Below are 72,089 nucleotides of genomic sequence, written 5' to 3' on the forward strand. Positions count from 1 at the left end.
ATTGAAGAGAAAAGTCACTTCTAATCCAGCTCAGTGGATGCAAAGAAGTGCTTTAGATGTGTTTGTATTTGTGTGTCAATCCACTGCAAGGATCCATAATGAGCCACGCGACACGAGTGTCAACACTGAAGTGTTTGAGAGTTTGACACTGTGTGCACATGCCAAACAGCAGCATATTTTAGTGTATTGTTCCACATGGTGTGTGTGTGTGTCATTGTAGCAGCGATCCACTGACCTGACAGCTATTCCCAAGGAGTGCACACATCTCTGTCATTACTGCCCATGGTTTTTCTCAACAGTGCTCTGGAGATGTGAGACAAAACACTCTCAGATGACACTTAAGTGTGTTGCTTTATTGTCACGTTTACACCTCGATTTGTGTTCCATGTTCCATTTCTTTAGACAGCAAAACAGTTGAGACTGAATCAACAGCACTTCTGCAGTTAGTGCAAACCAACAACAATCACTTTCACACAACACAATTCTAAACATTTTTGAAAAAAAAAAAAGCTAAAATGTCTTACAATTTAATAGATTGAGGTTACTTTATTTTTTACTTTTTGTCCAATTAAATTGTGTATTTTATTGCGAGACAACTTCAGGTTACACGTGTTTGCCTCAAGTTGTTTCTATATTTTAAAACTCGGGTGTGATGATGTGACCCCAGGGAACATGTTTTATCAGTATCATTGTTACGTACGGCGGGTGAAGGAGACGACACCAAAGCAAGAATCAGTTCAATAGGTTTATTGAACCTCTAGATGAGTGTATGGGAGGTGTATGCTACTCTGTGTTTGGTGCAAAACGATGTGTAATATTAACAATGTACAAATCCTGTTTCCATATGAGTTGGGAAATTGTGTTAGATGTAAATATAAACGGAATACAATGATTTGCAAATCATTTTCAACCCATATTCAGTTGAATATGCTACAAAGACAACATATTTGATGTTCAAACTGATAAACTTTTTTTTTTTGCAAATAATCATAACTTTAGAATTTGATGCCAGCAACACGTGACAAAGAAGTTGGGAAAGGTGGCAATAAATACTGATAAAGTTGTGGAATGCTCATCAAACACTTATTTGGAACATCCCACAGGTGAACAGGCAAATTGGGAACAGGTGGGTGCCATGATTGGGTATAAAAGTAGATTCCATGAAATGCTCAGTCATTCACAAGAAAGGATGGGGCGAGGGTCACCACTTTGTCAACAAATGCGTGAGCAAATTGTTGAACAGTTTAAGAAAAACCTTTCTCAACCAGCTATTGCAAGGAATTTAGGGATTTCACCATCTACGGTCCGTAATATCATCAAAGGGTTCAGAGAATCTGGAGAAATCACTGCACGTAAGCAGCTAAGCCTGTGACCTTCGATCCCTTAGGCTGTACTGCATCAACAAGCGATATCAGTGTGTAAAGGATATCACCACATGGGCTCAGGAACACTTCAGAAACCCACTGTCAGTAACTACAGTTGGTCGCTACATCTGTAAGTCCAAGTTAAAACTCTCCTATGCAAGGCGAAAACAGTTTATCAACAACACCCAGAAACGCCGTTGGCTTCGTTGGGCCTGAGCTCATCTAAGATGCACTGATGCAAAGTGGAAAAGTGTTCTATGGTCTGACGAGTCTACATTTCAAATTGTTTTTGGAAACTGTGGACGTTGTGTCCTCCGGACCAAAGAAGAAAAGAACCATCCGGATTGTTATAGGCGCAAAATTGAAAAGCCAGCATCTGTGATGTATTGGGGGTGTATTATTGCCCAAGACATGGGTAACGTACACATCTGTGAAGTTGCCAATAATGCTGAAAGGTACATACAGGTTTTGGAGCAAATATGTTGCCATCCAAGCAACGTTACCATGGACGCCCCTGCTTATTTCAGCAAGACAATGCCAAGCCACGTGTTACATCAACGTGGCTTCATAGTAAAAGAGTGCGGGTACTAGACTGGCCTGCCTGTAGTCCAGACCTGTCTCCCATTGAAAATGTGTGGCGCATTATGAAGCCTAAAATACCACAACGGAGACCCCCGGACTGTTGAACAACTTAAGCAAGAATGGGAAAAAATTCCACCTGAGAAGCTTAAAAAATGTGTCTCCTCAGTTCCCAAACATGTTGTTGTTAAAAGGAAAGGCCATGTAACACAGTGGTGAACATGCCCTTTTTCAACTACTTTGGCACGTGTTGCAGCCATGAAATTCTAAGTCAATTATTACTTGCAAAAAAAAAAAAAAAAAGTTTATGAGTTTAAACATCAAATATCTTGTCTTTGTAGTGCATTCAATTGAATATGGGTTGAAAAGGATTTGCAAATCATTGTATTCCGTTTATATTTACTTCTAACACAATTTCCCAACTCATATGGAAACGGGGTTTGTAAATGTTACCAGAGTTTGTTGTATGTGCGTGTTGGATGAATCTTTCGTCAGACCAGAGGGGCAAAGCAAGAAGGCAGTCCGTGGGCAAGCAAGCGGTCGGGGGCTGGAGAGAAGCAAGCAGTGGTCAAGGATCGAGGGAGGCAGTCCAAAATCCAGAGAGGAGTCAAAGCACACAGCTCGATCACGGGAAACAGGAAAAGCACTGCGGGGAACACAAAGGACATAAGACACGGGAGCTGGGAAGTCACAGAGAGAGCACGCAGGAGGGAAGCCAAAGACGGGATGCTTACTACAAGAAGTGAACTACGTTCCGACACTGGATCTTCGGGTCTGCTGGTCTTTGTACTGTCTGTCCTCATTAGTCCCAGGTGCGCAGATTACAGATTTCCTGCAGCTTTGCCGGCGCGTGGCCGCGATGTGGCCACGATGTGGCCAGAGCGAGCAGGGGAGTGTCCCGGCGCGCTTCCAGTGGAGGTGCAAGCCGAGTTTGCAACAGAAGGCATGAGGAATTGCACATGCGCCGTGACAATAATTGTGCACTACTCAACATGCTCATTGTCGCCATTATACTTGACTTCCTCATTTTGATGAAAATAAATATTAATTTTTGTTGCGAAAGTTAAAGTGGTTAATATATTGTGCTCTGAGTTATTGTTGCTGATCAATTTGAATGTATTATCATTCATTGAGTTAATTTAATTTAATGTTACAATATCAAATGGTTCAAGTTGGTCAAAAAATATTTACAGTTTAAAAAATGATTACATATTTTTGTTTTAGTATTTCGGGCAAATTGATGCACTTCAAATATTTTCTGTTACAGACTAAAAACAATGTTAATCAATTATTTTTTGTTGTAAGTTGATCTGTATTTCTTTCTTTTTGGTTTTCTTTAATGTTAATAAGGATACAATGTTATGCAAAGGCTTACCTATAACAATTTTATAGACAAATTATACAATTTAAAGTTGCGGCAACGAGTGTGTTTCTTTCATCCTAGAGGTGGGTGTAACAGAAAATAACTGACTTTCAGCCATGTTGTAGTTTTTAGCAATTCCATATGTAGTCTACTGACAGATATAAGTTTGAACTCTATGCTACTTTGTATTATAAAAAGAAACAGCAGAGGATGCATGTGCATGTATGAGCCAGTCTGCCTCACAACAAAAGGGACGAGAAAAAGAAAGAGTCTGTTGACTACAATGTCGGACTCACGCAAACGCACTTTTGGGTAAATGTTTATCATTTATGGATAATCCACTGACATCGCTACTGGGAAAAAACGTCAGGAATTAAGCAAATTCAAAACGGCTCGTTTTCAGGAAGTATGAAGGAAGACAAGATTGTTTTATAAATAGTCGATTGATTTCACATGTTTGAGACTTAAGCAGATCAAAAATACACAAAAACAAGTTCTAATGGTAACAAAAGTTGGTTTTGCATAATAGGTACTCTTTAGAGTTTTAAATTGTTTTCTATAAACGCAAAGTTCCTATTTCTCTTTAATATTGTTGACAAATCATTCTAAATTTGGGCTATTGAGCAGTTATTTTTTGCTGAGATAGTCAACAGAGAGCATAATTATTACACAGGTGAGAATTAAATCGGCCACACTAGAAGACCACCCTAAAATGTGCAGTTGTACAACACAGTACAATGCCAACGATGTGTAAGGTGTGAATATGCACGCTGACTGCAGGAATGTCTGCCAGAGCTGTTGTCCATGAACTGAAATTATTATTCATCCATGAGGCTTTTTAGAGAAGAAGTACATCAGAGTGACTCTCATAAATGCAAACCACGTGTACACACTAGAGTTGTACGGTATACCATCCATCCATCCATTCATCCATCTTCTTCCGCTTATCCGAGGTCGGGTCGCGGGGGCAGCAGCCTAAGCAGGGAAGCCCAGACTTCCCTCTCTCCAGCCATTTGGTCCAGCTCCTCCCGGGGGATCCTGAGGCGTTCCCAGGCCAGCCGGGAGAGATAGTCTTCCCAATGTGTCCTGGGTCTTCCCCGTGGCCTCTTACCGGTCGGACGTGCCCGAAACACCTCCCTAGGGAGGCGTTCGGTTGGCATCCTGACCAGATGCCCGAACCATCTCATCTGGCTCCTCTCGATGTGGAGGAGCAGCGGCTTTACTTTAAGCTCCTCCCGGTTGACATAGCTTCTCACCCTATCTCTAAGGGAGAGCCCCGCCACCCGGCGGAGGAAACTCATTTCGGCCGCTTGTACCCGTGATCTTGTCCTTTCGGTCATGACCCAACGCTCATGACCATAGGTGAGGATGGGAACATAGATCGACCGGTAAATTGAGAGCTTTGCCTTTCGGCTCAGCTCCTTCTTCACCACAACGGATCGATACAGCGTCCGCATTATTGAAGACGCCGCACCGATTCGCCTGTCGATCTCACGATCCACTCTTCCCTCACTTGTGAACAAGATTCCGAGGTACTTGAACTCCTCCACTTGGGTCAGGGTCTCCTCCGCAACCCGGAGATGGCACTCCACCCTTTTCCGGGCGAGAACCATGGACTCGGACTTGGAGTTGCTGATTCTCATTCCAGTCGCTTCACACTCAGCTGCGAACCGATCCAGTGAGAGCTGAAGATCCTGGCCAGATGAAGCCATCAGGACCACATTATCTGCAAAAAGCAGAGACCTAATCCTGCAGCCACCAAACCGGATCACCTCAACGCCTTGACTGCGCCTAGAAATTCTGTCCATAAAAGCTATGAACAGAATCGGTGACAAAGGGCAGCCTTGGCGGAGTCCAACCCTCACTGGAAACGGGTCCGACTTACTGCCGGCAATGCGGACCAAGCTCTGACACTGATCATACAGGGAGCGGACCGCCACAATAAGACAGTCCGCTACCCCATACTCTCTGAGCACTCCCCACAGGACTTCCCGGGGTACACGGTCGAATGCCTTCTCCAAGTCCACAAAGCACATGTAGACTGGTTGGGCAAACTCCCATGCACTCTCAAGGACCCTGCCGGTATACCGGTACTAATAAAGTACCGCTGAACTAAAGGATTGAAAACGGTACTATACGGCCTTTGAAAATGATCAAGATATTTTTTTAACCTGCATGCTGCCATGCGGCAGAGACATACAGAGCGGAGGTGCATGTTGAGTGTGTTGCACGCACACACTCACAGAGCTGACAAGGAGAAACCATACGGAGAAGAAAAATGTCAAATAAAAGTAATTCTACTGGTTAATAAAGAGGGTGCGTGAAGCGCGATATGAAGGTATTTGGGCTTCAAAACTATTGATCAAGATGCCTTTTTAAACATGAAAGTCCCACACTGCAAGTGCTGCTTTAATGCCTCACCAAATGTGGCATGATTAAAGTATTACCACCTTTGCTGCAAACTTAGCTTATTAATTAAATAAGCAGTCTGATTGACAGGTAATGTAGTTAACTAGCTTCTCTGTTGTGCCCATACAGATACATAACATATAGATACATAGACGCGCACACAGCTGCTTGGCCTGATGCCAAATATTAGCAGAGTTACAACTGCCCACGTAGTGTAAACTAATGCAAGTGAAATGACTGAATATTGTAACAAATTCCTACAATTTGTGTTTCATCTTTAACAATATGTGTTTTACCTGCTTTGTGTCTTATCTGTGTAGTTACATCGATAGTTTTGTTTTTAGTAATTAATAATGATTGTATTTGTCATAAATCAAAGCATAATGTCAATAAAACGTTCTATTCTATTCTAACCTAATCCTAGATTATGGCAGGCTATATGTAATATATAAAATTGTTCTTTGAGTGCAACAAGAAAATCCCAATTTGTTGAATGTCTTAATTCTTATTTTAATCTTTTAAAATAGATTTTTTAGAGTGCAATAAGAACCATATGTTTAACGTATCGTAAGATTTGTTTGTTAAAATGAAGCCAAAAATGTTTTTTTTTGTGGTTCCCTTTTTTTTTTAAAGTATTGAAAGGTATTAAAAAGTATCAAAATACATTTTGGTACTGGTACATTCAGACACAAGGCCATTTTCAAACTAGAAATGTATATTATGTGCTGTCATCTATGAGAGTAAACATTTTCCCATTTCACCCTACAAGAATTCTCACTAGAGAAGACATGTTGCTGTAAATTGTGTATGATTTTTATGTTCTCACACACGCCCGCGCGCGTGCACACACACACACACACACACACACACACACACACGCGCGCGCACACACGCATTGACTACGGTTGTAGTCTAAGAACCATTAAAAATAGTTACTAAATAAATCAGAAGTTCCTCACAAGTTACTCAATACTTTAAGAGTTTTTTTCACTCATTACTTACTTACTCTTACCCAAGTCACTATTTTGATGACTACTTTTTCTTATGTCATATTATTCTAAAGTAACAGTACATTTGGGTAGAGTACATTTTGGGTACTCTACCCATCTCTGGTCTTAGATTAGCTGATGTCAACCTTGTGGACTTAGTGGACCACGGTGGCTCTGGGGTTATGGCAGTCACAGGCAGTGACATTTTCTTTCTTCTTCCTAACTTAAATTTATATGCTCAAATAATTTTTAACACAGGTTGCACATCAGGTGTCCAAACTAAGGCCTGTGGGCCAAGTGCGACTCGGCGTTTTCAATTTGGCCCGCAAGACGGCACAAGTTCAATCAATCAATCAAAGTGTATTTTTAAACCCCTTAATCACAAGTGTCTCAAAGGGCTGTACAAGCCACAACGACACCCTCGGCTCAGATCCCACATCAGGGCAAGAAAAAACTCAACCCAATGGGATACAATGAGAAACCTTTGGGGGACCACAGATGTAGGGAACCCCCCCCTCCCCGGGTGACCGGTGCAATGGACATCGAGTGGATCAAGTTAATAATGTGAGTTCAAAAAGTCATCTTCCTGCAGACAACATGAGTAACTCAGTTGGAAGTGTGGTTTCATTTGCATGTTTTCACAGCATTACTTATATGACCCAATCCAAACAACCTTCCCTAATCATGGCGCAAATAAAAAAAAAATTCAACCAGCACACAATGTCAAAAAACCTGATCACACATAACAACCTGCTCGCTGAACTTTGTGGGAATTATAAATAAAAATTGCCAAATCAGCCTAAGCAAGTGAAATTACAAAGATTTACATCCATTCCAAGACATGATGGGAAAATACAAAACACTCTCCACAGTTATCCATGTTTGACTTCTAGCTGCTTGATATTTCTGATTGATTACAGAGCTTTAAGGAGGTCATCACGGAAGTAAACAAGGTAGGAGTTGAACTTTCACATACTGTTGATATTCATTTATAAATATTATTAATTATATATCATTATATTATTAAAAATGTGTACATATATATATATATATATATATATATATATATATTCCCCTTTAAAGTTCAGTTTAAAGAAGTATTTAATCTTGGAATTGTCCATATAAGCAGACACATTCATTCATTTAATTTCATTCAAAGCAGTAAAACAATGTTTTTGCAATGGTCAAAAAAAATTAAAAATAAAATAGCAAGCTTCTTGTATTACAAATGCCATGTTTGTATAAATAATGTTTTTTTTTAAACAAATGCTGGCTTCCCCTGTAGAGACATGCTACCCAGCTAGTTGAGCGCCCCCATTGTCCTAATTGCGAATCAGAGCACTGCTCATTAAAGCCAAGCCAGTGCACATGCCACATGCCACATCACCGGCAGCGCAAGCTACATCACCAATAGGTGGATTGCTCTCACCTGCGTTAATTTTGGAGCAGTCTTGCTCTTAATTTACTAAATAAACACATAATCAAAGCAGCAATATTCAAATTGATGTCGTTTCCTAACTGAAATAATACATTTACTGGGATTTACAGACGCTTGTGGAAATCATACATGAATACCTTGAGAGAAGGAAACACGGGATTGCAGCTATTTTGGATACAACACTTCTCAGACAGCAAGAGAACTTTCGAATGTCCAGATCAGCTGTGATTCTACTTACCGAAAAATTGTGTCCATTTGTCGAAGGAGAGACAACGAGAATTCGGGCTCCCGTGGATGCGATAAAAAAGGTAGCGTGTGCTTTGTATTACCTAGCCGATGAGGGAAGACTACGGAAAACAGCGAATGCATTGAGACTGGCAAAGCAGACTGTATCAGTTATTATCCGCCATGTATGTTGCGGACTCAACGTCTAGGTCCAGAGTATTTAAAGTCACCAAAAACGAATGAACAATGAAGGTGAAGGCAAAAGAGTGAGGAGTGTCCTTACCAGATATCTAGATCCCTAGATTGATTGATGTACAATGTTCTTTATCACATTGTTTACGTGTCTAATAAAGATTTGATTAATTTATGATGTCTCAGGTGTGATTCACTACAATAGGGCCCCCACAGCACACTGGATTCCAGTTAATTGAAATACCACAACACTGGATATTGTTCCGATAAGTTACATTTCATTTAAGAACTTGCACACAAAGCAACACTGGAGGTGACTATGACGTGTGCGTTTTCCGTTAATTTGGATGTACTTTAAAGGCCTACTGAAACCCACTACAACCGACCACGCAGCCTGATAGTTTATACATCAATGATGAAATCTTAACATTGCAACACATGCCAATACGGCCGGGTTAGCTTACTAAAGTGCAATTTTAAATTTCACGCGAAATATCCTGCTGAAAACGTCTCGGTATGATGACGCTGGCACGTGATGTCACAGATTGTAGAGGACATTTTGGGACAGCATGGTGGCCAGCTATTAAGTTGTCTGTTTTCATCGCAAAATTCCACAGTATTCTGGACATCTGTGTTGGTGTATCTTTTGCAATTTGTTCAATGAACAATGGAGACAGCAAAGAAGAAAGCTGTAGGTGGGAAGCGGTGTATTGCGGGCGGCTGCAGCAACACAAACACAGCCGGTGTTTCATTGTTTACATTCTCGAAAGATGACAGTCAAGCTTTACCATTGGCCTGTGGAGAACTGGGACAACAGAGACTCTTACCAGGAGAACTTTGAGTTGGATGCGCAGACGCGGTACCGTGAGTACGCATGCAGCTGCGGCTTCCAAACATTTGATTGCTTGCTTACGTGTGTGCCGCTATGTGCATGTCACGTACGTAACTTTGGGGACTTTGGGGAAATATATGTGCTGTATGAAAGTTACATTTAATTTAAGAACTTGCACACAAAGCAACACTGAAGGTGACTATGACGTGCGCGTTTTCCGTGCATGCTTATTAGGTCGCGCTGCGCCGGCGGACGGAGGGGGAGGGGGTCTTAAACGATGGCATTGTGTGCGTGTGTGTGTGCGCACAAGGATAAGGTAAAGTGGGATTTACCTTGGATAACCTTAGTGAAAAAGGGGCCTTAGACTGGTCAAGTCTAGTCTGTCTACAAAAAAAAAAGGAGATAATGATTCAACCCTGTCTGAAATGCATAAATAGGAACCTGATAGGCAACCAAGAACAGGTGTGTCCCGGTTTCCAATCAGGGACAGGTGTGGAAGACAGCACTAAGTAGCAGATAGGGAAGAAATAAGAGCACTGGACAGGAACACAAATACCACACATACAGGAAAAAACAACACAAGACCACAACTGTCACAGAGGCCATGACTTGAGGTTAACAAAAGACGATGGTGGCGATTGAGGAAGAACATCATTAAATATACAAAAAAATCACTGGTGGTTGTGACAGGAAACAGCTAAAGGGAGACAATAGAGTGTGAGCCTCGAATGTGGAGATACACAAATCAGGATGAGGTGTCTGCGAATATGTAATGGAGTTACTGCCAGGAACCAGTTTCCATGCATGAGGAACCGGCGTCTCCCAGCTGCCATCAATCAGCCACAGTAGCAACTAGGGTTGTATGGTATACCGGTATTAGTATAGTAGTGCAATACTAATGAATCATATTCAGTACTATACTGCCTCTGAAAAGTACTGGTCCGCCTGTAACGACTTGGTATCGGATTGATACCCAAATGTGTGGTATCATCCAAAACTAATGTAAAGTATCAAACAACAGAAGAATAAGTGATTATTACATTTTAACAAAAGTGTGGATAGAACATGTTAAAAGAGAAAGTAAGTAGATATTAACAGTAAATGAACAAGTGGATTAATAATTCATTTTCTACCACTTGTCCTTAATAAATTTGACAAAAGAATAGAATGGAAAATGACACAATATGTTACTGCATATGTCAGCAGCTAAATTAGGAGTCTCTGTTTGCTTACTTACTACTAAAAGACAAGTTGTCTTGTATGTTCACCATGTGGTCCCCTTTATTTAGAAAAGTACTGAAAAGTATTGGAATGATTTTGGTACCGGTATCAAAATATTGGTACCCGGACAACACTAGTAGCAACAGTGGTCATTAGTGGCCGGTGCGCCCAACTGCAGGAGGGAGAGGGAGAGCGAGCTAAACAAACAACAGGTGATAATAACAACGTTGTATACCAGGGGTGCCCAAACTACGGCCCGCGGGCTGGATACGGCCCTCCAGTGTCCAAAATCCGGCCCGCGGGAAGTCCCAAGTAAAAAAAAAATGTTTTTTTTTTTTTTGTATTATTATTATTTTTTTAATTTGTCCTTACTAGTCCATTTTCCACCGTCTCCTAGCCACTCAGGCAAATCATATTGTCTAAAAATGCATTTTACCATCGATAACATGACATGCAACAAGTGCGCTCTTTAAGTCAATTAGTGCGCGAGGAATATATATGTATAAATACATATATATATATATATATATATATATATATATATATATATATATATATACATATAGAGACACATATACATATAAACACATATATACACATATACATATATATATATACATATATACACATATACATATAAAGTTAAAGTTAAAGTTAAAGTACCAATGATTGTCACACACACACTAGGTGTGGCGAGATTATTCTCTGCATTTGACCCATCACCCTTGATCACCCCCTGGGAGGTGAGGGGAGCAGTGGGCAGCAGCGGTGGCCGCGCCCGGGAATCATTTTTGGTGATTTAACCCCCAATTCCAACCCTTGATGCTGAGTGCCAAGCAGGGAGGTAATGGGTCCCATTTTTATAGTCTTTGGTATGACTCGGCCGGGATTTGAACTCACAACCTACCGATCTCAGGGCGGACACTCTAACCACTAGGCCACTGAGTAGGTGATATATATACATATACATATATATATATACATATATACACATACATATGAATACATATATACAAATATACATATATATATATACATATATACACATATATATATATATACATATAAACACACACATATGAATACATATATACAAATATACATATATATATACATATATACACAAATACATATATATATATATACATGGACATATACATGTACAGAGACGTATACATATATATATATATATATATACATGGACATATACATGTACAGAGACATATACATATATACACACACACATATATACACATTTACATATACATATATATACACACACACACACATTTACATATAATATATATATATATATATATATATATATACCTGTGTATATATATATATATATATATATATATATATAGTGCGGCCCCCAGCCAAATTGTTTTACTACCCCAATGCGGCCCCGGAGTCAAAAAGTTTGGGCACCCCTGTTGTATACAATCAACTCATCAGCACAATTCATGCTGGCAAAGCGGTTTGCTCCTTATCGGTTACAGCATTGGTTCTGTTGCTGCTGTGTTGTGCAAAAGACATGTTATTAAATGATCCTTTGCACTTTCTCAAGCACTCCGAATCATTACAAAAGTCAAAAATCAGGTTGTCATTTATAATGACATTTCATATTTCAGCGCCGTCTTCAATCATTGAAGCGGCAAATAAACACCCTGCAACAATTAGGACATTGACAGTCGTAAAAACAATTTTGAATTCAATTAAATGGTTAGTTTCAAATGACACAGCACCAGCTTTAGTATTTTGTGAGAACATTTAGGTTGTTTATAATACGCACTTTTGTAGGTGCTATTCAAAATAAGATTTAAGAAAATAAACTTGATTTTCCAATCAAATATTTATGGTGGATAAGACACACATGCACAGATGCATGCACGTGCACGCACACACACAGCCTGGTAAAGGATTGTTCTGCTCAGCACCTTCACATCTGATTAATTGACTTGTCAGCACTGTATTTTTATCCTGTTCCCCTGTGTATGAATGTATGCGAGAGAGTGTGTGTGCGTGTGTGTGTGTGTGTGTGTGTGTGTGTGTGTGTGGTGTGTGTGCGTGCAGTCCTTCCTAGTGTCCTTTCTGCACTGGTGTTACTCCCTAGGCGCTACGGCAACACAATCCATGTGCATTTTTGCAATGTGGGCAAACCTACGCTCATTCTCCTGTTGTGTGCTGCTGAACTGACTGGCGGACGCCTGTAGCTACTTCCTGGTCTTCTTCCTGTGTCCTAAAGGTGTGCGTGTTTTCCTAAAATTACCCTAAAAAAATAACCTTCACACACAAGGACTTTCCGACATCATTTGCTCTCTCATAAGGCCGTGTTATGCAACATGTGCTGTTCTGCAATTTGTATTACTATTAGCAGAATAATGCAAGAGCTACAACATTGATTTCCATGAAACACATACTAGCAAGAACCCTTTAATTTTGATGTACTTTAAAGGCCTACTGAAACCCACTACAACCGACCACACAGTCTGATAGTTTATATATCAATGATGAAATCTTAACATTGCAACACATGCCAATACAGCCGGGTTAGCTTACTAAAGTGCAATTTTAAATTGCGCACAAAATATCCTGCTGAAAACGTCTCGGTATGATGACGTCGGCACGTGACGTCACGGATTGTAGAGGACATTTTGGGACAGCATGGTGGCCAGCTATTAAGTTGTCTGTTTTCATCGCAAAATTCCACAGTATTCTGGACATCTGTGTTGGTGAATCTTTTGCAATTTGTTCAATGAACAATGGAGACAGCAAAAAAGAAAGCTGTAGGTGGGAAGCGGTGTATTGCCGGCGGCTGCAGCAACACAAACACAGCCGGTGTTTCATTGTTTACATTCCCGAAAGATGACAGTCAAGCTTTACCATTGGCCTGTGGAGAACTGGGACAACAGAGACTCTTACCAGGAAGACTTTGAGTTGGATGCGCAGACGCGGTACCGTGAGTACGCATGCAGCTGCGGCTTCCAAACATTTGATTGCTTGCCCGTACGTGCGTGCCACTATGTGCATGTCACATACGTAATTTTGGGGACTTTGGGGAAATATATGTGCTGTATAAACTTTGGGGAGGTGAATGGTACTTTGGGCTGTGGGATTGAGTGTGTTGTGCAGGTGTTTGAATTGTATTGGCGGGTTATATGGACGGGAGGGGGGAGGTGTTTGTTATGCGGGATTAATTTGTGGCATATTAAATACAAGCCTGGTTATGTTGTGGCTAATACTGTTTTAGTCATTCCCAGCTGAATATCAGGTCCCACCCGCCTCTCACAGCATCTTCCCTATCTGAATCGCTCCCACTGCTCTCTTGTCCTTCACTCTCACTTTCCTCATCCACAAATCTTTCATCCTCGCTCAAATTAATGGGGAAATTGTCGCTTTCTCGGTCCGAATCGCTCTCGCTGCTGGTGGCCATGATTGTAAACAATGTGCAGATGTGAGGAGCTCCACAACCTGTGACGTCACGCTACTCGTCTGCTACTTCCGGTACAGGCAAGGCTTTTTTGTCAGCGACCAAAAGTTGCGAACTTTATCGTCGATTTTGTCTACTAAATCCTTTCAGCAAAAATATGGCAATATCGCAAAATGATCAAGTATGACACATAGAATGGACCTGCTATCCCCGTTTAAATAAGAAAATCGCATTTCACTAGGCCTTTAAATTGAATGTGCAGTAAGAATCAGTTGAGTTGATATACAGTAGGTCTATGGAGCGCAATATTTATACCTTCAACAAAACAGCTGAACAGCTGTCTATAATCAGCCTAATTATTTTAATTTTACATTTTTTAACCCCCCCCCCCCCTCTGTGTCCATGTAACATATGTCTGGTCTTGAATGGGATTGTGCTGAAAATCAGAATTTCCCCTCAGGGATTAATAAAGTATTTATGATTCTGATTCTAAGAGTTGAAAAGTAATACTCTATTAACCCAATATAAGATGATTACAGCTTGCAAGAAAAAAAACAACTATATCATCTTATATTTTGGTTTGGGGACTTATACTTTTAAGTAAAATGGTTAACAAACTTCTTGGCGCAGAAAAAAAGAGGGGGTTTCGTTAAGTTCTGGTAAATACGTGAACCCCAGATGCAGAGGCGCAGAGCGGATTTACAACGCATTTAATTATTATAAGGCAACAAAAGGAGTACAAATAACTTGTAACTAAAGTAACTAAAATAGATGGCACAAAAAAACAACTACCTTAAAAACTAAGAAATATCAAAAGGACACAAAATAACCTAAATTGAGAAGTCCGTCCAGAGACAGGCCGAAGCAGCACCAACGCAGGGGACAAGTCAGTAATAAAATAACTGGTGGAGTTGATGTGGAATACAGAAACAGGAAGGTAGTAACCCATTGGCTAAAGAGGCAGATGAGGCAATCAGTCTCAGGTGCGTCCTGAAGCCACGCCTTCAGTCGTCCAGAGAACATCTGGAGAGAGAGATGAAACAACAGGAGCAACCGGGCAGTGTGGAAAAACACAACATGTAATAGGTTGTCTTATATTCGAATCAATAAGGTATTTGTATGTATTTTGTATTACTAAATGCTATAAAAAAATTAATGTCATCACCCAAACATCATAAAACCCCCAAAGCTTTGTATTTATGGTCAAAAGTAGTAGTTTCAGAAGAACATACAGTGGATCTTCAAAACTCATATTAATCAGCAATCCACTCCAAATTTAACTGACAATTTGAAGCTTGGCATTGATAATTCAATACCCAATATCACATTGGGGTTACATGTCTGCGACGGTTGTGTTCTCAGCATGCTGAAGGACAGGAAGCAGCAGAAGCAGCGTGCTATAGTCTTTTAATCCTTAAAGCAAGGCAATATACAATACTTAGGTACTTAGCATAGCCAAATGAACATAAACTATTGAGAGGGCCAAATATCAATAAACGTTAGTCCTTATTCTCTACAAAAACTAGCGAGTCACTTGTTAAGCGAGGCAAATCTGCTATATCTCTCATCATTGTCTCTCGCAGGCAGGGGGCCAGAGACAAGTACTCGATGGTATTTTAAACCAGATTACAAGTCCTAGCTATGTTCCTTTTTGTAATCTCTGACTGTCTCATCCTTGTGTCATTGGAGCCAACGTGTACAACTATGTTCGCATGGTTAGTGGTGCGATTAGCCTGCCGTACGTGTTTACAAAATACAGGAAAAACACGCACTCTCCAAAAAACGTAATAAAGCAAAAATAAAGTAAGCTGTAAAACAATTAGAAGCGCACAGATGGAAGATAGTACTTAGCTTTTTTGCTGCAGCAGCAGCGAGCGTCAGCAGACTTTTCCATATATTGTGCTCCTGAGTTAATGTTGCTGCTCAATCTGAATATTTTTTATTTATTTATTTATTTTTTTTTTCAGTATCAATGTCGGTTAAACAATTTTTACAGTTCAAATAATGATTAGATTTTTTTAAGTTTCTGGCAAATTGATGCACTTTAAATATTTTCTGTTACAGATTAAAAAACAATCTTAATAAAGTTATTGTTGTAAATTGATTGATTGATTGATTGAGACTTTTATTAGTAGGTTGCACAGTGAAGTACATATTCCGTACAATTGACCACTAAATGGTAACACCCGAATATGTTTTTCAACTTGTTTAAGTCGGGGTCCACTTAAATTGATTCATGATACAGATATATACTATCAGATATATACTATCATCATAATACAGTCATCACACAAGATAATCACATTTCATTTTTTACATTATTTACAATCCGGGGTGTGGAGGGGGTGGGGGGGGGGGGTTAGTTTTGGTTGATCTGATTTCTTTCTTTGTTTATGTTAATAAGGATACAATGTCATGCAGAGGTGTACTTGTAACAATTGTATAGACACAAAATTACTATTTATAGTTGCGGCTGTCAAGACTTGGACTATGGGTTGTTTGTTTTACCGAGATGCAACTAAAGCTGGATCGGACATGGCTTGGAGGTGAGCACATATTTATGTAAACACTAACAAACTACAAAAAAGAAAGCAAACAAAAGGGGCGCACAATGGCGGAGAACAAACTTGACTAATGAAACCAAAAGACTAGCACAAAGGCAATTAACTATGAACATGAAACAAAAACACTTACTGTGGCATGGCATGAAGCATGAACTATAGTAAACAGGAATACCATGGGTAGCAGAGGTAGTGTGGATAATGTCACCAGGACGATCAACAGAAACAGCCAGGCTTATATAGCAGTGACATGATTAGTGACAGGTGCGTGAGTGCAAAGCGTGAGACAGGTGCGTGACATGAGGACAGGTGAAAACTAATGGGTAGTCATGGAAACAAAAACAATGGAGCGTAAACAGAAACTAAAGAGTCCAATAACTAAACAAAACAAAACATGACTAAAACAAAACATGATCACACAGACATGACAGCGGCGTAGAGTGTGGTGGGGTCGCAAAATGTCATTTTCTTCCTGGAAGGGTGTAGCAGAAAATAATTGATAAGCACTGTTTTAAAGTAACCACCTGCAGTTAAGGTAAAGGAACATAAAATAAATTGTGTGGTTAATCTGCGTTAAACGTAATCATATTGTTTTTGTAATTAATTGCATGCTTTTTCAAGTTTACTTTAGTAACTACCTTCTTTTGTGTTTGAATGACAATAAGGCCATGATAAAAATGGTGCATTATAGACAGTGGCATGTCCAGACATTTTTTTCAGGGGTGGCACGAGGGCGGGGGGCCACATAGTTCTGCAGGGGTGGCACCCATAAGACCGTCAGTTTACCCCAGAGGCAACTGTAGCCACTATAGTAGCTTACCACCACCAAGTATAGAGTTAATTTTCTTGTAAGATCATTGCTGATGCTGCTGGGAATCAAACCCATGTCATGTGGCATAAAAAGGCGTATACGTAAACCATTACGCCATCAGAAAATTATCACAAGCATTGTACAATTTAGTATATATACATATAGTTTTTTGATTTGGTTTTTCAGTTGTGTGTTATTCCTAGGGATGATGTTTAAAAAATTTTTATCGAGTTCGAGCCCATTATCGAATCCTCTTATCGAACCGATTCCGTATATAATTCTCTTATCAAATCCAGATAGGTTGTTGTATATGAAAAAAACCACAATATTTAGTTTAACAAAAGCTCACTTTTATTTTATAAGAAAAAAAAGAAAAAAATAATAAATATTGACTGTTGTTACCCCCCTAAAAATAAAATAAAATAAATCAATATTGACTGTTGTTACCCAAAGTATATTAAGTGGGAATTTTCAGAAAAACAAATATATACAGTAACACAAAAACAACCTGTCTCTGTGATCACTGTAGGTCTATAAATAATAATATAGTGTTAAATAAAATCAGTCCCTTGGGCACAAAACTGAAAATAATACAGCTTTCCCAGTAGTGTACTTCTGCTGCTATTGGAACATCCTTCTGGGGTCCATCAGTGTGGCCTCCTCTAGGAATGACTGCACGTCGTTGTCTTGGAGGAAAAATGAGGGACAGACACAGCATAGAAGTAGGGGGGAAATTAGCTGAATGTGAAGACTAGGGTGTCTGTTATTAAGTCTTTAGCATTAGTATGTGGAATTAAATGATGGAATGGATTAAGTAATGAAGTTAAACATTGTACCAATATGATCCACTTTAAGAGGTTGTTCAAATTAATAGTCCTTACAAAATACAAAGAAGAATTATGAGAAATACTTTCAACCTTATTGACAATAAGATATTCTTCATCTCAGTATATTAATAATGACTGAGTTAATTAATTACATATTACAAAACTGTTGTATATACTAATTCACAGATATTATTTTATTATAAAAAGGTCAGTAAATGAATGTATATATTTGTAAACACTCTGAAGTGGGAAAGGGGTAGGATTAAATAAGCTTTGCTTCTTCCTACTCCTTTACGGACATGATGTAAAGTGAAATGATATGAAACTGTGATGTGTTATGCTGTAAGTGTGTTCATGTATGAAATAAACTAAAGAAAGAAAGAAAGCACTAGTTTATTAGACAGACCTGCAAACTCTGGAGTGGTGTAGGCTACAAGATACAGTTAACGTTATCAGACACGTACAAAAAGGCTAACGTTAATGTTACCGTTAGCCACTGACTATGCTTAGGTAACGCGAGTCTAGCTAACATTACTGCAATCCTGGATTGACATACGAGGTAACGTTATTTTAGCCTAAAAGCTATGAGTGAGCAGATATGGAAATTAACCGCCAACAGTTAACGTTAGTTACTCACCAGCACTATCACTGAAATTGGCGCTGCAGGTTGAAGCACAGGAAGAGGGCCGTGCTTTGTCGCTGCTTCTCCACGACACCTTTCTCTAACCTTCAGGTTATGTGCAGCCTGAACATGTTTCAACATGCTTGTTGTACTTCCCCCCTTACATGAGAGCGAAGCCTGGCAATAATTGCAGATAGCCGTTTCCTTGTCGTATTTTTTTTATAAAATTAAGCCATGCCTTGAGGCGTTTTTTCCGGTCCATTGCTGCTTTCTGTATCTGCCGCCTAATGACTGAGCTACGCCATTTCCTGGGACGTGCCACAGGGTATTTCCTGTGGAACGGGATTTGTTCCCAGGGATTCCAATAAAGGACCAACTCTTTTTCTTTACTATAGTGGCCTCGATAACAAGAACCGGTTCTCAAAAAATGATTTCAGTCCATGGAATCGGTTCTTTTCTTATCGAACAACCGGGAGAACCGGTTTCAAACATCATCCCTAGTTCATAGTGCTCATATAGCAGTAAAGGGCTTAGGTTAAATTTGCCATCAAGTTTAATATCATGCATGGTTATTATTTTATTCTATTGGCCACCCATCCATCCATCTTCTTACACTTATCCGAGGTAGGGTCGTGGGGGCAGCAGCCTAAGCAGGGAAGCCCAAACTTCCCTCTCCCCAGCCACTTCTTACAGCTCCTCCCGGGGGATCCCGAGGCGTTCCCAGTCCAGCCAGGAGACATAGTCTTCCCAACGTGTCCTGGATCTTCCCCGTGGTCTCCTGCCGGTCGGACGTTCCCTAAACACCTCCCTAGGGAGGCGTTCGGGTGGCATCCTGACCAGATGCCTGAACCACCTCATCTGGCTCCTCTCGATGTTGAGGAGCAGCGGCTTTACTTTGAGCTTTTCCCGGATGGCAGAACTTCTCACCCTATCTCTAAGGGAGAGCCCCGCCACCCGGCGAAAGAAACTCATTTCGGCCGCTTGTACCCGTGATCTTGTCCTTTCGGTCATAACCCAAAGTTAATGACCATAGGTGAGGATGGGAACGTAGATTGACCGGTACAGTGTCGATACAGCGTCCGCATTACTGGAGACCTTGCACTGATCCGCCTGTCAATCTTACGATCCACTCTTCCCTCACTCGTGAACAAGACTCCGAGGTACTTGAACTCCTCCACATGGGGCAAGGTCTCCTCCCCAACCCAGAGATGGCACTCCACCCATTTCCGGGCGAGAACCATGGACTCGGACTTGGATATGCGGATTATCATCCCATTATTCTAATGGCATTAAAACAAAAAAAAGTATTCTCTATCCAGATTCCAAACACACCGCAACTCTCTATAGCCCACATTTTCAATTGAGCTTTGTGTTGCCGAATTTCCTTGCAATCTCTGAAATGCATCCCGAAGGCGGTCACGTGGTACGGCCAGCTAGTGAGGCTTCACTTGTCATCATCAGAAAGCCTTGTGTTCCAGAAATGTCCCCTCCGACACAAGCCTGGAAGAAGGTGGTAGTGTGCACTTAAGCACACTACCACTACCCGCAGGATACATGCGCATGTTGCTATGTTATGTGGTGTGATGTTCCACCTTTGAGTGGGGTGATACATGCCACCCCAGGCCACCCCCTAAACACGCCACTGATAATAACAAATGTTTGAAAGTTACCAAAGCTGTGCGTCACACTCTCAGTACATGTACATAGAGCGTCTTCTATTCGGGCTCCCGGTAACAGTTAGAGATGCTCCCTCAGTATAAGCATTTAAGTTCCATCTTAAAACTAATTTGTATACACTAGCCTATTTATAGACCCCTCTTTTAGACCAGTTAATCTGCCGTCTCTTTTCTGCTCTGCCCCCCTCTCCTGCGTGGAGAGGTTATTAGGTGACCACTGATTAACCGGTAGCTGTTCAAAGTCAGGACCCGGGGTGGACCACTCATCTGTGCATCAGTTGGGGACGTTGCTGACTTGTCTTCACTCAATATGATCCCTTGCTGGCCCCACTATGGACTGGACTCTCACGCTATTAAAGGGGAACATTATCACAATTTCAGAAGGGTTAAAACCATTAAAAATCAGTTCCCAGTGGCTTATTTTATTTTTCGAAGTTTTTTTCAAAATTTTACCCATCACGCAATATCCCTAAAAAAAGCTTCAAAGTGCCTGATTTTAACCATTGTTATATACACCCGTCCATTTTCCTGTGACGTCACATAGTGATGCCAACACAAACAAACATGGCGCATAGAACAGCAAGCTATAGCGACATTAGCTCGGATTCAGACTCGGATTTCAGCGGCTTAAGCGATTCACAGATTACGCATGTATTGAAACGGATGGTTGTAGTGTGGAGGCAGGTAGCGAAAACGAAATTGAAGAAGAAAATGAAGCTATTGAGCCATATCGGTTTGAACCATATGCAAGCGAAACCGACGAAAACGACACGACAGCCAGCGACACGGGAGAAAACGAGGACGAATTCGGCGATCACCTTCTAACCAACGATTGGTATGTGTTTGTTTGGCATTAAAGGAAACTAACAACTATGAACTAGGTTTACAGCATATGAAATACATTTGGCAACTTTGAGAGTGCAGACAGCCCAATTTTCATCAATTAATACATTCTGTAGACATACCCTCATCCGGCCAGGGAAGCTAGGGTCGATATGCTTCTCTTGATCATCTTGGGTGGCATAAGGGATGGTATGAGCCAAGACATCCAGGGGGTTTAGCTCGCTCGTCTGCGGGAACAAACTGCCGCCATTGCTTGCCATGCTACCGAGGTCCTTTGTCCCTAAATTGCTCACACACTCCGGCAGATTTAATGGGGTTCTGGCGGAAGATTTCTTTGACTTTATCGTTGGAAATGCATCTGCTTTGAGTGTCGCAGGATATCCACACATTCTTGCCATCTCTGTCGTAGCATAGCTTTCGTCGGTAAAGTGTGCGGAACAAACGTCCAATTTCTTGCCACTTTCGCATCTTTGGGCCACTGGTGCAACTTGAATCCGTCCCTGTTCGTGTTGTTACACCCTCCGGCAACACACCGACGAGGCATGATGTCTCCAAGGTACGAAAAACAGTCGAAAAAACGGAAAATAACAGAGCTGATTTGACTCGGTGTTTGAGAAAATGGCGGATTGCTTCCCAATGTCACGTCACGTTGTGACGTCATCGCTCCGAGAGCGAATATTAGAAAGGCGTTTAATTCGCCAAAATTCACCCATTTAGAGTTCGGAAATCGGTTAAAAAAATATATGGTCTTTTTTCTGCAACATCAAGGTATATATTGACGCTTACATAGGTCTGGTGATAATGTTCCGCTTTAACTAGATCCACTCGACGTCCATTGCACCGGTTGCCCAGGGGGGGTCCCCATATCTGCGGTCCCCTCCAAGGTTTCTCATTGTATCCCATTGAATTGAGTTTTGTCTTGCCCTGATGTGGGATCTGAGCCGAGGATGTCGTTGTGGCTTGTTCAGCCCTTTGAAAATAAACTTTGATTGATTGATTGATGTTGGAACTCATGCTGATTGAACCACAGCTCCCCTGTGGTTCCAGCACTCGTGCAGCCGGGGACCTCCTGGTGAACCTAGCACCATCATGTGAAACACTTCTATCTTGCTATTCATTTGTGTTGCTTGCTATATACAGTAGACAGTTATGGTTGTGCATTGACTCATTTTCAGCAGATCTTTATTGATATATAAGCTTTGCACTATTCCAAAATGAAATACTTTCTATAGTATTGTCCTTTGAGAAGATATAATATATGCTTATATTGACTTGCATGTGATGCCCTACATACTGCAAGGGCATGAGTTGTTCAGCGCAGTACAAAGCTGGTGAATGCGTCATTCGTGTTGTTGAGAATGCAAACGCAGTAGGCAACACCCTCCACCACGCGGCGCCGATGGAAATCTCCGCCATTAAACTATTAAAAACAATAAACATCTGCTTTCTCTCGACCACACATTGCCACAATGTGTCACAGCATTTGCTAATTAAAAACTTCACAGAAGCTTTCACACACACTGAGGCATTAGCATACACACACACACACACTCACACACATTTGAGAGTTTGAGGACATTAAGAGAAACATATAAAGAACTTCAAAAGTGCCGTCTTCTAACCTCCCACTGGGGCAATCTCAGCTCTTTTCTTACCTCCAGAGCCAATCAGGGAAAAGCTAAATGAGCCTCAGTCATCAGAGGACTGACTTGATTGGTTTGGGCCTTTGTGGATGTGATAGGACGTCTCAGGGAAACACATTCCTCTCAAAACCCAAAGCAGGACTTTTTATTTATTCTTTTTTTTTTTTTCTTCAGCTCTGCATGACTTTGTTTGCTTAGGCTCATTTAAGCACAGCTCTTGAAGGGCAGCTGGAGTCAGATGAGCACGGATGCAGCAGGAGATACCAGACATTTAATTGATGTATTTTCCCACTTTATGTAACTGCTGTAACAGCTCTCACTATGCTGTAATGCAATTGTAAGCATGGTTATATACAGCGGTAGCTCGGTTTTTGTTTGTCTATAAGAATTGATTTCAATAGTGTTTCTCACCTTTTTTTTTTTTTTTTTTTTTTTTTTTTTATATCAAAGTGCTATCACTATCATAAGCCCGGTGGTGGCTTATGGTGCTCTAGAAAAAACATCATCCTGAATTGCCAATGCATGAGATTCCTTGTTTGAGCACTGGATTCAGGGGAATGACACGTGATTATGTTTCCCCGTACGATAACTGAAATGGTATAAGAAAACCTGGGGTACAATGTAGGTTAACATTATGGGAGAATATCGAATTATACAAAATTAGACTTAGACTTAGACTTCCTTTTTATTGTCATTCAAATTTGAACTTTACAGCACAGATAAGAACAACATTTCGTTACATAAGCTCATTGTAGTGCAGGATAAAAAAAACAATAGGAAGCATATATAAAGAAATACATATATATTAATAATGTATAAATATATATATAAAATAAATAAATATATATATATAAATAAATAAATAGATTACTGTACAGATAAATATATTGCACTTTTTCACATGCATCCACATTTATGGATGTATGTTATATTGTCTTTTTTATTCCAGCGAGTTAATCCATTTTAGGGGGAGTTGAGGGGATAATTTAATTATGATGCGTTCAAGAGTCTTACGGCCTGAGGGACAAAGCTGTTACAGAACCTGGAGGTTATGCTTCGGAGGCTGCGGAACCTCTTTCTAGAGTCCAGTAGTGAAAACAGTCCTTGGTGGGGGTGGGAGGAGTCTCTACAGATTTTCTGAGTCCTGGTCAGGCAGCGGCTTTTTGCGTTCTCCTGGATAGGAGGAAGAGGAGTCCTGATGATCTTTTCCGCCGTCCTCACCACTCTCTAGAGAGACTTCCAGTCTGAGGCATTGCAGGCTCCAGTCCAGACAGAGATGCTGTTGATCAGCAGGCTCTCTATAGTGCCTCTGTAGAATGTGGTGAGAATGGGGGGAGGGAGCTGTGCTCTTTTCATACGATGCAAAAAGTACATGCGCTGCTGAGCTCTTTTTACAAGAGCTCCGGTGTGTAGGGACCAGGTTATATTGTCAGTTATCTGCACCCCCAGGAACTTGGTGCTGCTTACTATCTCCACTGCTGTGCCGTTGATGAAGAGTGGAGCGTGGCTGGACTGGTGCTTCCTGAAGTCTACGATGATCTCCTTGGTCTTGTTGACATTCAGAACCAGGTTGGTGGTTCTGCACCAGTCAACCAGATGTTTCACTTCCTCCCTGTAGTCCATGTCATTGTTATCACGGATGAGGCCCACTACTGTTGTGTCGTCCGCATACTTCACTATGTGGTTGGTAGTGGACCTGGCGCAGCATTTATGGGTCATCAACGTGAACAGCAGACTCAGGACGCAGCCCTGGGGGGAGCCGATGCTCAGGGAGATGGCACTGGAGGTGTTGTTGCCCACTCTCACAGATTAAAATATGGGGCATTAAAAGTTGTGATATCACTGATAATGTGTATTATATTACAGCAGAGCTTTGCAAGATGGCTGAACACTGTATCACAATATAATTGTTTAATATCAGTCGATATTGATAATTATTTATATGTTTCGTGACCAATCGCAAATAAGGACAAGGAGAAAAGTATTTTAAATGTAAACATTTTTATTTCAAATGTAACATTCCTCTGATTATAATCTTTTCATCTATCAAGGCAGAAAGGAACATAAATGTCAACACAATCTTGGAAAACACATACACAATATAAACACAATTCTGAATTTAGGTTTTGATTCACTTGTGGTTTAAGTTCTGTTTCAGCACCCCTGTTTTGTGTTTCTTAGTTTTCATGGGTGCTGATTGTTTGCACCTGCCTTTGATTAGTGTTCAGGATGCTCACCTGTTCCCAGGCACTACTCAGAGAGCTATTTAGTCCTGCGTTTTGCCTCACTCAGTCTGCTGCTTTTGTTTGCTTCTTTCTATATGAATTACAACATCTACATATTCTATTCCTGAGCTAAGCTTCGCCCTGTTCAAAGCTTAGTGTTTCCTGTTGGCTACTCCGTTAGCTTCCCATGCTATAGGCACGCTTGTTTTGTTTATTTTGTATTTTGTATGTTTCACAAAGAAAAAATCATTTTATATGGGGCAGTATAGCTCGGTTGGTAGAGTGGCCGTGCCAGCAACTTGAGGGTTCCAAGTTCGATCCCCGCTTCCCCCAATCCTAGTCACTGCCGTTGTGTCCTTGGGCAAGACACTTTACCCACCTGCTTCCAGTGCCACACTGGTTTAAATGTAACTTAGATATTGGGTTTCACTATGTAAAAGCGTTTTGAGTCACTAGAGAAAAGCGCTATATAAATATAATTCACTTAATTTCATTTTTCTTACCTTCCTGGAAAGACGACCTTCGGCATCAACATGCCACGACGGCATTACAGAACTCCACTTTTAAAAAAATTAAATCATTCACAATCATTATGAAATACATTACGATGGATGTTATTTCAAAAAAATGTTTGCATTCTAAATATTATCTAAATACATACGATCAAAAGTCCGCTTACAATGGAGCCTATAGCAGCCCTTAAAAACACATCAAAACACCTCCATTGAGATTTTAGAAACATGATGAAAATATATATGTAATGGAGTAATGGTCACATTTACAAACCCCGTTTCCATATGAGTTGGGAAATTGTGTTAGATGTAACTATAAACGGAATACAATGATTTGCAAATCATTTTCAACCCATATTCAGTTGAATATGCTACAAAGACAACATATTTGATGTTCAAACTGATAAACATTTTTTTTGTTGCAAATAATCATTAACTTTTGAATTTGATGCCAGCAACACGTGAACAAAGAAGTTGGGAAAGGTGGCAATAAATACTGATAAAGTTGAGGAATGCTCATCAAACACTTATTTGGAACATCCCACAGGTGAACAGGCAAATTGGGAACAGGTGGGTGCCATGATTGGGTATAAAAGTAGATTCCATGAAATGCTCAGTCATTCACAAACAAGGATGGGGCGAGGGTCACCACTTTGTCAACAAATACGTGAGCAAATTGTTGAACAGTTTAAGAAAAAACATTCTCAACCAGCTATTGTAGGGAATTTAGGGATTTCACCATCTACGGTCCGTAATATCATCAAATGGGTTCAGAGAATCTGGAGAAATCACTGCACGTAAGCAGCTAAGCCCGTGACTTTCGATCCCTCAGGCTGTACTGCATCAACGTGTAAACATCAGTGTGTAAAGGATATCACCACATGGGCCCAGGAACACTTCAGAAACCCACTGTCAGTAACTACAGTTGGTCGCTACATCTGTAAGTGCAAGTTAAAACTCTCCTATGCAAGGCGAAAACCGTTTATCAACAACACCCAGAAACGTCGTCGGCTTCGCTTTACTGAGTGTTGGTAAAAGGAAAGGCCATGTAACACAGTGGTGAACATGCCCTTTCCCAACTACTTTGGCACATGTTGCAGCCATGAAATTCTAAGTGAATTATTATTTGCAAAAAAAAAAAAAGTTTATGAGTTTGAACATCAAATATCTTATTTTTGTGGTGCATTCAATTGAATATGGGTTGAAAAGGATTTTCAAATTATTGTATTCCGTTTATATTTACATCTAACACAATTTCCCAACTCATATGGAAACGGGGTTTGTATAATGACATTGAATTTTTATGTATTTTGATCATTTTAAGCAAACAGGCATCACAACGTTTGCTTTTTTTTCCCTTCATCACTGATTATTACGCACTGCTGACTTCATGAGAGCCAACAAACATAATAAAACATCACTTACTGTACAATCAATGTCTGCTGTCATTAGGATGCCAACTGCTGGGATGTTAATGTATTCTCATTTAGGTGAAGAATGTCTCATAATCCTCACGAAGAAAAGGGGTGGGGAGGACCAAGCGGGTTTTCGTGTCGTTCTCGCCAGTTGCGGGTCCGAAATGGCTGTCAAAGTGTACCAACTTGTCGGAATACCTACTCAGACTCCTGTCCAGGTGAGATGCATGATTTATGATCTAGAATACATTTCCACTTGTGTGCCTATGTAAACATAAGCACACAAACTTGTGATCATGGCGCCGTTATAAATAGTTTGTCTGCGTTAGCGCTTATAATAACAATATTAGTAATACTTGGTTAATATTCAAATCACGAAATGGAGTATTGTTGGCACTTTTTGAATGGGTATTTATTGGATTTTATGGGTGGAATAGTGGGGCTCCCATTGGCTGACTTTTATTTACATGTATTTGTTATTTAAAATGCATTTAAAAAATCCATCCGTCGTAATGTCTTTCATAATGATTGTGAACAATAGGCAGCATTCTAAAAAAGGGCAGTTCCCTTTTAACAATAACCTCATAAAATGAAGGAGCAAAAACAAGAATATTTTAGAAATGCTTAATAAAATGTAACACAATAGTGCAAAATAGTGTAAACATAGAGAAACCTAAAAATAACTATGTTTTGCAGGTGGTGCAGTGGTTCTTAACCTGGGTTCGATCGAACCCTATGGGTTCGGTGAGTCGGTCTCAGGGGTTCGGCGGAGTCTCCGCCACGGAGGTAAAGATACATCGGACTTATCGTGTAAATAAAAATTTCTCCCTATCGGCGTATTATGGATGACCCTCAAACAATGTTCCCTCTAATTTTCCATCTGATTTGCAGGTTGTTTGATTGATCGATTGAAACTTTTACTAGCAGATTGCAAAGGAAGAGAATACATTATATGAAACGGTACAGTTTACACAGTACAGTATATATTCCGTACAATTGACCACTAAATGGTAACACCCCAGTAAGTTTTCCAACTAGTTTAAGTCGGGGTCCACGTCATTCAATTCATGGTAATGTGTGTAAGGTGTGTAATTTGTTGTGAGTTCATGCACTGTGTTGGTTTTGTTCATTGAACAAGGTGATGTTCATGCACGGTTAATTTTGTGCACCAGTAAAAAAATATATGACTTTTTCTTGAATTTGAAAAAAAAAAACATTTTATCCTTCACTAAAGAATGGTTCGGTGAATGCGCATATGAAACTGGTTGGGTTCGGTACCTCCAACACGGTTAAGAACCACTGCTCAGGGTGAGCGCAGATAATCCAATCCAATCCAATCCAACTTTATTTGTATAGCACTTTTCATACACAAGGCAGACTCAAAGTGCTTCACAGACAACAAAGTGAAATGAAAGAAAATAAAAGCAAAATTAAAATGCAGACAATAAAAAATAAAAACAGTGCGGTCGTTAGAAGATTAAAAGATTTAGCTGAAAGCTAAAGTGAACGTAAAAGTGTTCAGTCTAGTTTTAAAAGTAGTCAGAGTTGGGGAAAGTCTGACATCTTCAGGAAGTTTATTCCAGCTATTTGTTGCATAGTGACTGAATGATGCTCTCCCTTGTTTGAGTTTACTCTGGGAACCGCTAACAGATTGGTCTTAGAAGATCTTAGTGATCTAGAGGGCTTTTATAGTGGGAGCATATCAGTGATATACTTCGGCCCTAGACCATGTAGTGATTTATATGTGAGCAGGAGGATTTTGAAATCAATTCTCTGATGTACAGGGAGCCAATGTAAGGATTTAAGGTAAGATAAGGTGGTGGGGTATTACCGGTCTTGGTGGGGACGAGCGCCTTGCATAATTTACAGACAACATTGGTCTGACTTCGGTCCTTTTGAAAAAATCCAAAAAACTGTCATACTGTCGAGATAACTTTTCCTCTTTTATCCACAATTTTATCAAATACATTTTTATTGATAACAATTATGTGTTAATCACCTGATTGTGACGTATATTAATATTGTTTATTATTAATATTACATTAGTTGTGTGGTGACCCGTTACTTGTGTAATGTGTTGTTAATATTATAATTTTAGTGATATACTCCGGGATTACAATTTTTTCAGAATACAGGCTGTCTCTCTGCTAATTGTTATGCTTTGGGAGTAAAAATGTGGGTATCATGCCTCCCCACCGCTAGTGCCCCCACTGGGGGGCCCGCCCTACTATTTGAGAAGGACTGCACTAAACCCAGTAAGCTTCCACCAAAACATCCAGTCTTACTCGCTAGCAATAGCTTAATGACTTGACGAAGCAATTTGAGCATATGGCACTGCGAGTCTGAACCAAAGTCAAGCAAAGCGAGTCTAACGCCAACCAAATGTTACGAGCGGTGGAGATGGAGACGGCACTGAGACAGGGACGTCGCTTAGCCTTAGGCTAGATATAATAAAATAATACAATGACATGTGCAAGTAATCCAAATAGATATGGTGTGACTATGTGTTGGGTTTAGCTGAGCGTTACCCGGAGTTGTTGAAGGTGCGTGTTGAGGAAGGTGCGGAAGTCCAGAAGGACCAAGGCAGGTTTGGAGGTCCGTGGGCAAGCAAGAGGTCAAGGGCAAGAGCAGGCCATCAGAGTCCGTGTCCAAACAAGGGGTCGAGATCCAGGAAGACAGCAATAAGACAGGAGGGAATCCGGGGAGACGAGACACACAGCTCGAATCCAGGGAACAAAGAAGAGCTGCAGGGTGACGACCAGTGTTGGGTTAGTTACTGAAAACCAGTAACTAGTTACAGTTACTAGTTACTTTATTTCAAAAGTAACTCAGTTACTAACTCAGTTACTTACACCAAAAAGTAATGCGTTATTGTGAAAAGTAACTATTTAGTTCCTTCTACTTTTTTTTTTTAAAGCTCCCATTAATGCCCTTTTAGCCTTCATGTCAGTACTGTTATTGCACTGGAGAATAATACAATCTGTTGATCAACTTGACATGCATTTGCATCACTGAACTCTGCTAAGCAATGTGCTCTACATACAACACACAAACAGTGTGCTCTACATACAACACACAAACAATGTGCTCTACATACAACACACAAACAATGTGCTCTACATACAACACACAAACAATGTGGTCTACATACAACACACAAACAATGTGCTCTACATACAACACACAAACAATGTGCTCTACATACAACACACAAACAATGTGCTCTACATACAACACACAAACAATGTGCTCTACATACAACACAAACAATGTGCTCTACATACAACACACAAACAATGTGCTCTACATACAACACACAAACAATGTGGTCTACATACAACACACAAACAATGTGGTCTACATACAACACACTAACAATGTGCTCTACATACAATACACAAAGACAAATATATGTTTCAAAGGGCCAATTTATTTCAGGCCGGAACAAATTGACAAAGCTATTTTAAATAGCTGCAACATAACATACATAAGTAACAAACAGCATAATAACACTAACACTAACACTAACACTAACCACGTTAAACCCAGATTCCGAACTAACAAAGGTCTTAACTCATTATCTTTCTATGCCACATCAATATGGAATGCACTCCCAACAGGTGTAAAATAAGGGGCATCTCTATCCTCCTTCAGAACCGCAATAAAAGAACACCTCCAGGCAACTTCCACCCTAAACTAACACCCTCCCTTCTACATAATACCTCTTCGGATTGTAAATAATCAAATGTAGACACATTTTCTTATACTTTCTGATCTCTCTCTCTCTCTCTCTCTCTCTCTCTCTCTCTCTCTCTCTCTCTCTCTCTCTCTCTCTCTCTCTCTCTCTCTCTCTCTCTCTCTCTCTCAATGTCTACTACTTGCTGTACATATCCTACCAAGTCAGACCTACACTGTTTCAATGTCCATTTCTCTGATGATGCAATTGTTGATGACTGAAGTGTTGATATCAACCAAACCTAACCCCCCCCCCCCCCTCCATATCCCACATCCCGGATTGTAAATAATTCAATGTATATACCCTGATGATTATCTTGTGTGATGACTGTATTATGATGATAGTATATAATTGTATGACCGACTTAAACAAGTTGAAAAACTTATTGGGGTGTTACCATTTAGTGGTCAATTGTACGGAATATGTACTTCACTGTGCAATCTACTAATAAAAGTCTCAATCAATCAATCAATCAACAACATAGCTGTAAACCTGGCTTCACCTAAGGAAGGCACACGTGACATACACAGAGCCTAACCAGGCAGATTTGACTTGTTGTTTTGGGCAGGAGACGGGATCTTTGATCCAAGACACAACTTACATTTAACTAAAATGTTATTTTCTTTGTGCTCGACAAAAGAAAAGAAGTGAGAATATCTCATACTTGCCAACCCTCCCGAATTTCAGTGCCTCTCCCCGGGACAACCATTCTCCCAAATTTCTCCCGATTTCCAGCCGGACTCAAGGCACGCCCCCTCCAGGTCCGTGCGGATCTGAGTGAGGACAGCCTGTCGTCACGTCCGCTTGGCCAACCAAAAAGTAACCACAGAACACTATACCGTGTAGTCGTATAGTGTTCTGTGGTTACTTTTTGGTTGGCCAACGGTTTACGTTGTATTGCGCCCCCCCCCCACTCCCTACCTCCCCCCGCCCAGACACACACACACAGAGAGCGCAGAGGAAGAATCAGAAGCACGTCACTGTAGCGCAGCAATAAAACACACTCAGATCCTCAGTTTCTAGCCGATACTACATAAAAATTACGTAAAATAACGCAGTATCGCGTCATGTAGTAACGGTAACTGAGTTACTGAATATAAAAAATAACGCGTTAGATTACTAGTTACCGCCGAAACTAACGGCGTTACAGTAACGCGTTACTTCCCAACACTGGTGACGACACAGGACACAAGACGATGAGCACGGAGGGGAAACACATAGAGCAAGGAACCACATAGGCGAGGAGAGCTGGAGACGTGTAGGGCTCACTGTACGTAACAAGTAGCTATGCTCTGGCACTGGGACGCAGGATCCGCTGGTTTATGAACGACGTGGAGCTTTCATCAGCAGCAGGTGTGTAGATTGCGGAGTCGCGGCCGCAGCAGAAGAGGAACGCCCGTGGGTGTGTGGCGGCAGGGGCTTGAGCCGTAACACCAAATACATAAAAATTATATACAAACCCCGTTTCCATATGAGTTGATGTAAATATAAACGGAATACAATGATTTGCAAATCATTTTCAACCCATATTCAGTTGAATATGCTACAAAGACAACATATTTGATGTTCAAACTGATAAACATTTTTTTTTTTGCAAATAATCATTAACTTTAGAATTTGATGCCAGCAACACGAGACAAAGAAGTTGGGGAAGGTGGCAATAAATACTGATAAAGTTGAGGAATGCTCATCAAACACTTGGAACATCCCACAGGTGAACAGGCAAATTGGGAACAGGTGGGTGCCATGATTGGGTATAAAAGTAGATTCCATGAAATGCTCAGTCATTCACAAACAAGGATGGGGCGAGGGTCACCACTTTGTCAACAAATGCGTGAGCAAATTGTTGAACAGTTTAAAAAAAAAACTTTCTCAACCAGCTATTGTAAGGGATTTAGGAATTTCACCATCTACGGTCCGTAATATCATCAAAGGGTTCAGAGAATCTGGAGAAATCACTAAGCCTGTGACCTTCGATCCCTCAGGCTGTACTGCATCAACAAGCGACATCAGTGTGTAAAGGATATCACCACATGGGCTCAGGAACACTTAAAAGCCCACTGTCAGTAACTACAGTTGGTCACTACATCTGTAAGTACAAGTTAAAACTCTCCTGTGCAAGGCGGAAACCGTTTATCAACAACACCCAGAAACGCTGTCGGCTTCGCTGGGCCTGAGCTCATCTAAGATGGACTGATACAAAGTGGAAAAGTGTTCTGTGGTCTGACGAGTCCACATTTCAAATTGTTTTTGGAAACTGTGGATGTTGTGTCCTCAGGACCAAAGAGAAAAATAACCGTCCGGATTGTTATAGGCGCAAAGTTGAAAAGCCAGCATCTGTGATAGTATGGGGGTGTATTAGTACCCAAGACATGGGTAACTTACACATCTGTGAAGACGCCATTAATGCTGAAAGGTACATACAGGTTTTGGAGCAACATATGTTGCCATCCAAGCAACGTTACCATGGACGCCCCTGCTTATTTCAACAAGACAATGCCAAGCCACGTGTTACATCAACGTGGCTTCATAGTAAAAGAGTGCGGGTACTAGACTGGCCTGCCAGTAGTCAAGACCTGTCTCCAATTGAAAATGTGTGGCGCATTATGAAGCCTAAAATACCACAACGGAGACTCCCGGACTGTTGAACAACTTAAGCAGTACATCAAGCAAGAATGGGAAAGAATTCCACCTGAGAAGCTTAAAAAATGTGTCTCCTCAGTTCCCAAAAGTTTACTGAGTGTTGTTAAAAGGAAAGACCATGTAACACAGTGGTGAACATGCCCTTTCCCAACTACTTTGGCACATGTTGCAGCCATGAAATTCTAAGTTAATTATTATTTGCAAAAAAAAATAAAGTTTATGAGTTTGAACATCAAATATGTTGTATTTGTAGTGCATTCAATTGAATATGGGTTGAAAAGCATTTGCAAATCATTGTATTCCGTTTATATTTACATCTAACACAATTTCCCAACTCATATGGAAACGGGGTTTGTATAAACGGCATAAATGAAGGGAGGGAGAAGCAGCTCCAATGAGTTCAATTTCTCTCTCCAAGTTCAGAGTTGCACTATTATTCCTTTACTTCATAAAACTACTGCAGTTGTTGAAAGTACATTGTATTGTATTGTTTGTATAAAATGTTTATCGAAAACATTTTTTTTTCTTTTAAAAAAGTATGTTACATGTTATAATGGTGCTGTCTTGGCGGCCAAGCACCAAATTAATTTTAATTCATTCACTGGGAGACATTGATTTGAGATACAAGTGTTTTAAGTCAAGAGCTCCATCACAGATCCAATTAAGCTCATAAATTGAGGAACTGCTGTAATTTGGAATGTATATTTCTTGTTCAATTGTTTTTGTTAGGAGACACCTGAGTTACTTACTGTATCTGAGCTGCTTCTATTGTAATATGCATCATACAAAAGCCAAAGAAGACGCAACATAGAGGGTCCTGACCTCATCGAGTACACTGAGGGGTTTTGTCTGTGAAGTCAAATTACATTTTAGGAGCTAAATTAGAATAACTTGACGTGCCAGCAGTAGAATGAAGAGTGCATACTCTGGTTATATTAGCGCAGCCAAGGCGTCACTCGGCCAAGTTGGTACGGATGTTTTCCCTCCCTGGCTGCTCCTGGGAGGATAAACAGACCATCCATAATTAAGAGACACTCCGCCTGCGTTCTGATCCCCCCCCCCCCCAGCTTTTAAAAGAACAGCCGTCACCATGGGTTAAAAAAGTGGAGAGCTGCAGACACAGGCGATGGGGCGTAGGGGGTTCTAGATGCTGGGATCACGCTCAGGGTTGTTGCTGGTGACAGACACCCACACACGCCTATCTTGTACTAAATGCACACGCACATGGACAAAAAGTGTGCACTGTTGAGAGCGTGCAAACGCCAAGTCTCGTTAAGGAGACAACCTCAGCTGAACACACACAAACACGCATTTACACACACACACAGCTACACTTGACTTCTTCTGAATCCACACGATTTTCATTATTAGAAGAAACATGCAAATATACGGCAGTATAAAGAACTGAATGAGACATAACAGCTGACTAACAGATAGTTAGCAGGGCTGCATGTATTTTTTTTATGTTTATGATGTGTAGCAAAGCCCTGTTTATCTTTGTATGTTTATTTTGTTTGTTTTACAAAGGTCGTCCATGGATGTATACACATGGCTAGGAGCAGACCAAATGTGGTATCATGTCCACGAAAAATATACCGACTGGACAGCACACTTATTAACAAATAACTGGTGAATGTTAAAAAAAAATATTTGATTATCAAACAAACATTTATAAACACCTTGAACACACACAAATTTATTGCAACAGCTGTAGTGATTGCAGTAGCTGTAGCTGTAGTATTGATTGATTCCCAGCATACTTGCCAACCTTGAGACCTCCGATTTCGGGAGGTGGGGGAGGGGGGAGGGGTGAACGTGGTCGGGGTGGGACGGGGGTGTGGTTGGGGGCGTGGCTAAAAGGGGAGGAGTATATTTACAGCTGGAACTCACCAAGTCAAGTATTTCATATGTGTATATATATATATATATATATAAGAAATACTTGATGTTCAGTGAATTCTAGCTATATATATATATATATATATATATATATATATATATATATATATATATAAAATAAATACTTGAATTTCAGTGTTCATTTATTTAAACATATACAAACACATGACACTCATCTACTGATTGTTGAGTTAAGGGTTGAATTGTCCATCCTTGTTCTATTCTCTGTCACTATTTTTCTAACCATGCTGAACACCCTCTCTGATGATGCATTGATGTGTGGCACGCACAAAAGTGCTTTCATCAAATGCACTAGATGGCAGTATTGTCCTGTTTAAGAGTGTCACAACATTGCTGTTTACGGCAGACGAACTGCTTTACAGTATACAAAAACGTGACTGCTGTTGTTGTGTGTTGTTGCCGCGCTGGGAGGACGTTAATGAAACTGTCTAACAATAAACCCACATAAGAAACCAAGAACTCGCCCTCCATCATTCTACAGTTATAACGTGATTGGGCAGGTATGCTGTTTATATGCTGAATTTCGGGAGATTTTCGGGAGACAATTTGTCCCGGGAGGTTTTCGGGAGAGGCGCTGAATTTCGGGAGTCTCCCGGAAAAACCGGGAGGGTTGGCAAGTATGATTCCCAGGTACCTGGAATTAGTATTGTATCGATTCACATGTGAAAGGTACCCATCCATAGGCTGCAAAATCCGGACAAAAGGAGAAGAATGCAGATTCACAACTTGATTTCTGGGAGTAATTTTTTTTTTTTTTTTTTAAAGAGACTGACTACAGTGCTTCCATTGGGATCCAATATTATTCTAAAATCCACTACAATGTTTAGGGTAGAAGCTCTTTAGGTTCACACAAGTATTCCAAACAGCACACAGTATGATGCAGTGCAATTTTACCCTATTACAAACTCCAATAACCACTCACAAAAAACACATATTTTTATATTAATACCTCCCTAAACTTTTTTTTGGTAAAATCATTTTTTATAAACCTCTGGTATTGGAACTTGTCAGATTCCAGGGAGTAAAACAAAAACGATCCACCCTGAAAACAAATTAAGGTTCTGAGATCTGAGTCTCTTGTTCTGCCTGAGGGAAGTAAAGCCAGACCGTGGCAACTTGGTTATTATTTTCCTGAACATTGCAAGTGTGTGAAGTGTAAAAATGAATGAATGTGAGGAGAACTTACCAGAACACACAGCGATTTGCTTTCATCTGTTATTGACTCTTTAATGCATTACCAATGTTCCACAAAATATGATGAAGTAGGTGTTCTTCAGTTCCAGATTTGTGAAACAATACGGTTTACTGACGGGCGTGAATGTGAAAGTTTGATTTAATTTGCCCTGTTTTATTGCACGTCTGATTTCCACGTGATTCATTATAGATGTGTGTTGTTACACTAAGATCGCTCGCATCGGAATCCAGGCCAGTTGTCATGGGGACCAGTCGGGTGGTGAAACAACAACAGTTGACTGTGTTGAGAGTGTCTGGCACGGAAAAGTAGTCCTGTTCCTTTGTGTCTTCCGTCTTCTCCCGTCTCCTCTTCCTTCTCCCTGCTGCTTTTTTACCCCGTCTTGTACCTCTCTTCCTCCTCCCCTCCAAGCAATGCAATCGTCCCACAGCAGCAGTCTCATTTAAATGTGGAACAAATGTAGTGACAGACTAAAGCTGGATCCAAGTCCTCATCCTCTGAGTGAGAAGTGAATTATGCTTGTTGAGTGAGCTGCTGACATACGCTCATTGAAAAGGGAATTTGGTGCTAATAACTCACCTTTCAAACTTTGAAACCGAAAAGTCCTTAATTCCACTACAGAGACTTTAATGCCTGGGCCTTTCCACCGAATCTGTGCCAGGAAATAAAATGCATTAATACGGGATGCAATTACACATTTTTAACCAAGCCAAGTGTCCTGCACATTGATCTTTATTTTATACAAAAAATGAATTTAAACTACCTTAAACAGTGGGAAAATAGCATTTGTTGCCTATCTGTGGACACACAAAATGTGTATTTTTTTATTTTCCTTAAGTATTATTGTACAAATTACACATGCACACACACAAATTTAATTGTGATAATCACATTTTGTTCAAAATTACATTAAAATGACTTGAGATTAATCGCTGATAGATACACTATATTGCCAAAAGTTTTGGCCACCCATCCAAATGATGAGAATCAGGTGTCCTATTCACTTGGCCCGGCCACAGGTGTATACAATCAAGCACTTAGGCATGGAGACTGTTTCTACAAACATTTGTGAAAGAATGTGCCGCTCTCAGGAGTTCAGTGAATTCCAGCGTGAAATTCCCTCGCTCCAAAATATTCCAAAGTCAACTGTCGGCTTTATTATAAGAAAATGGAAGAGTTTGGGAACAACAGCAATTCAGCCACGAAGTGGTAGGCCAGGTAAACTGACAGAGAGGGGTCAGCGGATGCTGAAGCGCATAGTGCAAAGAGGTCGCCAACTTTTTGCTCAGCACTTCTCTTGTTGCCTTATTTGTATAAGGCCCAGTTGCTACAGAGCTCCAAACTTCATGTGACCTTCCAATTAGCCCACGTACAGTACGCAGAGAGCTTAATGGAATGTGTGTCCATGGCCGAGCAGCTGCATCCAAGCCATACATCACCAAGTCCAATGCAAACCATCAGATGCAGTAGTGTAAAGCACGTCGAGTTGGCCCCTTAGTTCCAGTGAAAGGAACTTTGAATGCTCCAAGATACCAAAACATTTTGGACAATTCCATGCTCCCAACCTTGTGGGAACAGTTTGGAGCGGGCCCCTTACTCTTCCAACATGACTGTGCACCGGTGCACAAAGCAAGGTCCATAAAGACATGGATGACAGAGTCTGGTGTGGATGAACTTGACTGGCCTGCACAGAGTCCTGACCTGACCCGGTAGAAAACCTTTGTGATGAATTAGAACGGAGACTGAGAGCCAGCTCTTCTCGACCAACATCAGTGTGTGACCTCACCGATGCACTTTTGGAAGAATGATCGAAAATTCCTACAAACACACTCCGCAACCTTGTGGACAGCCTTCCCAAAAGAGTTGAAGCTGTAATAGATGCAAAAGGTGGACTGACATCATATTGAGCCCTATGGGTTAGGAATGGGATGGCACTTCAAGTTCATATGTGAGTCAAGGCAGGTGGCCAAATACTTTTGTCAATAAAGTGTATAATTTTCAATCATTAATAGGTGTACCCTGGACATACTTGCCAACCTTGAGAACTCCGATTTCGGGATGGGTGTGGTGGGGGGTGTGGTTAAGAGGGGAGGAGTATATTTACAGCTATAATTCACCAAGTCAAGTATTTCATATATATATATATATATATATATATATATATATATATATATATATATATATATATATATATATATATATATATATATAAGAAATACTTGACTTTCAGTGAATTCTAGCTATATATATATATATTATATATATATATATATATATATATATATATATATATATATATATATATATATATATATATATTTTATTATATATATATATATATATATTTTATTATATATATATATATATATATATACAGGTAAAAGCCAGTAAATTTGAATATTTTGAAAAACTTGATTTATTTCAGTAATTGCATTCAAAAGGTGTAACTTGTACATTATATTTATTCATTGCACACAGACTGATGCATTCAAATGTTTATTTCATTTAATTTTGATGATTTGAAGTGGCAACAAATGAAAATCCAAAATTCTGTGTGTCACAAAATTAGAATATTACTTAAGGCTAATACAAAAAAGGGATTTTTAGAAATGTTGGCCAACTGAAAAGTATGAAAATGAAAAATATGAGCATGTACAATACTCAATACTTGGTTGGAGCTCCTTTTGCCTCAATTACTGCGTTAATGCGGCGTGGCATGGAGTCGATGAGTTTCTGGCACTGCTCAGGTGTTATGAGAGCCCAGGTTGCTCTGATAGTGGCCTTCAACTCTTCTGCGTTTTTGGGTCTGGCATTCTGCATCTTCCTTTTCACAATACCCCACAGATTTTCTATGGGGCTAAGGTCAGGGGAGTTGGCGGTCCAATTTAGAACAGAAATACCATGGTCCGTAAACCAGGCACGGGTAGATTTTGCGCTGTGTGCAGGCGCCAAGTCCTGTTGGAACTTGAAATCTCCATCTCCATAGAGCAGGTCAGCAGCAGGAAGCATGAAGTGCTCTAAAACTTGCTGGTAGACGGCTGCGTTGACCCTGGATCTCAGGAAACAGAGTGGACCGACACCAGCAGATGACATGGCACCCCAAACCATCACTGATGGTGGAAACTTTACACTAGACTTCAGGCAACGTGGATCCTGTGCCTCTCCTGTCTTCCTCCAGACTCTGGGACCTCGATTTCCAAAGGAAATGCAAAATTTGCATGGTTGGGTGATGGTTTGGGGTGCCATGTCATCTGCTGGTGTCGGTCCACTCTGTTTCCTGAGATCCAGGGTCAACGCAGCCGTCTACCAGCAAGTTTTAGAGCACTTCATGCTTCTTGCTGCTGACCTGCTCTATGGAGATGGAGATTTCAAGTTCCAACAGGACTTGGCGCCTGCACACAGCGCAAAATCTACCCGTGCCTGGTTTACGGACCATGGTATTTCTGTTCTAAATTGGACCGCCAACTCCCCTGACCTTAGCCCCATAGAAAATCTGTGGGGTATTGTGAAAAGGAAGATGCAGAATGCCAGACCCAAAAACGCAGAAGAGTTGAAGGCCACTATCAGAGCAACCTGGGCTCTCATAACACCTGAGCAGTGCCAGAAACTCATCGACTCCATGCCACGCCGCATTAACGCAGTAATTGAGGCAAAAGGAGCTCCAACCAAGTATTGAGTATTGTACATGCTCATATTTTTCATTTTCATACTTTTCAGTTGGCCAACATTTCTAAAAATCCCTTTTTTGTATTAGCCTTAAGTAATATTCTAATTTTGTGACACACGGAATTTTGGATTTTCATTTGTTGCCACTTCAAATCATCAAAATTAAATGAAATAAACATTTGAATGCATCAGTCTGTGTGCAATGAATAAATATAATGTACAAGTTACATCTTTTGAATGCAATTACTGAAATAAATCAAGTTTTTCAAAATATTCTAATTTACTGGCTTTTACCTGTATATATATATATATATATATATATATATATATATATATATATATATATATATATATATATATATATATATACATCCATCCATCCATTTTCTACCGCTTATTCCCTTTGGGGTCGCGGGGGCGCTGGAGCCTATCTCAGCTACAATCGGGCGGAAGGCGGGGTACACCCTGGACAAGTCGCCACCTCATCGCAGGGCCAACACAGATAGACAGACAACATTCACACTCACATCCACACACTTGGGCCAATTTAGTGTTGCCAATCAACTTATCCCCAGGTGCATGTAAATACTTGAATTTCAGTGTACAATTATTTACACATATACACACACATAACACTCATCTACTCATTGTTGAGTTAAGGGTTGAATTGTCCATCCTTGTTCTATTCTCTGTCACTATTTTTCTAACCATGCTGGACACCCTCTCTGATGATGCAGTCTGCTTCGTCTCTTTGTTGTGTGCGCAGTTGTACACTGCACTCTCTAAAAGCCGTAGATGTTATTGTCACATATGCATGTACAGTAGATGGCAGTATTGTCCTGTTTAAGAGTGTCACAACATTTCTGTTTACGGCAGACAAACTGCTTTACGGTAGACGAAAACATGACTGCTGTTGTTGTGTGTTGTTACCGCGCTGGGAGGACGTTAATGAAACTGCCTAACAATAAACCCACATAAGAAACCAAGAACTCGCCCTCGATCATTCTACAGTTATAACGTGATTGGGCAGGCACGCTGTTTATATTGTGGGAAAGCGGACGTGAAAACAGGCTGTCCTCACTCAGGTCCGCATGGAGCTGGAGTGGGCGTGGCCTCCAGCTACGCCTGAATTTCGGGAGATTTTCGGTAGAAATTTTGTCCCGGGAGGTTTTCGGTAGACGCGCTGAATTTCGGGAGTCTCCCGGAAAATCCGGAAGGGTTGGCAAGTATGACCCTGGACATATAATTTTCAAATTTTAATACCATGACTGGACAATTAGTTTGCTTTAATGAAATGTGTTTTGAACATTTTGCTTTTTTTTTAACAGCACAATTAAAAAAGGACATTAGCACAATTTTAAAGTGTACAAAAAACAATTACATGCTGTGCGTTGGTGTCTTGCCAAAGTTTGTATTTATGAACATAATTTGTAATTGTTGCTGTAGTGTAGGAGCACTTGCATCCAGAAGAGAAGCTACACTATGTTGAGATAACAATTTCACTCATTAATAACACAAAATGCAGATTGTAACGATCATGGTTTGATTGTCAAAGATACTAATGTAATCTGTGATATTTCTACCTGAATAAATGCTTGTTTATTGCATGTTGTACAAGTTAGTGGTCTTCGTATTTCTGTATGACGATGCCCTGACATTCTTTGTTTATCAATAAATTGTCAAATTCAACCTTTTCAACATTCGTATACTGAGGGGTAGCCAGAACATGTTATTTAACTATTTACACAATATTTCAGCCAGCCAGACATCCTCCCGCCACCCCCTCTGCGCCCCCCCCCCGGCCCAATATCCCGTAACTGATTTACTAGCGTTTATTGAGGTGCAAATATCACAGATTATTTTACAAAACATCTTTGACAAAGCATGATCGTAATGAAAGACAATCAACGCATTTTTATTTTGTCAATGTGTGGTAAATTATACCGTATATAATTTTATTATATGATCTTGAGCTAGCATGCATTTGTATTTGGTCACAGCATCCTTTAGAGGATTATTCTACTGTGGTCAAAAGTGCACATGTCCATCACAAACTCTCCAGAGAGTTTTTATGTGATTGTGAACTAGCATGCATGTGTATTTGGCCACAGAATCCTTTAGAGGATTATTCTACTAAGGTCAAAAGTGCACATGTCCATCACAAAATCTCCAGTGAGTCGGGGGCTCTTACTCCCAGGACATTGAGGAACTTAAGGGATAGCAGCAGTTGCATTTTTAGGAGGAAGTGTAAACGCAATAACGACACCTCGTAGGAAGCCCCCACCGGTAGAAGTAGAGATCAGGGGTTGGTGGTCACCCGACTCAAACCGATCACAGGAAATAGGTTAACTGGCCAAGCAACAAACTGGGCTTTGTCCAGACTGACCGGCTCCAAGGCTAGAGTTACAAAGACTGGGGGTCTTCGTGTAAAAGGTATTTAAGGCCAGTGGTCCGAGAAGACAGCAGAAGAGTAACCCGGCCCATACTGTTTCTCCTGGAGCTGCAGTTCCAGTCTGAGGCTCGCTGAAACAAATAAAGCTTTTTGTTTGACGATTCCTCGTTGGCGTCTTCTTGGCTCATCACACATCACACAGTCACTCTGTCCTGGGAGAGTGACACGACTGTCAAGAATATCCATCCATCCATTTTCTACTGCTTGTCCCTTTCGGGGTCGCGGGCGGTGCTGGAGCCTATCTCAGCTGCATTCGGGCGGAAGGCGGGGTACATCCTGGACATGTCGCCACCTCATCGCAGGGCCAACGCATACAGACAGACAACATTCACACTCACATTTACACATTAGGGCCAATTTAGTGTTGCCAATCAACCTATCCCCAGGTGCATGTCTTTGGAGGTGGGAGGAGGCCAGAGTACCAGGAGGGAACCCATGCAGTGCAAACTCCACACAGAAATATCCAGAGCCTGGGATTGAACTCAGGACTACTCAGGACCTTCGTATTGTGAGGCACATTAACTAACCCCTGTTCCACCGTGCTGCCCTTGTAGGTAAACCAGAAGTAAAGCATAGTACTTTTATTTTGAAGCCGGAAAAGTGTGATTGGTTTGAGAAGGTGTCTTGACATGTTTTGAAGACAAACCTGACTTTTTGCAATTAAAAAGTCTCCTTTCCACTTCCTGCTTTCCGTCTTTAATTATGTAAATGCCAAAGGGCATTGTTAAGTATTCAGAGTGTCTAGCGTTTTTCTACCTTCAAGGTACTCAGAGCGCTTTACACTATTTCCACATTCACCCATTCATACACACATTCACACATACCATGCAAGGCCCTTACCACGACCCATCAGGAGCAAGAAGATAAAAGTTCCATGTCCTTCTTCTCCCACAGTTTTCATCGTTTTGGAACCGTTCAAGTATCTACCATTCTTTTTTTATTCTACCCAAGTATCCCAGTTTACCAGGAATTTCATGTTTTCCAGGTAATTTTTCCCATTGAAAATGAAATGGGCCATTTTTTAAACTGGCACAATTACCACATTTCTCACCGTTCCAACATCCACACACTCCACTCACCCTGGGCATTCAAGCCAGTTCCAAAAATTTACTGTTTTTTCCGGCATTTCCCGGAAATTTTCCCTATTGAAAATGAATAGGTAATATACAAATCTCTCCATATCCCACATTTCTCAACAGCCTCAAACCGTTCCAACATCCACACACTCCACTCACCCTGGACATTCAGGCTTACATGTTTACCAGTTTTGAAAATGTCCTAATTTCCAGGAATTACCACTTTTCAATTGCAGTATGTCCAACATTTAATATTTCAACTACTCCCACATTTTTAATCTGATTTTGTCATGTCTGTATTATCATGTTTTGTTTTAAGTCATGTTTCTGTCTTTTCACTCCCTTGTCTGGTCACCATAGCAACCATTAGTTTTCACCTGTCACGTCACGCACCTGCTTTCACTAATCATGTCCATAGTATTTAAGTTCATTCATTTTCTGTTGTTCGGCCTGACGACCTCACACCACATTTATGCTCTGTCCATTCCTCTAAGATCCTGCTTCATGTCCCTTGTCAAAGTAAGTTTTGGTTCCATGTTTATAGTCTTTTTGTTTTTCATAGTTTGTTCTCCGCCACTGTGCGCGCTTTGGTTTGATCCTTTTTTGTAGTTCTAGTGTTTCAATAAAAAAATGTACCTTCATTCCCGTCTCGCCCGTGCCAACTTTCCGTTGCATCCCGGAAAAGCAAACTCCCAAGATCAAGTCGTGACAGTAGGTCGTCAGCAGACCCGCTTTTCCGCACCTAAGTTGGTCGAGTTGGACATTTTGGACGAGGCTTCTTGGGCGGTCCTGTGCGCGATGGAGGAGGAAACTCGGCGCTACTCCTCCGTGGAGTACAGAAACTCCATTTGGTCCCAGGAATTCGGGGACGCAGCGCAGTGCCGGAAGCGACGCTCCCGACGAAGGACGTCAGGTAGAACTTCCGCGAGCCTGCAGGACACGCCGCTCCCACATGCCCCTCCCCCTCCGGGCGGAAGCAAGCAGCAGCCAGCCCGGCTTCCACAGGATGACATCACAGCCCAGGATTTTTTTTCCAATACTTTTTCTTTAAATCACCCGCCTCCAGCTAAAAACTCTAATGCCATGTCTTTGATAAAACATTATCAAAACATGTTTTTAGAAATCAGGTCTAGTCAGTCACAGCCATCCCAATTTCATGCCCCGCCCCCCAAGACTCATGCCTCGCCCCCCAAGACTCAAGTCCCGCCCCCGTCACAATTTTTTTCTTTTTTCCGCCCACACAACCCCAGGTGGGAGATAAAGAAAAATATTGTGGCCAAAATAAAGGGGAAATTTCTGCCCTCCCCCGCCGACCCCTACAGAGAGTTCCAGACCGCAGGGAGCGCGTCTGGTATCCGCCCCTTGAGGGGGGGGCTGGGGTCGGGAGCTGTGTAGGTGGGGTGGCTCTGCATCACCATGTCAAGCCACAGCCTCCCTCACGGCCGCCACCACCAGTCTACCGACCTGTCAAGCCACAGCCTCCAGCACGACCGCTCTCACCAGTCTACCGACCCGTCAAGCCACAGCCTCCAGCACGACCGCCCTCACCAGTCTTCCGACCCGTCAAGCCACAGCCTCCAGCACGACCGCCCTCACCAGTCTTCCGACCTGCCAAGCCGCAACCCCCAGCTAGGCCACCTCCACCTGCTCCAAGGCTAGCTCCACGACTAGCACCAGTCGCAGCTCCACGGCTAGCACCACGGCTAGCACCTGTCGCTGCACCTGTTGCCGCACCAGCTCCACCACGCCAAGTTCCACGGCAGACTCCAGTACCCGCACCACGCCTAGCCGCATCATGCCAAGCTCCGGTACCAGCTCCACGCCGCCAAGCACTGCCAAGCCAAGACCAAGCACTGCCAAGCCAAGACCAAGACCCTCCACGCCAAGTCCAAGACCAAGACCCTCCACGCCAAGTCCAAGACCAAGACCCTCCACGCCAAGATCAAGACCAAGACCCACCACGCCAAGCTCCGGTACCAGCTCCACGACGCCAAGTGCCGCCAGTCGCAGCTCAACGACGCCAAGTGCCGCCAGTCGCAGCTCAACGACGCCAAGTGCCGCCAGTCGCAGCTCAATGACGCCAGGACCCGCCATGCCAAGACCAAGACCAAGATCCGCCATGCCAAGACCAAGACCCGCCATGCCAAGACCCGCCATGCCAAGACCCGCCATGCCAAGACCCACACCAAGACCAAGACCCACACCAAGACCAAGACCCGCCATGCCAAGACCCACACCAAGACCAAGACCCGCCATGCCAAGACCAAGACCCGCCATGCCAAGACCAAGACCTAGACCCGCCATGCCAAGACCAAGACCAAGACCAAGACCCGCCATGCCAAGACCAAGACCAAGACCCGCCATGCCAAGACCAAGACCAAGACCCGCCATGCCAAGACCTAGACCAAGACCAAGACCCACGCCTAGACCAAGACCAAGACCCACGCCGAACTTCGCCGCCGTACGCGCCACACCGAGCTTCGCCGCCTGACTTGCCACGCCGAGCTGCCACGCCTGCCAAGTTGTCGACGCGCCTGCCTCCTCGTCGGCCACGGATATGGCCGCTACCTGGTCGCCCGCCACGCCAAGTGCGCCCACCTCCCAGTCGGCCACGAATGTGGCCATTCCCTGGGCGCCCGCCTCGCCTGCTGCAGCGGCGTTCCACTCGCCGCCGCCACCTAACTCTGCCCCGGTGGATACGGGGACACGTGGTCTGGCGACCCACCGCCATGTCCCCCTCCCGCCCTCCCATGACTTTTGTTAAGTTTTTTTTTCTTGGACATCTGGTATCTGTCCTTAAGGGAGGGGCTCTGTCATGTCTGTATTATCATGTTTTGTTTTAAGTCATGTTTCTGTCTTTTCACTCCCTTGTCTGGTCACCATAGCAGCCATTAGTTTTCACCTGTCACGTCACGCACGTGCTTTCACTAATCATGTCCATAGTATTTAAGTTCATTCATTTTCTGTTGTTCGGCCTGACGACCTCACACCACATTTATGCTCTGTCCATTCCTCTAAGATCCTGCTTCATGTCCCTTGTCAAAGTAAGTTTTGGTTCCATGTTTATAGTGTTTTTGTTTTTCATAGTTTGTTCTCCGCCACTGTGCGCGCTTTGGTTTGATCCTTTTTTGTAGTTCTAGTGTTTCAATAAAAAAATTTACCTTCATTCCCGTCTCGCCCGTGCCAACTTTCCGTTGCATCCCGGAAAAGCAAACTCCCAAGATCAAGTCGTGACAGATTTCAATTTTGTCCACCATCAAAACATTTGTCTTGGTCAGGACATACAAGCTATCAAATGAAACAATACAAGAACAATTCTCGTTTTTTTCCGGAATTACCAGGAACATTCCCCATTGAAAAGGAATGGGTAATATACAAACACCTACGTATCCCATAATTCTCTATCACTTTGAACCATTACACCATCCACACACTCCACTTACCCTGGACATTCAAGCCAGCATGTTTGCCTGAAAATTCCCTAATTACCCGTAATTTTCAGTAATGTTTCCCTATCGACAATGAATGGGCAATATACAAACTTCTGCATATTCCACATTTCTCATCCCATTTGAACCATTCCACCATCAACACACTCCACTCACCCTGGACTTTCAAGCCAGCATGTCTCCCGGATCTGAACATTTCTGTATTACCCGGAATTACCAGGAATTTTCCCCCATTGAAAATGAATGGGCATTGTACAATAGGGGTGTCAAAAAAAGGCATATCATATTGTTGATGTGGATAAACCATGTCTGTTGTACAGATTTATTTTTAGAAAAGAGAAGTGTGTGAAACTTCTCCTGTTGCCTTATTTGTATATGACTATATTCAATGTTTGGGTAGAAATGTATTAAACAAAATTATTTTTTCTTTTAAAAGTAATGTAGAAATTTATCAGAGCTTATAATCTTTTTGATGGAGGAATGTAGTTAATCATAGACCTGTCACCCAATGATATTAAAAATATTGATTTGGAATTGAGAATTGATTCTGAATCGAATCGTTACCCTCTAGATGCCAAAAATGTGCCCAAAGATTCACAGTCCTAATATACAAACTTCTACATACATCACATTTTTTTACAGACTTGAACGGTTTCAAAAACAAAATGCTCCTTGCTCCTCTTACTCAAGTAATATCATGCTAAAATTAGCATGATTACTTTTTTTTTTAGCTCATTTTGGAACCCTTTACCCCAGATTTATATAACTTGGTTTGTGACACATGTTAACTGTTACCATGCTAACATTAGCATGCTAGCATGCTGACATTGGCATGGTAACTTTTAGCTCATTTTGGAACCCTTTACCCCAGAGTCATATAACTTGGTATGTGACACATGCTGTTAGCATGTTAACGTTAGCATGCTAGCATGCTAACTTATTTAGATACTTTTGGAACCATTTACCCCAGAGTCATGTCTTGGTGTCTTGGGATGTGATGCATGCTAACTGTTAGCATGCTAACATCTTTAGCTAATTTTGCAATCGTTTACCCCGTCATACAAATTCATACTTGACACATGCTGATTGTTAACAAGCTAACATGCTAACTTTTTAGTTCATTTTGTAACCATTTGCCCCAGAGTCATATAACTTCCTATGTGACACATGCCAACTTTAAGATTAAGATTTACATGCTAACTTTTTTTTTTTGCCATTTTCGCAGAAGTACACCTCTTAGTCATACACTCGGCAACTGATGCATGCACATGCTAACTGTATGCATGCTAACAGTTAGCATTTATGTTCGACTTGTTGGTGTCGACTGTTTGTGCGTTTCAGCGGTGTCATTCACACGCAATTCCTACCGGAAATCCACAGGTTAAGCTTTTTCTTTCCAATTTTAATAAAGCAGTCACAGTAACAATCTACATTTTATGTCATACTTGCCAACCCTCCCGGATTTTCCGGGAGACTCCCGAAATTCAGCGCCTCTCCTGAAAACCTCCTGGGACAAATTTTCTCCCGAAAATCTCCCGAAATTCAGGCGGACCTGGAGGCCACGCACCCTCCAGCTCCATGCGGACCCTCCAGGTCCGCATGGAGCTGGAGGGGGCGCATGGAGCAGTGTCCGCATGGAGCAGTGTTGTTGTAATATATTGAGTTGGAGGCAATAAACAGGCGAGGTGATGAAGTACGTCTCTTTACTGTAGACTTCAGAACAGACTCACACACTTGACGTCAGGTGCGCAACACCACGTAAATCGTTGGCCAACCAAAAAGTAACCCCAGTACGCTATAGCCAACATTCACCAGGAGATGGCAACAAACAAACATAGATTACTCTATTCCTCCCCTTTTAGAACTGTAGAAGTTACTCAAAATAAATAAACAACCCAACCAAAAAATGCAGCAGCTCAATTAAAAAACTGTACTTAAGCCACATTCTTTTTTTTTTTTAGTACTGAACTCTTAACCCTCATTTGTAAACAATAACATGCTTATTATACAAACAGTATTTGTACATCTTTAACACATTTTTATACTGTCTTCAGAGATTCAGTTTTTTTGGTGGTACTCGAAACCTTTCTGGGTACCTGCGGATCACTGGTGGGGTTTTTGTTGTGGGTGCTTTGGGTTCTGATGATGGCAACTCAGCAGCCATTGAATCTGGTTCAATGATGAGACTAGTTTGTGTCTGACTCACTGATGGTCCTGGTGATGGAACTGAAACAGCACTGTCCAGTTGTACTGATGGGACATTTTCTGCAACTGGTGGAGACTAGATAACTGGCAGTCTCTCCATGCTTTCTCGCCATGGTAACATGTGATCCACATGCACTGTGCGCTGTCTCTGTCCCTCTTGATAGATAGATAGATTGATATATATATATATATATATATATATATATATATATATATATATATATATATATATATGTATATATATATATATATATATATATATATATAAGTATTTCTTATATATATATAAATATATATATATATATATATATATATATAAGTATTTCTTATATATATATAATAAAATACCTCACTTTCAGTGAATTATATATATATATATATATATATATATATATATATATATATATATATATATATATATATATATATATATATATATATATATATATATAATAAAATAAATATATATATATATGAAATACTTGACTTGGTGAATTGTAGCTGTAAATATACTCCTCCCTTCTTAGCCACGCCCCCGCCCTACCCCGAACACGCCCCCCACACCCCACCTCCCGAAATTGGAGGTCTCAAGGTTGGCAAGTATGTTTTATGTTATCTATGCACCTTAACCATAATGTAAACACAGACGTGAAGCTCCTGCTCTCTGAAGCGGCAATGCACGTTATCAGGCATTCACTCCAATACTGTCGTCTCACGGCGTTTCAGGATAAAATTATTTTTTCTTGTCAGGAAAAACGACTCTCTATGGCTTTGAATCTGGTATGTTCATAATGTCCCCCTTTTATTTGTGGATATCTGCTCGCCATTTTTGAGCTTGTGGCTCAACAACAACTGACGCCATTGACTGACTTGCATGCCGCTTCTGCCGCCTCCTGCCTTTCCTTTTCACATCTCTAGAACACATCCCTCGCCACAACGCGACCACAACATGACAGATTGGAACCACCATGTGTGTTTCTCGCGAAGGAAGAAGGACGGAGAAAAATAAGGAAATTAAGGCAGAAGTTCGGTCACCGTGGTAAGACTTCGATGAAGAGTTCGAGAAGGACGAGGACATGTGTGGAGGCTTGGAACTTGCTAATGTCCAAGGTTACGGATGCAGAGAACCGACACATTTCCCGGTGAAGAAATGAGCAGATCACCTCATTTGACCTTGTTTATTACAGTGATGTAACCACTCTGCCGTCCCATTCTCGACGCACACAGAATTAATTCTCAGCGCACCTCCCACATGCACCTCTGCCCCGCCAGACACTGGCAAGGACTGCTGCCCCGTCTTCACCAATTCAGCCTGAGCAGAGTTTGATAAACACACTCCTTGTTTCTGTTTACACTGCTTGGAATATCATCCAGGACAGTCAAGGCTCAGACCGTCACAGCTCAGTGACATCACACTGCCAGCTTCAGGTGCATGTTCACGCAGGGGCGAGCCTTGTGCGAGTGCAGGTGACACGCTCAATTCCAACACTCTTGCCATTTCAAATGCCACTCGTCAGCCTTCAGCAAGTGACATTAAATCAGCTGCTGCTGACTACTGTGTATGGACATTGTTGCAGTGGCTAAAGCAGCGAGCCAGGATCTTCCTAATAATACATACTAAATATAAATCTAAATCAAGTGCAACTGACACAATGGACATGTTCTCTAAGACTAAAACAGCAAGCCAGCCTTCCCCAAATGTCATTAAATCTACTGTTGCTGACTTTATGGACATTGCTACTGTTAAGGAACTCAGTCAGCCTTTGCCTCAAGACTCAAGCTCCGCCTCTTAGTCTTTAAGCTTGCCCATAGTGACTATCCAACATTTTAAGGACCAAACTCTGCTTCTAAAACTAGTTCATTCGCCATGCAAAACCAAAGTTTTTGAGCCACCTGTTTCCGCTCCAAGCTCACTCAAACCTCCCAGTCCACGACAACTTCCTCTGCCTGTACCCACTCCACGGCAATTTCCTGTGATAGTACACAACCAATATGAGCAATGTGGAGAATCCACAAGGCAGAGAGATAGAACCAGTCTGGCACCCACGCTTCCCAAAGCTCACCCACCCTTGGCTTCTGGATCCACTAACAGCCCCTCCCTCCATCCTGAGATAGCGTCTGCAATCCTCTTCTTGAGGTGGGGGGCTGGGACTGGCAGATGTGTGACTGGGAATGCATAGCTCCTTCCACTGAGGTCGCTGCCTGCCTCTTTACCAGTGCGGGCGCAATCGGCTCCATCCTCAGCTTCACCTCCTGTTCCAGCTCTTCAACCAAAAAGGGACCCTCTGGAGAAGTACAGCTCGGCATTGGTGGATGAGTCGTACCAGAAGTTGCTGATGGAGCTGGAGATGGAAGATCCGCTTCTTGTGCAGACGCTCCTTTAGTGGGTCCCACGATGACACCAGCTAATCCAGTGAGTTCGACAATGCCACCAGCCTTGCCTCCAGTGGGTCCAAAGACGATTTCAGCCTCGCATACAGTAGATCTTCCGACAATGCTTTAAGCCTTGTCTCCAGTGGGTCTTCTGACGCTTCCAGCCTTGCTTTTAGTAGGTCTTTCGAAAACGCTTTCAGCCTTCCAACAGATACCACCAGCTTCTCCAGTGTGTCCTACGCCGCTTCCAGTTTTGCCATCAGCTTCGTCTCCAGCTTTGCATCCAGTCCAGCTTTGCCTTCCGCTCTGCAGCCAGCTTCAGCTTTGTCTCTAGCTCAGCAGCAAGCCCACCTACCTACCTGGTCCCTGCACTCGTCCTGTCGCCTGCAAAGATTGCCGTTATATGGAGTTCCACCGCTCCATCAGCAGCCATGCCCAGGATTTGGGCGTGGATAACAACGACTATAGAAAATTTATTCACGTTCACGTTTGCCTCTCTGTCGGCCACATATGTGGCCAGTTTATGGAACTCATCGCCACCAGCAACAACACTCAGAAGCTGGAAGTAGAGTTACGCAACTGCTGAATCTCCGTTTCAACCCACGCTTGCTTCCTTGTTGGCCATGTGTGTGGCCAGTTCATTGACGCCCGCCTCGCCAGATGCAGCGCCATTCCACTCCCCTGACTCCTACATGATGGCTTTGGGGACACATGGCCTGGCGACCCACCGCCAACACTTCCCAGTGCCCTCCTTTGACTTTGGACTTGTTTTTTGTTTTGGGATGTCTGGAATTTGTCCCTTGATGTGGGTTACTGTCATGACCTGGTGACAGGGTAATGTCCTGTTTTGTGTGTAGTTATAGTTTTCCTATGTTTATAGTCTTTTCGGAGCTATTCTGGTTGCTAGGAACGCCAGCTGCTCTGTGGCTTCAGTGTGGTTCTAATCAGGCCCATTATAGACCCGCCATTGCTGTTCACTCGATCTGGGTGTCTTGTTAGCTGTATATGTGTTGCCTTTTGTTATTTTGCTTATTATGCTATTAGTTGCACGTTCCTACTGCAATTACATGTGCAACTTCAGATATAAATAAAGCACTTGCTTACTTGCACGTCGCTTTTGCCGCACCCTGCAAGACACATCCTTGAGAAAGAACACTACATACTGTAAGTACATCGACAGCAATTAGTGAACGACAAACAAATTATTGTTTTTTTTTGATAAGTTAGTTTAAATAATGCAAGGAAACAGAACCTTTCCTATATGCAGTTAATGTGCTGTGCGTAGGGCCCCTCGGTCTGTGGGGCCCCCTGTTTTGCGTGAATAAGCGTGTGTAAAATGTCAATTAATGAATGACTGGGCGCTTTATATGAAATTTTACTTCAAACGTATTCCTTGCCCCTTCCTGCTCCATCAATGGTACGAATATAATGGCAAATTTCCCCAACTAGTGTCATTTTGCCCGGTAGCGTGCAATGTTAAATCTGGGTTTATTAAACAGTCGTATCAGAATCGAATGATGTTTCAAGAAGACATGCAAATGTGTTTTTCAATTATGTAAAATTTGCAATTTGAACTAAAAATACATTATTGAACAATGTATTATACAATTAATTTGTTTTAGTACAAACCATGCTTTAGCTTATATTCAAAGTTGATTAAAACAGTATAAAAATTGTTTCACTTAAATAAAAAGTGTGCTTAGAGCCCCAATTTAGCCATGGGCGGCCATGAAAGCAAGTAATTAAACAAATAATCTAATGTCAAAAGTGTGATCTTAGATGTACAAACAAAACTGACTTTATTAGTTGTAGTTTGTAAGGAAAAAAAATGCAACTTTGTGAAAAAGTAAAAATAAAACATAAACTTGACCAAGAGCTAAGACAAACTTTCCTCTAATTGTGCATTGCTGAGAAATCACTTGTGTAGCAGATAATTTTTTGTCACAAGTTGCACTTGCAAGCCACTTTTAAAAAGAGAAAAATAGGTTATTGAGTTTGAATGTTCCAGATTGCATCTTTTATAATAACAACACATCAATGTTTAATCGTCTGCAATGCGGAGCAAAGGCTTTTGATACTCAAATGTGAGCGTGGACGTTCTGCATGTCAATGAGTCCATTGAGACAGCAAAGCAAGATGAGGGATAAAGCAGAAAATCACTTAGGCATGTGTGATAAATTGATTTAAAAAATGAATTAAAATGCTTTACAATTACTTTTACAAACATTCACCTAGTCAGATTGCTATTTGGGGCCATCCCTGAGTTGACTGCCAAGTCTGTTTCATAACAATATGATGCAAAGTGCCAGCTGGGACAACGATAAGACGAACCATCGTGCTGCCAACAGCACGCAGGACACAACATGAAACAATCAGCACAAACTGGCAAATGCATTTTTTTACTTTTAATAAATCTATTAGATTTACAGTGCCAAGGATAAGTAGTTATTCCAAGGCCGTGGGCTCCTTTTTTACTTTTTTTTTTTTGGTTCAAGGCTCTTGTTGCTGTTACAAAATGCAGCTCATTTGGATATAAACAAAGCTCAGACAAGGACAGTGTATTTCCATAAAAATGAATAATGTGCATAATGGCAAAGTGTTTTTCAGGTTGGTAGCAAATTTGATATTATTTTGTGTACATTCTGCAGTTAACACAAGGGTCTCCAAATGCTACGGGGGAATTTGTAGATATGCGGGGACAATAGCCATTATGTTCCTATCAATGAAGGAGCAGTAAGAGGCTCGGGATATTTTTGCAAAACATTTCGCATGAAGGCCCTAAATGATTTCATACGGTGATGCTTGTAAACTTTGATTGATGATTTATGAGAAGCACACTGTCATTCATTATTTGAAATTTTAACATAGATTTTTAATGCAAAACAGGGAAAGGTTTCCAAACTTGTCCAACCAAAAGTGGTATACAAATAAAATCGAAGGATACTGGGAATTGCTTTGATATTGTTCGCTAGGCCAAAATATATACTATATACTGTAGGTCAATTTATGTAATATGTTGTAGTTAACAAGGGAGACTGTTGTTAGTGTCCATCTATCCATCCATCTTCTACCGCTTATCAGAGCTCAGGTCTCGGGGACAATAGCCCAGACTCGCTCTCCCTAGCCACTTCGTCCCGAAGTGTTCCCAGGCCAGTTAGGAGACATAATCTCCCCAACGTGTCCTGGGTCTTCCTTGTGGTCTCCTGGAAGGCGTTCGGGGGGCATCCTGACCAGATGCTCTAACCACCTCATCTGGCTCCTCTTGATGTGGAAGAACAGCTGCTTTACTCTGGGCACCTCCTGAATGACAGAGCTTCTCACCCTATCTCTACGGGAGAGCCCCGCCACCCGATGGAGGAAACTCATTGTGGCTGTTTGTATCAGTGATGTTGTCCTTTCGGTCATAACCCAAAGCTCATGACCATAGGTGAGGATAGAAACATAGATTGACCGGAAAATTGTGAGCTTTGCGTTTTGGCTCAGCTCTTTCTTCATCATGACGGATCGCTACAGGGTCCACGTCACTGCAGATGCCGCCACGATCCACCTGTCGATCTCACAATCCACTCTTCCCCCACTGATGAACACGACTTCGAGGTACTTAAACTCCTCCATTTTGGGAAAGATCTCCTCTCCAACCCGGAGATAGCACTCCACCCTTTTCTGTGTGAGAACCATGGACTCAGACTTGTAGGTGCTTCACACTTGTCTGCAAACTGATCCAGCAAGAGCTGAAGATCTAGATGAAACCAGCAGGACCACATCTTCTGCAAAAGGCAGAGACCTAATCCTGCAGCCACTAAACCAAAGGGCAGGCCTGGTGGAGTCCAACCATAATTGGGAATGGGTCAGACTTACTGCCGGCAAAGTGGACCAAGCTCTGACACCGATCACACAGAGAACGGACTGCCACCATCAGGCGGTCCGATAACCCATACTCTCTGAGCACTCCCCACAGATCCTCCTGAGGGACACGGTCAAATGTCTTCTTCAAGTCCACAAAGCACATGTAGACTGGTTGGACAAACTCCCATACACCCTCGACGATCCAGCCGAAAGTATAAAGTTGGTCCACAGTTCCACAACCAGGATGAAAACCACACTGCTCCTCCTGGATCCGAGGTTCGACTATCCAGCGTAGCCTCCTCTCCAGTACACCTAAATAGACCTTACCGGGAAGGATGAGGAGTGTGATACCTTGACAGTTGGAAGACACCCTCCGGTTCCCCTTCTTAAAAAGAGGAACCACCACCCCGGTCCGACAATCCAGAGGCACCGTCCCCAATGTCCATGCAATGTTGCAGAGTCTTGTCAACTGAGACAGCCGCACTGCATCCAGAGCCTTGAGGGACTCAAATCTCATCCACCCCTGGGAGCCTTCCACCGAGGAGCTTTTTGACTACCTCGGCAACCTCAGCCCCAGAAATAGGAGAGTCAGCCACTGGTTGCTCAGGTGCTACTTCCTCCTAGGAAGACATTTAGGTGGAATTGAGGAGGTTTTCGAAGTATTCCCTCCACCGATTGAAAACATCCCGAGTTGAGGTCAGCAACACATCATCCCCACCATACACATTGTTTACAGAGCACTGCTTCCCCCTCATGAGGCGGCGGATGGTTTTCCAGAATCGCTTCAAAGCCGTCCGGAAGTTTTTTTCCATGGCTTCCCCAAACTCCTCCCATGTCGAGTTTGTGCCTCTTTGATCGCTGAAGCTGCACACCGCTTGGTCTGTCTGTACCTGTCTGCTGCCTCCAATCACCTTGAGGCCACAGCTGCGACCGGCCGCCTCAACAATAGAGGCACGGAACATGGTCCACTCGGACTTAATGTCCAACGCCTCGCTCGTGACATGTTCTTCCAGAGGTGCGAATTAAAACTCTCTCTGACGGAAGACTCTGCTTGATGTTCCCAGCTGACCCTCACAGTGTGTTTGGGCCTCCCCCACCATTGAAGCCAACTCACCACCAGGTGGTGATCGATGAAAAGCTTCACTGCTCTCTTCACCCAAGTGTCCAAAACAGCAGTTTGCAAATCCGATGACACAACCCCAAGGTCGATCATTGGACTGTGGCTTAAGGTGTCCTGGTGCCAAGTGCACATATGAACAACCTTATGTTTGAACATGGTGGTTGTTATGAATAATCTATGACAAGCACAAACATCCAATAACAAAACACCACTCCGGTTTAGATCCCGGTGGCCATTTCTCCCAATCACGCCTCTGCAGGTTTCACTGTCGTTGCCAATGTGAGCGATGAAGTCCCCCAACAGAACAAGAGAATCACCAGGGGGAGCACTCTCCAGTACTACCTCTAGGGACTCAAAAAAGGGAGGGTACTCTGAACGGCTGTTTGGTGCATCGACAGTGCATCAACAACAGTCAGGACCCAGAGGCAGAGGGAAACTACCTTCTCGTCTACTGGGTTAAACTCCAACGTTCAGGCCCTGGGCCGCAGGGTAACAAGAATTGCCACCCCCGCTCGTCGCCTCTCACCGCTTGCAACGTCAGAGTGGAAAATAGCCCAGTCCCTCTTGAGAGGACTGGTTTTAGAGCCCTTGCTGTGCGGGAACTTCTTCACTTCGTGCACCAGCTGAAGCTCCTTCCTTCCAGAAAGGTGACGTTCCACGTCCCAAGAGCTAGCTTCTGTAGCCGAGGATCGGACCGCCAAGGGCCCTGTCTTCGACTGCTGCCCTGCCCACATTTCACCCGACCTGTATGCCCCCTCCTATGAGTGGTGAGCTTGTTGAAGGGGGGGACCCATTTTGCCTCTTTGGGCTGTGCCCGACTGGGCCCAAGGCACTTGCCATCGTGCCCCAACTCCAGGTTCCAGGCTCCAGAGGGGGGCCCCAGTGACCCGCGTCCGGGCGAGGATAAGCTCGGTCCTAGATGTTGTCTTTTTATAAAGGTCTTCGAGCTGCTGCCTCACCTAGGACCTCTATGTCTTGGGAGACCCTACCTCTGGGCACATAGTCCCCCAGACAACATAGATCCTGGGATCATTGGGACACTCAAACTCCTCTACCACAACAAGGTTGCAGCTCAGGAGAGGAGCATTTGTAATGGAACATAGAAAAATATAATGTGGAATAAATATATATTTTTTATTTTTTAGAATATATAAATTAAGCTTGCGGCGGAAAAATTTACACTTTGGACAACCCTGCCATAAATGTTTGTATTGACAAATCAATAATAACAAATTAATAAAACATTTAGGGCCTGATCTACTAAAAGTTTGCATGCATTAAAACATTTGCAAACTTGATAGCACATACAAAGCTGATCCACTAAACTTGCATGCAGATGAGTGTGTCTCATTGCTGCTGGATGACTCAAGGGGAGTGATTAAAACAAATTCAATTGATGCCTCCCTGTGTCTGCCGGCGTTTGTTTTTTTTCCAAAGACAATCGTTTTTTCATGTACAAGTTCTGTGTATGTAAACAATTATTTCTATATGCATTTTCTTGCGTCCGGTACATTTGACCGCATGGCACCCACGTCAACACCCTGAAAAAGTGGGTTAAAAGAAGATTGTACTCCAGGACTGCCTCTAAAATGGCCATAAAAAGTTTTACATGTCTGCTGCATGTTTAAAAATATAGCAAACCGCATTAGGTAGAATATGATCACATGAATGTGCAGTAAAAGAGTATCTCCATGGTGTATAGTATGCGCAAAAATATTTAAATAAGGCGGTCTGCAGCAGTTATCAATTGTACTCGCACTGTTGATAAGACACATGCAACACACACACTAATAGTAAAGGAAATTTTACAGTTTGTGTGCTATTTGGATTTTACTGTAGTGGATCAAGCCCTAAGTCTCATATGAAAAAAAACAACATGGTCTCTAACTACAAAAAACATTGGCCTTAACAGCTATGGCTGTAAGCGACCTCCTGATTTAATTTTATAAGCACAGCCCGACACACGATGGCAGTAGTTGTATTTACAGTATCATGACAGGTCTTCATTCAGCAGCTTTATCTCCCTCCGTGTGCACTTTAAAATGTTGGTTGAGCTACTCGTCCGTTGTTGTGCAGCTCATGTGTGTTACACTAGTTGTACTGTTGTTTACCATGCATTTATCAGTCTAATTCATGCTCACTGAGCAGCTTACTTTTACAACTATTGCTGCTGTGTGGTGCAACATATTTGTTCATTAACATGACTAAGTTGTTTTCCTTTCCAATTTCTCATGTGCACTTAATCATAATTACTGTAAAAAGTTAGTTTTTTTATGTATTCTTAAGCAGTTACTGTTTTTTTTTTTTTCACTTTCATATGAGATATGGTGAAAAAAAGCAAGCTGCTTGTTGCACCCACTTTGTCACCTACAGGTTTGGAGCGGGCATGTTTTGTTTGGCCTTGGCTGCGGTCTAGACTCATTCTAGATGTCTTTGTGAGGGCAGTGTTATTGATAAAAATCTATTATTGATTTTTTTTCCATTGTGCACGTGTGCCTAATGAAGTGTCCAGTGAGGGTGATGCACAATGGGAGTATTGAATACCACTTGCTAGATTACATAAATTACCTTCTTTAAAGCAGTGCTTCTCAATTATTTTCTGTTATGCCTAGGAATGATGTTTGATAAGAAATTAACGAGTTCGAGCCTATTATCGAATCCTCTTTTCGAACCGATTCCTTATCGATTCTCTTATTGAGTCCAGATAGGTTGTTGTATATGGAAAAAAAACCACAATATTTGGTTTAACAAATCACTTCACATTCTCTACTGCTCGCTACTATAGTATTACCATATCTGAGTTATTGTGCAGAAATGTGGGGAAATAACTACAGATGTGCGCTACATTCGTTAACCGTATTACAAAAAAAAATAATTAGACCGATACATAATGTTGGATATAGAAAACATACAAACACTTTATTTATTGGGTCAAAAATATTAAAGTTCGATGATTTGGTAAAATTGCAAATAGCTAAAATTATGTGGAATTAAATTATGGAATGGATTAAGTAAAGAAGTTAAACATTGTACTGATATGATCCAGTTTAAAGGCCTACTGAAACCCACTACTACCGACCATGCAGTCTGATAGTTTATATATCAATGATGAAATCTTAACATTGCAACACATGCCAATACGGGTTAACTTATAAAGTGCAATTTTAAATTTCCTGCGAAACTTCCGGTTGAAAACGTCTAGGTATGATGACGCATGCGCGTGACGTCGATGGTTGAAACGGAAGTATTGGGACGCCATTGTATCCAATACAAAAAGCTCAGTTTTCATCGCAAAATTCCACAGTATTCTGGACATCTGTGTTGGTGAATCTTTTGCAATTTGTTTAATGAACAATGGAGACTGCAAAGAAGAAAGCTGTAGATGCGATCGGTGTATTAGCGTCTGGCTACAGCAACACAACCAGGATGACTTTGACTTAGATAGCAGACGCGCTATCCGACGCTAGCCGCCGACCGCATCGATGATCGGGTGAAGTCCTCCGTCCCTCCGTCGATCGCTGGAACGCAGGTGAGCTTCGGTGTTGATGAGCAGATGAGGGTTGGCGTAGGTGGAGAGCTAATGTTTTTATCATAGCGCTGTTGAGGTCCGTAGCTAAGTTAGATTCAATGGCGTCGTTAGCAACAGCATTGTTAAGCTTCTCCAGGCTGGAAAGCATTAACCGTGTAGTTACAGGTCCATGGTTTAATAGTATTGTTGATTTTCTGTCTATCCTTCCAGTCAGGGGTTTATTTATTTTGTTTCTATCCGCAGTTAAGCCCGATGCTATCACGTTAGCTTCGTAGCTAAAGTGCTTCACCGATGTATTGTCGTGGAGATAAAAGTCACTGTGAATGTCCATTTCGCGTTCTCGACTCTCATTTTCAAGAGGATATAGTATCCGAGGTGGTTTAAAATACAAATCCGTGATCCACAATAGAAAAAGGAGAGAGTGTGGAATCCAATGAGCCCTTGTACGTAAGTTACGGTCAGAGCGAAAAAAGATCCGTCCTGCACTGCACTCTAATACTTCACTCTCACGTTCCTCATCCATGAATCTTTCATCCTGGCTCAAATTAATGGGGTAATCGTCGCTTTCTGGGTCCCAATCGCTCTCGCTGCTGGTGTAAACAATGGGGAAATATGAGGAGACTTTCAACTTGTGACGTCACGCTACTTCCGGTACAGGCAAGGCTTTTTTTATCAGCGACCAAAAGTTGTGAACTTTATCGTCGTTGTTCTCTACTAAATCCTTTCAGCAAAAATATGGCAATATCGCGAAATGATCAAGTATGACACATAGAATGGATCTGCTATCCCCGTTTAAATTAAAAAAAATCATTTCAGTAGGCCTTTAAGAGGTTGTTCAAATGAATTGTGCTTACAAAGTACAAAGAAGAAGAATTATGAGAAATACTTTCAACCTTATTGAAAATGAGATATTATTCATCTCAGTATGTTATTAATGACTGAATTAATTATTTACATATTACAAAAGTGTTGTATATACTAATTCACAGATATTTTATTATAAAAAGGTCAGTAAGTGATGTATATATTTGTAAACACTATGAAGTGGGAAAGGGGTAGGATTAAATAAGCTTTACTTCTTCCTACTCCTGTAAAGTGAAATGATATGAAACTGTGATGTATTATACTGTATGTGTGTTCATGTTCCAAATAAACTAAAGAAATAAAGAAAGCACTAGTTTATTAGACAGACCTGCAAACTCTGTCGTGGTGTAGATTACAAAATAACGTTAACGTTATCAGACACATACAAAAAGGCTCACATAAGAGGTAACGTTACTACAAGTGAGCAGATATGGAAATTAACCGGCAACAGTTAACGTTAGTTACTAACCGGCGTCACCGCCACTGTAGCTGGGACTTGGGCAGCTGGCAGAAGAAGAGGGGCGTTCTTCGTCGTCTCTGCCGCTGCTTCGAAGACACGACACGCTTGTTGTACTTCCCCCGCTTACACGAGAACGAAGCCTGGCAATAATTGCATATTGCCGCTTCCTCGTTTTTTTTGGTGAAATTAAGCCATGCCTTCGAGCACTTTGTCCGGTCTATTTTTTTCCTGCTTTTCCTATCTGCGCCTAATGACTGAGCTACGTGACGTCATTTCTTGTGATGTCACACGGGGCATTTCTTGTCGGGACGAGATTCGTTCACAAGGATTCGAATAAAGAACCAACTCTTTTTCTTTACTATAGTGGTCTCGATAACGGGTACCGGTTCTCAAAAAGGGATTCGAGTCCGAGGACTCGGTTCTTTTCTTATCGAACAACCGGGAAAACCGGGTTCGAGTATCATCCCTAGTTATGCCCCTGAGGAAGAAAAAAAACATTGCGCGTCCGTCTCCCCCACTTGCCGCGACTATAAATAGTATAATTTGTTTATAAAATGATATAAGTACACTTCTGCACAACATTCAATCAATCAATCAATCAAAGTTTATTTATATAGCCCTTAATCACGTGCCAAGTGTCTCAAAGGGCTGCACAAGCCACAAAGGGGTCAGATCCCACATCAGGTCAAGAACAAATTCAACCCAATGGGATACTGTCATATCTGTTGATCATGTTTTTGTTTGGCCATGTGCTGTTTGCTTTTTGGACTCTTTTTAGTTCCTGGTTGCACTTCCTTGTTTGTTTGTTAGCTTGACAACCATTAGTTTCACCTGTTTCACGTTTTGGACTAACGCACCTGATTCATTTGAACTCACAAACCTGTTTTCAATCACCACATGACTATTTAAGCCTGTCATTTTCTGTTGGTCGGCCTGGCGACATCACATTCATGCTCTGCACTCTTGACACGCTGCTTACTCTGTCCAGGTCATAGTTCATGCTGCTCTTTTCTTGCCACATAAGTTTTTTTGTTTATTCAAGCCACTGTTTTGTACCTCCGCTGTGAGCGCCTTTTGTTTGTTCCTTTTTATAGTCTATTATTAAATCATGTATTTAACGTCACGCCATGTCCAGTCCAATTCTTATGCATCTCGGGAAAACAAACCAACCCATAGTCCAAGTATTGACAGATACAATGAGATATATTGGAGGGGACCGCAGATGTGGGGACCCCGCTCCCTGGGCGACCGGTGCAATGAATGTCAAGTGGATCTGTCATGACTTGGTCCTTGGGTTTTGTTTTTCCGGAAGGCAACGGAAAGTTGGCTCGGCGAGACGGGAATATAAGTACATGATTTATTAAATATTATCAAAAAACACAAACTAAATGTGCGCACAAGGCGGAAGTACAAACTTGACTAATGAAACAAATACTTGCACGTGGGCAAAAAACTAAGGACATGAACAAAAGTCGCTAACTGTGGCATGAATAGAAAAAACTTACTTGGACATGGCATGAAGTGCGCAGAGGTAAACAGAGTGTGACAGGGGTATCATGTCGCCAGACAGACAGCCTGGCAACTGGAAGCTTAAATAATAGTGACATGATTAAAGACAGGTGCGTGAGTCGTGGAACAGGTGAAACTAATGGGTAACCATGGAAACAAGACAAGGGAGTGAAAAGCCAGAAACTAAAGAGTCCAATAACTAAACAAAACAAAACATGACTAAAACAAAACATGATTACACAGACATGACAGAGCCCCTCCCTTAAGGACAGATACCAGATGTCCATAAAAAAACAAAAAAAACAAAACAATGATCAATAGTCATGGGAGGGTGGGTGGTCGACATGGCGGTGGGTCGCCAGACCACGTGTCCCCGTATCCACCGGGGCAGAGTTAGGTGGCGGCGACGCGTAGAGCGCCGCTGTACCAGACGAGGTGGGCGACCTGGGAATGGCCACATTCGTGGCAGACGAGGAGGTCGGCGAACCTGGCGTGGCGGACGCCCATGGAATGGCCACATCTGTGGCCGACGAGGAGGTGGATGCGTCGTCATCGTGGCAGGCGGCGAAGCTTGGCGTGGCTCGTCAGGCGGCGAAGCTTGGCGTGGCACGTCAGGCGGCGAAGCTTGGCGTGGCACGTCAGGCGGCGAAGCTTGGCGTGGCGGGTCTTGGTCTTGGCGTGGGTCTTGGTCTTGGCATGGCGGGTCTTGGTCTTGGCATGGCGGGTCTTGGTCTTGGCATGGCGGGTTTTGGTCTAGGCATGGAGGGTCTTGGTCTAGGCATGGAGGGTCTTGGTCTAGGCATGGAGGGTCTTGACTTGGGTCTTGGTTTTGGCATGGCGGGTCTTGGTTTTGGCATGGCGGGTCTTGGCGTCGTGGAGCTACGACTGGCGGCACTTGGCGTCGTGGAGCTACGACTGGCGGCACTTGGCGTCGTGGAGCTGCGACTGGCGGCACTTGGCGTGGTGGGTCTTGGCGTGGTGGAGCTGGTGCTAGCCGTGGTGCTGCGACAGGTGCTAGCCGTGGTGCTGCGACAGGTGCTAGCCATGGTGCTGCGACAGGTGCTAGCCGTGGTGCAGCGACAGGTGCTAGCTTTAGTGCAGATGGAGGTGGCCTAGCTGGGGGTTGCGGCTTGGCAGGCCGAAAGACCAGTGGTGGTAGCCGAACCGGAGGTTGCGGCTTAGCAGGCCGAGAGACTGGTGGTGGCGGCCGTGCTGGAGGCTGTGGCTTGGCAAGGTAATGCTGAGCCACCCCACCTGAACAATTTACAGCCCTAGCCCCCCCCCCCCTCAAGGAGCGGATACCAGACGCGCTCATCGCGGTCTGGAACCGTCTTTTTGGGTGGGTAAAGGGAGGTTAGGAGGGGGGCAGAAACCTCCCCTCTAAAATGTCCAAAAAGTCTATTTTCTTCTACCTGGGACTTTGTGGGTGAGGATTTTTTTTTTTTTTGTGATATGGGCGTGGCTTGAGTCCTGGGGGGCAAGGAATCAAAAGAAAAAGAATTCAGAAAAAAAAAATCCTGGTCTATGACGTCATCAGAGCGAAGCCGGGCTGGCTGCTGCTTGCTTCCGCCCGGAGGGGGAGTGGCTTGTGAGAGCGGCGTGTCCTGCCGGCTCGCGGAAGTTCTTCCTGACGTCCCTCGCCTTTGGCGGCGCTTCCATGGCTGGGGAGACGCGGCGTCGTCCTGGGACCAAATGGAGTCTCTGTACTCCACGGAGGAGTAGCGCAGCGTTTCCTCCTCAATGGCGCGGAGGACCTCCCACGCTGCCTCGTCCAAACTGTCCAACTTTTGTGCGGGAAACTGTTCTGCTGGCGACATACTGTCATGACTTGGTCCTTGGGTCTTGTTTTTCCGGAAGGCAACGGAAAGTTGCCTCGGGCGAGACGGGAATGTAAGTACACGATTTATTAAATATTATCAAAAAAAAAAACTAAAGGTGCGCACGTGGGCAAAAAACTAAGGGCATGAACAAAAGTCGCTAACTGTGGCATGAATAGAAAAAACTTACTTGGACATGGTATGAAGTGCGCAGAGGTAAACAGAGTGTGACAGGGGTTTCATGTCGCCAGACAGACAGCCTGGCAACTGGAAGCTTAAATAATAGTGACATGATTAAAGACAGGTGCGTGAGTCGTGAGGGCAAGTGAAAACTAATGGGTTGCTATGGTGACAAACAAGAGTGCACAATGAGTCCAAACGTGGAACAGGTGAAACTAATGAGTAACCATGGAAACAAGACAAGGGAGTGAAAAGCCAGAAACTAAAGAGTCCAATAACTAAACAAAACAAAACATGACTAAAACAAAACATGATTACACAGACATGACAGGATCTAGTTAATAGTGTGAGAGTCCAGGCCATAGTGGGGCCAGCAGGGGATCCTCTCGAATCGAGGCAAGTCAGCAGCGCAGAGACGTCCCCAACTGATGCACAGATGAGTGGTCCACCCCGGGTCCCAACTTTGAACAGCTAGCGCAACATCTGTGATCACCAGATAACCTCTCCACACAGGAGAGGGGGGCAGAGCAGAAAAGATACGGCAGATCAACTGGTCTATTTAAAGGCTAGAGTATACAAATGAGTTTTAAGATGGGACTTAAAAAAAAAGTGAGGAAGGCACTTGCATGGAGGGCCCTGAACGGCATGACCAGTGCATGGAACTCCAACCTCCCCCGCCAAATCAAACTCAGCTTCTTCTACGCGACAGTTGAGTCCGTTCTCCCCTATGGCAGCGAATGCTGGACCCTGAAGCCTACCCTGGAGAGGTCTCTGGATGGTTGCTACATCAGGATGCTACGTGCAGTGCATAACATCAACAAGAGTGCGCACGTAACCGACAGAATCCTCTACAAGGGAATACCAAGGGTGAGCGAGAAGATTGCTGTAAGGAGAATGAGACTTGCAGGACACTGCCAAAGGCATCAGGAGCTGCCAGCCAGCAAATTGGTGCTGTGGGAACCAACACATGGGCGTCGGTCAAGAGGACGTACAACACTAACATACGTGGACATACTCAAGAAGAATGCAGGAGCTCAGAGTACCAAGGAACTGGCCAAATGTATGGAGAATCGGGATGACTGGAAGCAACGGTGGAAGGCTCGTCTGAGGACGACTTAAAGAGAAATGCTTCTATTAACATAAACAAAATAAAAACAATTCTATAAATATCTATCAACTTCCAGTCAAGAATACAATTACTAACATCGTTTTTTTTAGTCTGTAACAGAAAATATTTGAAGCGCATTCATTTTCCTGAAATTTGAAGAAAAAAAAAGTAAGTATTATCTAAAGTATGAACACTTTTAGACCATTTGGTACTGAAAAATATGAACACATTAATAATGTATGAATATTAATTAAATCAACCCCATAAATAATAACACATTCAAACTGATCAGCAATCTTAACTCAGGGGCACAATATATAAAACACTTTAAACTGTGTTTAATGTGGGGCAGCATAGCTCGGTTGGTAGAGAGGCCGTGCCAGCAACTTGAGGGTTCCAGGTTCGATTCCCGCTTCCGCCATCCTATATAGTCACTGCCGTTGTGTCCTTGGGCAAGATACTTTACCCAGCTGCTCCCAGTGCCACCCATACTGGTTTAAATGTAAATTAGATATTGGGCTTCATTATGTAAAGCGCTTTGAGTCACTAGAGAAAAAGCGCTATATAAATATAATTCACTTCACTTCACTTAAACTACAAAACACAAGTGACTTAAATATTTTTTTTTTTATCATAATGAGAAAGTCGTAATTAATGGCTATGAGCACGTTTTTAACACAGGGTTTGAGGCATGATACTGCATGATACTGATAAAGCACGTTCCCCGAGACCCCTGGCATCGCATCGCACCGCACACCCCCAGGTGGGCCCGCCCTACTATTTGAGAAGAACTCCTTTTAAAGGGACCACAACACACAGACACACACTTGACACAGGAACACTGAAAAGCCATCCAACGTTGTCTTCTAGAAAGTGTAAGATCAGCATGAGCCAGCACACTCTCACCCTTTTGTCCCCCTTCCGCCCTTCCCCGGTCCTCTCATCTCGTGGCCCCTTTGTACCCCTTCTCTCATTCTCTCTCCTTCTGCCTGTGTTCTTGCTTTCTCACTTGCAGCCTCTCTTCTCCTTCTTCCTCCTGCTTGTCTTCTAATCCCTCCTCTCCACCCTAATTTAAACTCTTTGAAGCCTTCAATAAGGCTCCATAATAAGCTTCTCCCTCTCCAGGCAAGACAGAGGAACAGCCTCCCAGTTGCATTCTAACTGCACGTGTGTGCGCGTGTGTGTGTGTGTGTGTGTGTGTGTGTGTGTGTGTGTGTGTGTGTGTGCGTGCGTGTGTGTGTGTGTGTGTGTGTGCATGCTTGTGTGTGTGTGTGTGTGTGTGTATCAGCATCCCTGCTAGTCAGCTTTCATGCCTGTGTTGCGGGTGCACCGGCAGTGTGTGTGCGTGTGTGTTTGTGTGTGTGTGTGTGTGTAAAGCGTGAACACAAATGCTGAGCAGAAAGCCGATAGGGGAGCAGAGGAGCTTATTGTGGAACTCATCAGACTTGGACTCTGCTGCAGATTAAACTGCTTAAGTAGGTTATAGATGCAAAGTGCTCAGCAACAGTTTGAGTGCATGTGCTTATTATTGATTCGATTCGATGTGAACCGAGTGGAGGAGAACCACCTTTAATTGAAAACTGAGTGTTTCCAGTACTAATTTGGCAACTTTGTATAGAAACATCTACTGGAGAGATGACATGTGCGGGTTGAATTATTAAAGGCCTACTGAAATGCGATTTTCTTATTTAAACGGGGATAGCAGGTCCATTCTATGTGTCATACTTGATCATTTCGCGATATTGCCATATTTTTGCTGAAAGGATTTAGTAGAGAACATCGACGATAAAGTTCACAACTTTTGGTCGCTGATAAAAAAGCCTTGCCTGTACCGGAAGAAGCAGACGAGTAGCGTGACGTCACAGGTTGTGGAGATCCTCACATCTGCACATTGTTTACAATCATGGCCACCAGCAGCGAGAGCGATTTGGACCGAGAAAGCGACGATTTCCCCATTAATTTGAGCGAGGATGAAAGATTTGTGGATGAGGAAAGTGAGAGTGAAGGACTAGAGGGCAGTGGGAGCGATTCAGATAGGGAAGATGCTGTGAGAGGCGGGTGGGACCTGATATTCAGCTGGGAATGACTAAAACAGTAAATAAACACAAGACATATATATACTCTATTAGCCACAACACAACCAGGCTTATATTTAATATGCCACAAATGAATCCCGCATAACAAACACCTCCCCCCTCCCGTCCATATAACCCGCCAATACAACTCAAACACCTGCACAACACACTCAATCCCACAGCCCAAAGTACTGTTCACCTCCCCAAAGTTCATACAGCACATATATTTCCCCAAAGTCTCCAAAGTTACGTACGTGACATGCACATAGCGGCACGCACGTACGGGCAAGCGATCAAATGTTTGGAAGCCGCAGCTGCATGCGTACTCACGGTACCACGTCTGCGCATCCAACTCAAAGTCCTCCTGGTAAGAGTCTCTGTTGTCCCAGTTCTCCACAGGCCAATGGTAAAGCTTGACTGTCATCTTTCGGGAATGTAAACAAAGAAACACCGGCTGTATTATCCGGCACAACAGTCAAGGGGTGCATTCTACGGCGGGGGTGCGTTATCCAGCACAACACCTGCCGCAATACACCACTTCCCACTTACAGCTTTCTTCTTTGCTGTCTCCATTGTTCATTGAACAAATTGCAAAAGATTCACCAACACAGATGTCCAGAATACTGTGGAATTTTGCGATGAAAACAGACGACTTAATAGCTGGCCACCATGCTGTCCCAAAATGTCCTCTATAATCTGTGACGTCACGCGCAGGCGTCATCATACCGAGACGTTTTCAGCAGGATATTTCGAGCAAAATTTAAAATTGCACTTTAGTAAGCTAACCCGGCCGTATTGGCATGTGTTGCAATGTAAAGATTTCATCATTGATATATAAACTATCAGACTGCGTGGTCGGTAGTAGTGGGTTTCAGTAGGCCTTTAATACTTCAGGTGACACTAAAAGGACATCACTGTACTTTATAGCAGTAATTATAAATGTGGTCGTACACTCAAAACTCTTAGATTGGGAACATACCTTATCTCACAATAGAGAGTGACCTGAAAGAGGCGCACATTTAGCCCCTTAAAAGAGTCACATTATGATAGAGTTTTCTACTTTTGAAACAGTTCCTTGTGGTCTACATAATATGTAATTAGGGTTGTATGGTTGATCAGTATTGGTATAGTACCGCGATACTAATTAATTACTAATTGGGGACGGCGTGGCGCAGTTGGGAGAGTGGCCGTGCCAGCAACCTGAGGGTTCCTGGTTCACTCCCCACCTTCTACCAACTTCGTCACGTCCGCTGTGTCTTTGAGCAAGACACTACACCCTTGCTCCTGATGGGTCGTGTTTAGGGCCTTGCATGGCGGCTCCCGCCATCAGTTTGTGAATGTGTGTGTGAATGGGTGAATGTGGAAAAAGTGTCAAAGCGCTTTGAGTACCTTGAAGGTAGAAAAGCGCTATACAAGTACAAACCCCGTTTCCATGAGTTGGGAAATTGTGTTAGATGTAAATATAAACGGAATGCAATGATTTGCAAATCCTTTTCAACCCATATTCAGTTGAATATGCTACAAAGACAACAAATTTGATGTTCAAACTGATAAACATTTTTTTTTTTTGCAAATAATCATTAACTTTAGAATTTGATGCCAGCAACACGTGACAAAGAAGTTGGGAAAGGTGGCAATAAATACTGATAAAGTTGAGGAATGCTCATCAAACACTTATTTAGAACATCCCACAGGTGAACAGGCAAATTAGGAACAGGTGGGTGCCATGATTGGGTATAAAAGTAGATTCCATCAAATGCTCAGTCATTCACAAACAAGGATGGGGCGAGGGTCACCACTTTGTCAACAAATGTGTGAGCAAATTGTTGAACGGTTTAAGAAAAACCTTTCTCAACCAGCTATTGCAAAGAATTTAGGGATTTCACCATCTACGGTCCGTAATATCATCAAAGGGTTCAGAGAATCTGGAGAAATCACTGCACGTAAGCAGCTAAGCCCGTGACCTTTCGATCCCTCAGGCTGTACTGCATCAACAAGCGACATCTTTGTGTAAAGGATATCACCACATGGGCTAACGAACACTTCAGAAACCCACTGTCAGTAACTACAGTTGGTCGCTACATCTGTAAGTGCAAGTTAAAACTCTCCTATGCAAGGCGAAAACCGTTTATCAACAACACCTAGAAACGCCGTTCGCTTCGCTGGGCCTGAGCTCATCTAAGATGGACTGATACAAAGTGGAAAAGTGTTCTGTGGTCTGACGAGTCCATATTTCAAATTGTTTTTGGAAACTGTGGATGTCGTGTCCTCCGGACCAAAGAGGAAAAGAACCATCCGGATTGTTATAGGCGCTAAGTTGAAAAGCCAGCATCTGTGAAAGTATGGGGGTGTATTAGTGCCCAAGACATGGGTAACTTACACATCGGTGAAGGCGCCATTAATGCTGAAATGCATTAATTTATGTATGTAGTAATGCTGCCATTAATACATACAGGTTTTGGAGCAACATATGTTGCCATCCAAGCAACGTTACCATGGACGCCCCTGCTTATTTCAGCAAGACAATGCCAAGCCACGTGTTACTTCAATGTGGCTTCATAGTAAAAGAGTGCGGGTACTAGACTGGCCTGCCTGTAGTCCAGACCTGTCTCCCATTGAAAATGTGTGGCACATTATGAAGCCTAAAATACCACAACAGAGACCCCCGGACTGTTGAACAACTTAAGCTGTACATCAAGCAAGAATGGGAAAGTATTCCACCTGAGAAGCTTTAAAAATGTGTATCCTCAGTTCCCAAACGTTTACTGGGTGTTTTTAAAAGGAAAGGCCATGTAACACAGTGGTGAACATGCCCTTTCCCAACTACTTTGGCACGTGTTGCAGCCATGAAATTCTAAGTTAATTATTATTTGCAAAAAAAAAAAAAAAGTTTATGAGTTTGAACATCAAATATCTTGTCTTTGTAGTGCATTCAATTGAATATAGGTTGACAATGATTTGCAAATCATTGTATTCCGTTTATATTCACATCCACCACAATTCCCCAACTCATATGGAAACGGGGTTTGTATTTACCATTTACCATTTAATCATATTCAGTACTACACCGCCTCTAAAAAGTACCGGTCCCCCGCCACCCTCCGCCCCTTCGTCGTCGTCATGTCGTGACATTGCTGGCTTACGAGCAGAGGAGCATGTTCGGTGATTACGGAGTACTTACAAGCAGACACAGTGTGTAGACAGAAAAGGGAGAACGGACGCAATTTGTCTTAAAAACTATCGATAAAGGTGAAGTTATAACACTGAAACGCCTGTTGAGTGCAACCAGTCTGTAAACAACCGAAACGTTCTGTGTGCTTTTTCCTCCTGTTTAACAGGACATTATTATCTGACTGCTTGTCCTGGCTACCTGGGACCTGCAACACTCGCTAGTGGCTAAAGTCCAGCCGCAGTTGGCAGTGTTTTAGCTACTTCTAAATCACTAATCCTGGTCTCCATGGTGACAAATAAAGTAAGTTTCTTACAAGTATCATCCCTGCAGGACAAGGAATAGCTAAACATGCTTCACTACACACCGTAGCTCAAAGGCATCACAATGTAAACAAACGCCATGGGTGGATCTACACCTAACATCCACTGTAATGATACCAAGTACAAGAGCGTACCTAGTCAATACTACTATGATTACATCGATATTTTTTGGCATCCCAACATCTTTTTTCGGTTTT

The sequence above is a fragment of the Nerophis lumbriciformis genome, linkage group LG04 (genome assembly GCF_033978685.3).
Source record: "Nerophis lumbriciformis linkage group LG04, RoL_Nlum_v2.1, whole genome shotgun sequence".
Classification (NCBI taxonomy): Eukaryota; Metazoa; Chordata; class Actinopteri; order Syngnathiformes; family Syngnathidae; genus Nerophis; species Nerophis lumbriciformis.